At 30.0% G+C, this 72,089-nt stretch overlaps 1 protein-coding gene across 1 annotated transcript; it reads left to right on the top strand.

Annotated features, from left to right (window-relative positions):
• The first annotated feature begins 24,712 nt into the window (after positions 1-24,712).
• Positions 24,713-71,418, top strand: LOC123305397 (ABC transporter G family member 20-like). The gene is made up of 11 exons (XM_044887101.1): positions 24,713-24,828; positions 58,380-58,539; positions 61,359-61,875; positions 62,756-62,992; positions 64,182-64,327; positions 65,420-65,660; positions 66,702-66,879; positions 68,061-68,247; positions 68,664-68,929; positions 69,928-70,014; positions 71,169-71,418. Exons 2-11 carry the CDS (start codon positions 58,433-58,435, stop codon positions 71,378-71,380), a joined length of 2,178 nt encoding a protein of 725 aa, XP_044743036.1. The 5' UTR covers positions 24,713-24,828; positions 58,380-58,432; the 3' UTR covers positions 71,381-71,418.
• The last annotated feature ends 671 nt before the right edge of the window (positions 71,419-72,089 follow it).

The raw sequence follows: 72,089 nt of genomic DNA, 5'->3' as shown, positions 1-72,089 counted from the left end.
AATGGCACGCAACACAATATTTTGGATACGGTATCGATCACAAGATCCACTATAAGATGTTATAGTACGAACGAACGAGACTGATCTTATGAACTCGACTCCAATTGTTAATGAAGCGACACTCTAACCAAATTTTGGAAATATGGAATTCGTTACCAGACTCATTTAACTGTTTTCAGAAGCTGGCTCCTGCAATTTTAACTATACTTTCGTTTACCTATGCCTGCGAGTTTTGATTTTCAGAGACGAATAACATTAAAGATTCGCTTAAAAACTACCTGACAGATGACTCGAGTTCAGCACGCATTCTGGTAAAAGTAGCAACTTGCAACCTTAATATAAATTATTTATCTACATACTAGATAAAAATAGAGAAAAGTCACACAGTTGTAACTTTAATTTGAATTAAAGATTGAAAAATGATTTTTTTTTCTGTAGTAAATAAAGGGTTTTTAGTTTATAGTATTTACTATTATTATTTTCCCAATCACAGTATCAAAATTGTTTGACGTCTATGATCTATTTGACGTCTGATGTCTGGTTTATTGGCTGCTGAAAGGTTGGGGCCTCGATTCCTGGTTGAATGTTTAGCTATTTTTGACTATCATTGAAAATAGAATTAAAAATTTTAACTTCTGTGCACTTTTTCATACAAAAGTCTTTGATTTTCCTGGAGATAAAAATGAAAAACACTTTTTTGGTGCACAAAATGTTTATCAAATTAAATATTTAAATGTAACTCAGTTTAATTAAGTATTAACCTCGGAATGAGAGGTAATAAGCTGAATTTTTGTGAATAGTTTCATTTTTAGTGTAACTCATTTTAATTAAGTATTAACCTCGGAATGAGAGGTAATAAGCTGAATTTTTGCGAATAGCTTCAAATTCTAAGGCATGCTAGAAAGATGCGGATTTCGGTATTCGACGCGGAATTGCTTAAAACCTACGGAAAATCGTAAAAGTTCCATTTCTTCATTGCAATCTCCTCTTTCGAAAAATAGAGTTTTTCCGAGAAGTTGTGATGTGGGTAAAGAAATTTTTCAATTTATTCTGTTAATTTCGGGTCGATAAGTGAAAATATCATATTTCATGTATAGAACTTAAAAACGTAATTTTGGAAAATTGCGTCTTTCTAGCATGTCTAGAAGTCCCTTAGAATTTGTACAGATCAGTCAGTGAGTCGGTTCAACTTAGGCCGCTCGGTTCAGCTTAGGTAAACATCATTAGAGCCATAGAAACGGAGACAATCGCGAAAATCTGATTTTTTTTACCTTTGACCTTCAATAACTTAAGACGCGGACACGAGATTTTCTGAGACTTTTTAAGAAAGTTTCAGAACGCCAAAATAAAGCTATATACGAAAATTCAGCTTATTATCTCTCATTTCAACGTTGACCCTATTTTTATGCCAAAGTGATAAGTAGTTTAGAGCTCAGTCAGCAATTTTCTTACTTATCGATATATTCAATTAATAATGAATCATACAAATGGTATGTTTGTTTAATTAGTAAATAAATAGAAATATGCACTCACAATAAATGATAATGAGAGGTCAAAACAAACAAAAACTACTTCACCTTTAAAATGATTGGTGTAAAGAACATTTTTGAACAATAAGTCTATTTATTGTAAAAACTAATAAAAAAGTTAATTCGTAATTAGGTAAAGAGAATTGAAAAAAATACACTCGAACCCGGACTTCTTGGATTCATGTCAAGCGCCCTACCAATTAGGCTATTCGAGTTCTAGACACGAATGCAATTTCTTCAACTCAATGAATTTTTTACTTTGTTTATCCACTTTATTTTTTATTATTACTTATTATTGTTGTTCACATTTAATTATGCACACAATATTTACATCATGGTCTGTTGGACTAATTTTGATATATAATATGTTACATTCAATCGTAAACTAATTATTGACAAATATCTTGTCTAGTAATCTTAATTAAAGAGAATTGTATTTATGTTACTCGAAGCTCATTGATTACTTCGTATTCAAAATGCACACTATTGAGGTTTATTATGAATCTTGTTTTTCAATATGCTTCAAAAATGTAGCTTTTAAAATGTATGCATTTTTTACCTAAATCAGAAGCCTAATGTGTTATTTTCTAGTTTTAGGTTGGCGCTAGTAGTACAAAAAAATGAACAATTATGGTTTGAAACGTAAACGTCACTGTTTAGCCGTGAGTGCGCAAATTAAGAGAAAAATTTGGTGTCCATTTTTGCCAAAACAAGAAAAAATACAGAGCTGAAAATTTGCAACTAGCGTCAACTAGGTCTTGTAAAACATTCTCGAAAAACAAAAAAAATTCTAGAAAAAACTTTCAAAAATTTTCGATATTTTTGAAAACTAAATAATTGTGTTGGTTTTTTAAGCCCTTCTTATTTATAAAAAAAAAAAATAATGCAAGCATTGTCATTCTATACGGGGTACTTCAACAATTAACTCAGTAAATTGTTTGTTTTCACTTGTTAATTGCATAAGTTCGATTGAAAGTTAATCATTTAAAAAGTTAGTATAATAATTTTTTGAGCTGTTAAAGTAAATTCCATCTTCGTAATTTTCTGATGCATCAAGTATATTAAAAAAGCAATAAAATGTAACAATACCATTCAAAGAAGAAAATGAATAAAGTAAAAAAAAATTAATTTAAATAATACTTCATATTGAAGATTTAAAGTGTAAAAGTAATAAATTTTTTTATATAAAATAGTAATTGTGATAATATTTGTTTAACAATCATTTGCAATTTATTACATAATTATGTCAAATTAATTTTTAAACACATACATACCCACAGACAAAATAATCAGTCATACATTACTATAAGCATAGGTTTATAATAAAAAAAATAAAAAAAACCGACTTCAAAAAAACAATTCAAAAACAAATTATTATGCGCTAAAAAGTAAAAACGAAAATATCAGTCATACATTACTATAAGCATAGGATTACAATAAAAAAAAAAAACCGACTTCAAAAAAATAATTCAAAAACAAATTATTATGCGCTAAAAAGTAAAAACGAAAATATAATGTAGTTGTAATTATTGTTATTTTTGGAGTTGGTGTCAGCCAAGGAAACAACTGTGACTCAAGAGAGAAGAATAGTTTGCTACATTAACTTGGCTGACACCGACTCCAAAAATAACAATAATTACATCTACATTATATTTTCGTTATTTTTTACTTTTTAGTGCATAATAATTTATTTTTTTGATTTCGGTTTTTTGTTTTTGTTTTAAAAAAGTTTTTTTATTTTATGATTTTTAGTGAAACTGAAGTACACTAACTAATTTGTCACTAAAAAAGAATTATCGAAATCGGTTGGCGTGACACTGAGTTATTCGTTCATTTGTCGCGCATATAATGCAAATTTAAGACTTATATGGTTTTCACAAGGATACCATTGTCAGAACTGGATCAAATTGAAATGGGACCACACGGGAAGTACGAGCTTCCAAATAGATAAAGAATCATCAAAATCGGTTCACCCAGTCAAAATTTCTGAGGTAACAAACATACAAAAAAATACAGTCGAATTGAGAACCTTTTTCTTTTTTGTTTGAAGTCGGTTAAAAAATTAAACATTTTGCAACTAAAAATATTATTTATAATAACTTTCAAATACTACAAAAATTATCTCATCTTTAAAAACCACAATGAAATGTCACCATGTTGAAGACGTCGATTGTAAGTATACAATAAAAAAATCTGAGGAGAAGTAGAGCAACATCAGTGATCTGTAAAGTGATATTTCTCCTATTGTATAATAAACGAACCTTTTTCTTTCGAAAAACTTGTTTGCAGGGTGTATCGCTGGCTTCAGAAAATTAACCTAAAAAAAGTCTATATGTTTTAATTTTTTAGTTTTAACCCCCGCGCAATGGGGGTAATGGTTGCTTAAACCGTAAAGTAAATCGGATAGAATAAAATAACTTTTAAAAGATTTTAAAAAGCTCAAAATTTATGAAATTATTATTAATAACCTCTTTTATACACCCCCCCCCCTTACGGGGGGCTGAAAAACTCTCAAAATGAAAGAGACCATTTTTTTGCAAATTAAGACTTTTAATAACGAATAAGGAGGCTTTTGGAGTCGCTGATCTCGAATTTTTAGTCTAAATGTTTAAACTGTACGTGTCAGAGAAACTGCGACAAATTAAACTTCATAAAAAAATGCCTCATCGAGCCATCAGATGGGTGAAGATCGACCTTACACCGTCTCTTAGACCAAATCCATGATAACATTCTTAATCATACCAAACCTGATATTTTGTTTTTGTTGTAAAATAATTTGTATAGAGTTTACAATAAAACTTACTCGTTAACTTTATTGGTTATTCAAACGATGATTAGACCGTACTTTCGGCTATGGGACACAGAAAAATAGTATATAGACGACGGTCAGAATGGTCGCCCTATTCGCTCAGTTGGTTAAGGCGTAACCAATTCCGTCCGCGTTATGCTTATGGTAACCGGTTCGATTCCCTCCGTCGCAACAAAATTAATTTAATTAATATTTGTGATGGGCTGGTTTAGTGCATGGTATATAGACATCACTGTTTACTCAAGAGAGCGCAAATGAGGCGCAAATTATATAGTTTATAGTATATGGGAATATCAGTTAAGTGGGTATGTATGTATGTTTGGCTATCTTTCTTTACTGATATGACGTAAAAAAACAAACGATTGCGTAATCAACTCTGTCTTTACATGGTATTTCAACAATTATCTCAGTGAATGTTTGTTTTCACTTGTTTTTTTGAATTTTAAATTTTGGTTTTTGAGTAATTTGTATGTTTTGATTTCTCAATTCCCTAAATACAATTTTGCTATTTTATAGGTAAGATATATAGGTAAGTCATTTTCTTCGAATAAATTAAATTTTGAGATTTATGCTATCTGTGGATATTTATACCATAACTTAGTATTACATCTGCAATTTTATAAAAAGAATTAGGGTTATCCCTTTTCTTTTCAATTAAATTGGGTGAGGTGAGTAAGCAAATTATAGAATTTTTTAAACAAAAAATGTTTATTTCAAGAAATAACTCTAGTTTAAATCAGTTTTTCATACAATTGGTGTCTTCGACATACATCATTTTTATAGCAAATGATCTCTATGGAAAAAAGGAAACGGGTGTTATTATTATGCGAACCTATATTTCTGGAAATAATCGACCGAATTCTTTTTCCCCTCTTAACAAACTATATGTTAAAACTTATCGAAGGAAATAAGACGAAAGCTATTAGAATGATATAATCATTAGAAATAAGTATCAATTATATTGCTCGGATAATTGGATTATCTACCATATGTTAAGACCTTCAAAAAGAGACGGAAGGTTCGCATATTCAAAATTTTTGGGATAATTTTCTGTTTAAGATGATGATTAAAATAAATTTTAAACACAGTAAATATATTAATTTTAGTAATACATTGGTTTTTGTATTTACGTACCGCTGTTATTAACTGTTATTTAAAATAAAATCAATAACAAACAATAACGATTAGTGTAGATCCGCTATAATCAACTATTACCTATGATTAAGTAAATAATGGTCCCATGGTAACTTACTGGGTAAACAATTTGTATTACGCTGTGATTCATAGAACAAGTGACGGATTAAGGTCGATCTTCACTCATCTGATAACCAAATCAGACATATTTTTTATTAAATTTTCTTGATTTTTAAACACTCCTCTTTCATAGTTTTTCTGTCGAAAAGTATTCATGGCTCTTTTTCATTAAATTAATTTTATTCAATTTTTTTATGAACGGTTTTTTTTTAGGAAAGCTCATAAAATTATTTTCTTAATTAAATTATCTTTCTTCTTTTTACCGATTTCGATTATGAACAGGTAAGTCGATATAGGTCACTACACCGATCTGTTAAGTAATCGAAATTGGTATCAGAAGAAAGATAATGTAATTACGAAAATAACAGTAGAGGCTTGTCTGAAAAAAAAACACGGAAAAAATTGATTAAAATAAATTTAATTAAAAATAGCCATTAACACTTTTCGATAGAAAAATTATGATAGAAGTGTTTAAAAATCAGTAAAATTTCATAAAAAGTATATCTCTTATCGATATCAGATGGGTGACGGTCGACCTTATACCGTCTCCTAGACCATTCACAATCTTGTCTATAATCTGTACATAGACGTAAAAATAAACAGATGCTGTTTTGCCCATTTTTATAACATTGATAATAATAAAACTATTATTTTTTATGTGTGTGTATATAATAGTATAACTCACTGAGTAAGTTTTTAGATAATCAACTAACTGTAACCAACGTCCTTGAGAAAATTATAACGACTTTCTCTGATTTAAGTAAAAGAGGTCACTTGATTTATCTGCATAATAATATTTACTTGTAAGTAAAGAGATCAATGGACCAGTTAGGTATTTACATTTCAATAATTTACACATTTAATTTTTTATTTTAATTTCCGATTTCATTTTCGTTTGAATCACTCAGAATTATATTTTTATGTTTTTATAATACATTTTACATTTAGCTATTTGTGTAAATTATATAGTGTGTCCCCGGGTAGAGGTTACTATACTTGTAAATTTTCTTATTTTGCATTTTAGGAAGAAAAGGTATTATTTATAAAAAGTTTTGCTTATTCGGAAAAGTATGTAGGTATATTTAAAACTTCTAATTAATGTACAGGGTAGCCAAAAATTTGGAATCACTATTTTTTGTTTTTGGTAAACTACGCTTCCTTTTTATAAGTTGACAAAATGTTACAAAGAAAAGTTGCACGCAATTAACAATTATGACTCTATATAAAATATCAAGAAGATCCGAGTACTTTAATTATAGCATCATTTTTTATTTGAACAAAAGTTGTAATTACAAAAGAACGTGTCAAAGAAAATAATAATAAATCAATTAACATGTACTATTCGAAAGTGTATTTTTTTTTGTGGACTAGGCTAGAATATTTAAAAAAAGTTCATTTTATCGGATAAACATTTAGGTACTAAGAATGGAATTGTCAAAGTTGGAAATATCTTCTTGAAATTTTGTCATAATTGTTAATTTCGAGCAATTTTTCTTATTAATATTTTGTCCACTTATAAAAAGGAAGAGTAGTTTGCCAGAAAGAAAAATAGTGATTTCAATTTTTTGGCTACCCTGTACATTATTTGGAAGTTTTAAGTATGCCTACATACTTTTCAGAATATGCAAAACTTCTTATAAAGAATGACTTTTTTTCTTAAAATGCAAAATAAGAAAATTAAAATTATCTGGGGACACACTGTATATATTCGTTGTATGCGTAGTCATGGTAGGGATAATAAAATCGATGCCAGCGCTTCCAGTGAAAAATTTTTGCGATAAAGGAGGCTGTTATGACTAATTTGCAGTTCTTTACATGTTAATGTTATAGAAAATTTGTAATGTATCCAAAAAATGCCTAAAATCGGTGTAATTACATTTTTGATATTCATAAGAAACACTTGTGTAACATTCTCGAAAAAAGAAAAAAAATGGAGAAAATACTACGAAATCTTCGAAAACCAAATAAATAAATAATTGTGTTTGTTTTTTAAACTCTTCTAATTTATAAAAAAAAAAATAATGCAAACACTGATATTCAACACTTCTATACGGGGTATTTCAACAATTAACTCAGTTAATTGTTTGTTTTCATTTGTTTGTGTGTTTGGGATCACCGCCACCAATTCTAACATTTCAACATGTAATATTTATATTTTACTCTTGGAAACAGGATGTCAGAATGTTTATGATTGAAACATTGGAAATTCTAGTCAAGTTTCTCATATGACATCCTATCCTTTTTTCTGAACGCCCAGTAACATATTCAACTTCTTCTGTTATCAACTTAGGGTGAATATGTCTTTTTTCCACTAGTACAAAGCTAACCTATATAACAAAGGACTAAATGACTGTAAAATTTAACTCCGATTTATTGGAAAAATAATTTTGCCATGGGCAACCGGTGACTTAAAATAAAACTACGACAACACAAATAAACTGGGCTTCAGTTAGGCCTTGAAGAAATAGGGAAAGTTTACCTTGGCTCACTCTTCAGTTTCTTGAAAGATATTGATATCTTTGAAACAGCAACTACATGAGGTTAAAGTTTACTATATCAGACAAGCAACCAACCACACGTTAACAAGTTAATCATCATTACATATAATTCATACACTTACTTTAACGATGTTATAAGGATCAAACCTATGTCAAATTGTAGAGTTCAAAGTGTTCTTCTAAGAAAAAATTATTGTTTGGATAAAAAATAACTCAATTGGAGGCAATCACGAGTTTGGATGGGAAAAAAGCACGTAATTGGCGTGTGTCTAAACTTTCAAAGCAAAACCAGTGTTCAAAATCCAACCCCATCAAAAATTTTACGATTGCCTCTGGATCTTTTTAAAAAAAAAAAAAATCAGTGAATGGACAAAACCATTAAGAGAGTGGGTTTTTTTATTTGACAGTTAATTCATACATTTGAACAGTATTGTTGTAAATTGTTGTTTTCTTCAACTGATTCAAATTTTATATTCATAGAATACTTGTTATTTCAACGACGCCGTCAAAAATACAATTTCAGAGAGATTTGAATATTTGGTAACGGCCATCGAAGCAAGGGTTCTTATTATCCTTAATGTGTTACCCTATATTTAACTGTACACTTTGTACTTTGTATTCGCCTCCAAATACAAACTTGTTTGCGTGCGACTATTTTCAATTCACATTAAATCCACACACCAAATTTTCTGAATTTATCTAACCTTGAAGAGTACTTTTCAGTTCCTTATTCTTAAATTTAATTGCTGATTCAAGACCACCAATGCGTGCTGAACAAGATCACAGAAGTAGTTATTATACGGATTAGCTGACTATGATTCATTATTAAATATCCGCAAGCAAATTGTTCTTATATTTAATTATCATATATATGGTAGCCATCTGATACTGAGTTTGTAAAATCGAAATAAAACACTCTTTTCATGAGAGACCTTCGAAATTAGTTATTGGAACTCTAAGGTGGTTCTATGCTACTTCAAAAAATAATATCGTTAACATGTCAACCAGTAGATGGAAACCATACATTTTATCTTTTGTGTAGTCATAATCGCCAATCGATCAATTTCATTTTTTTATCATGATTGAACAGACAATTTTATGCCCTTTCAAATGAGATATAACAAGATAAAGGCTGCCATTTGAAATTTCAAAGTTGGGGTGGGTGGGAGTGAAGAAATGAAACCTAAAATTCTCCAGGTACCATTTTTGAACTTCCTTCTCAATATCTAAATCGACGTGTCTTCACTCAAAACAATAATTACATCAGGTTAAGAGTTATTAAAGGTGGAAACTTTTGAAATGAACACACTGTAGTTAACCAATAAAAAAATAACTTAAACAAAAGTTTGATTTTAGTATTGACAAAAAACATTAGAGAGGGAGTAGATACTATTTTTTTGTGGGTATAATATCAATTTAATAATATTCACCCACAAAAAAAATATTATCTTTCAATACCAAATTTATACAATGATTTTATTGACAACAAAATTATGAGCTTGCATAAACATGAAATTTGTTTTTTACACATTCCAATGTAAATATATTTTTAAAAACATAAATTTACGTTATCCTATGACTCCTCTTTAAAAAAAAAAAACGACTTTGACCAGCTATGCTGAAAAACCCTGTATATATTCATTTTGTAAAATCATAAAAGGTCATAGAGTCAAACCTAAATTGTTGACAGCATGCATAATCAATTAATCAGAAATTTATTGTTGCAATATGTAACTGAATTGTGTATTCAAGAATATCTCAATTTTTGAAAGTCAAGCAGGAGGACATATAAATTGTAATTTATATTAATAGTGCCTTTGATGTTTGATGTAACTGCCTATTTACATTTTTTAATTTAAAAAAATGTATGTAACGAAAATTTTTAGTTAAATAAGCATTGATTAGAAACTTCTATTTTATTAATGGGTATTTTGAATAAATACAACATGCGTCATTTCAAACAAATTCTCAATTTATAATCCCAAGACAAAATCCCAAGAACGTAAAAATGATCTGATGAATTACAAATCAAAATTCCTGCGGTTGGAAAAAAAATTCTCTAGCGTCTGGTTGTAAATTGCTATTTGTTAGTATTTCTAGTTTACACACATTTTCATTTTCTTTGTTTTTTCTTTTTCATGTTACATAGCCAGTATATTAGACTGAAGGTCGTGGAATATTTTAACGACAATTTTATCCCTTATGGCTAATTTCTCACCAGCTCAACATGGTTTTTTTCCTTTAAATGAAAAATGTTTTTTCTTAATAATTGATTTGCACTGACTTTTAAACAAATTTTGAAATAAATCTAATTCGTAACGTTTCCAAAATATTTATTTTTACAAAAACAGCCTTTTTTTCTATTTATTTATGTCTTTTAAAATAGATCAGTAATGGTCCCTCGGTCTCCGTATTTTACAAAAAAGGTTTGAAAAATGAGACATAAATTGTTAAAAGCTATGCTTTGCTTCAGAAAGGTTAGGGAAAATAGATCATAAAAGTTTAAAAGCTATGCTAGTAATATCTTAAGCCTTGGTAAAGTTTTAAAATAACTATTTATTTAACTACAATCTGAAAATAAAATGTGATGATAATTTCATTCTTTGACGTAATAAAAATGAAACAAATATATGTTTGCATTTAGTTATTGCCCCTAAATAAAACAATATGAATTCACTGGCAGGACATGACTTTTTTTAAATTTTGTAAACCAGTGTTATTACTGGAAAATTCGCCATGTGACCGTGGACGTATCGAAAATTTGTATAAAATATTTTGGGTCCAATATCTCAAAAAGCTTAATTTGAAAAAAAAATTAATAAAAAAAAAAAAATTTATTAAACCATATATTTTCGACTTTTGATTGTTGGTTGTATTTTTAATAACCACAAAAAATGGTTTTGGCACAAGCAATTTTGAAAATATTTATGCTGTCCTCCGATGTAAGATCAAGTCGGAAGATTGCGAGGGTAAATTTTTTAAATATCAATTCAAAAAAATTTGTCTGGAAATTTTTGACTTGGGTAACAAAGATTGCTTCAAGCTTCCATTCCTGAAAATTTGAGGAAAGCTGCAGAAATTTTCAAATTGGCAACGAGAGTTTCTGAATCCTTTATATTTTGCACACATTTATTTATATCGAATAAAAAAATCACTCAATACGTTAAAATATAATAAAATTTCGTAGCTCAAGTATACCAAATTGGCATATACTATAGGGTATAATAAACTAGGATAAGAAAGTAAGTTCTCTACCTTATTGCATTTTGAGTAAGCAATCTCAGTGCAACACGAAACATATAGAGAAAATCGTGAGATACGAGCTAGGAACTTATCCGTTCGAACAATAAGAGTTTTACTTACTTGATCAAATTATTACTTAAAACTAAACAAACTTAATCCAACTAAAGTACTGGAAAAAACTAGTAGGTGATAAGAATATTAAAGTTTACTCCCCACAGCAATAGGTAAAGTTACTCTAACAAAATTTGGTATACCTGTGAGCAAAATACTAATTTTATGTATGTTTAAATGTTAAAAGTCTATTTTGTTTATTTTAATACTTAATAAATTATCAATAGTTAATTAATTTTAACCAATACTTAAGAAATTACAAAGAATGAAATCAGAGTGCTACCATACTAGTTGCGATGGTAGCATAACATACGGTTTTCGTCAATATATTGTACTTTTTCTTGTTGGGAGTATACCAGTTTTCTTACAATAGGGATACGTATAGTTACTGTAAGTGTACTCGCTCGAATATACTTTGTATCCTAGTTGGGAAAATACTTTTTTTCAGTGTTTTATTTTCACGCCTAAACCGCCTAACCGAATTCGATGATTTTCGATTTAGAGATAAGTGGAATCTTAAAAAAGAACCAACCTTTTCTGGCGGGATCATTCATTCGGGATTCATTACGCGGGTAATAAAGTCAAATTAACAGAAAAATTTTAAAATAGACACCGCAACTCCTTGAAAATGGGCAAAATTTTCACCACAATCCGTCACTTTACCTACCGAAAATCGATAAATTTAGTTATTTTTCTTGCTCTTTTTACATCTTAGACTGTTTTTTCTGAGATATGGAGCTATGACCGCCTGAGGGTTCGACTACCCGCGCAAGTCCGTATTCAAAGACCTGCCTCTTGTCCAAGGGATGGAAGTAAAGTTAGTGTTAAAGGGGCGGTCTATGCGGAGAAATATGTGTTAAGGATAGCTTGTGGTGGATTTTTTATTAACAAATTGGATTTTTTATTGGCACTTTCTCTATTGCGAGTGTTAGGTATATGGAGTGTTTCTAAATAAATCGATGATTCTTAAAATGAGTAAATGATGATGATTCATTCATGAATTAATTGAAAAATTGAAAAGAAGCGAAATGAATCATTATTGTGACGAAGCTCCGGGAAAAAACATAGTACATTTATCTGGTGGAATTAAGTAAATAAACAGGTTTTCTATAAATTAGCAATTAGTAATCTTTTAGGGAAAAATATTTTTGGTTATTCTATTTCTTTTTGATGACGTAAAATAAAAAAATGCAGTGAAACAATTACTTGCAAGCTCACCTCTACGTATTCCATTGCTAACTAATAAGGCAATTTTTTTAATGTTCGTTCGAATTTTTTTAAAGAATTGAACGTTTTAAAAACACTATTTCGAACCCTAGTTCTTTGTTTTCAAAATAAGTACCTACATACATATTGTGATAACATTTATATTCTAACACCGCAGATGAGCCTTAAAAATTGTCTTAACTTGTACAAAATGTATACTTTGTGTCAAAAAAAACGCCTGGATTTACATATACTCCACGTAAATTCATGTATTTTTGTGACACAGAGATGCATACGTACTTTTGTAGGTAATACTTGTAGGATGTTTACTCACCAAAATGATTTCTATGTGCGTTTACAAATTTTTCGGAATTCGATTAAAAGTGTAAATAATTATTAACTGGTAAAAGATTCAAAAGTTGCAACTATATAGATATCGATATTATTTTTGAAAAACATCGATTTATATTTTCAATTTAGTCCCATGTTAAACATTGCTTTTGTTACTTTTCAAACTTCAACTTCAACGAAGTTAATTCGATAACAGTATATTTTTGCTTTCTTAAATCATTCAAAGTCATTTATACTTTTATATTATCGTAATTTTTTTATTTGTCCATTAACAAGTCTCATGAATGTACGTCCTTATAGAACGGAAATTATAATCGTTGAAAAGCTCTGGAACAATCCGTGAAAATTTTGGATTTTGGCGCTTATAACCCTAAAGGACCATTTTTTTAATAAATTCTTTTCCAGATACATTCCGAGATAAGTAGACCCAATACATTCCGAGATAAAGCCTTTCAAAACTTATCGAAGTAACTTTATACATTAGAGCTAAGGTCAAATCCGGTAGTTCTGGTACTTTTTAGCAGGCTTGTTTGAGATGTTGTCTCAATGAAAAATCCAAGTTTGTGACCTCGAATGTCGAACGCAACCTCGTTAAAAATCGAAAAAACCTGAGAAAATTTCAGCCTTTTTCTGATTTTGATGATTATAACCCAAAACGAGTTGTTTTTGAAGTACCTTTTTAAAATGTTTTTAAAGTAGACTAAATTTGCTACAATATGAGACTAGAATAGTCTCTGTAGACACAGTAGTTTTTGAGATAATTCTTTTCAAAATTTATCATTTTTTCTAACTACGCAGTTTTCTGCAATATATTATGTCGTTTTGAATGAATTTTGCACACTCCGTCGAAAGTAAGTCATAAATACCTTCCACTAGAGTAGTTCCGCTAGAGTGACGTCTGAAATATTGCAAAAAATTGCGAAGTTAGAAAATAAGATGACTATTGGATCTTCAGTGTGTATAGTGAAATCATATCCAGCTGTAGAGTAAATTGGGGCAGAAATGTGTGAGATAGATAACACGAACGTGCGACGAGCTAACCGTTCTTTATGTCTACTCTATAGACCTATGGAAAAGAAAAAACTAATTGCCGCACGATCTTTTTCACTTTTACTAGAGAGTAATCAATTTCATGAGGGTATTGATATAGTTAAATCGAATCGTCCATTCTCTATAGTTAAATCGAATTATTTTGAGCCGAGAGCACTGACTCTGAAGGTCTATTCTATTACGAATCTACAGAATTATGTATATTATTTTATACACGTATATATGGAGGTTATGTGTTGTTCACAATCTATCAATGGTTTATTTATAGATATAAACAACAAATATTTAAAATAATTTTTGAGACAAGGAAATTAATTTACAAATATCCCGTGAGGATATAATTAATTGGAAAATAACAAATATACACGTTTTAAAACTATTTATTGAAAAAACCCGTTGGACATCAACAGTATAATAATAGAGTATTCTACTATATTTGAAAAAGTACTTACAAAATGTTGATTTTGCTAATAAAAAGCCACAAAAAATTTATTTCGGAAAAATACACACCCTTTCTTGCCAAAAACTTAAATTAAATTTCAAACCCTTTTTTAAACAGTCAAAAACGCGGGTATCCAATTTGGTGACGTAATATCGGTATCATTATACGAAATAACACCGATAAGTTTGTCAGATATATTCATAGACAACTAATTATAATAAATATAAATATTTATTATCTATGGATATATTTTACCCATGTGTCTACACTGAACTAACTGATGGTCTATGGCTCATACCGATATGACATCACATCAGGGCTTGCCCGTTTTAGGTCACGTGATATGCAGTTTAAAAATTACGATTTTTAATTTTAATATTATAAAAGAAAAATGTGCTTTTATGACTCGAAATCATAATATTTAAGTATATTTTTACACATCTAACTTTTTTTCAAATTTCATAATTTATTTTTCACTACCGAAAGTACTCTATTGCTTGTCTAAAAATATAGGGACAAGATTTTGTGATTGTAAGAAAGTAAATTGCGGTATTCAATTATTCATCGATAGTCAAATCTATTTTCTTCAACTTTGCTAATGAAAAACATTGCGATTTTACTAATATCTAAATATCGAGAAATTTCAAATTCGATGTTTCGAATATAAGATAGTAAATTATTTTTGTAAAAATTGAACTTATAGAAAACATTATTCGGTAAAACATTTAAATAAAACATTTTATTCGACATTGCTAACGATAAATATTTTGCTACTATTAACCCGGAAATTCCAAATTTTATATTATGCCCTGTCTCTAAGCTCGACTTCTTCTCTGAGTCACAATTATATTGCAAATCTAATTAATTTATTGGAAAAAATTAAGCCCGTACCTTTTGTTCCACTAATTGTAGTTTTTTAGGTTCCTCGTAAAATGCACTTGATTATTTTCTAATTAAGAAAAAAGAAATGAAATTTAGCCAAGAGCTCTAATTTTTCTCTATAAATTCTGCCTGATCTCATCAAATTCTTGTTTTCGAAATTTGAGCAGTTTATATACGAAGTTTTCAGTATATTTTGGGATGTTAGTCGAATATCGGACAGCGGATAAAAGGATTTTTATACGGTTCCAATAATGTATTACCATTTAATACTTAATAGATTACACGTGACTATTTAATATTGTTACTTCTTTATGGTAATACATTGCCAAAGGTATCCATGCGCAAGTGTTTTGTTTATTTGATCATTATTATGAAGAGCAAGTGAAAATAAACAATTGACTGAGTTATTGGTTGAAATACTCTGTACAGACAATGTTTAATATCAGTATTGTATTATTTTTAATAAATTAGATAAGTTTATAAAACAAACACTAATTTTGAAAATTTCTTTTTTGCCTTTATAGAAAAATTTTTTTTTGTACTTCGAAAATGTTTCACAAGACTTACTAATTGAAGCTAACTAAAAAAATTCATCTCTCTATCTTTTATAGTTTTGCGGATGAACATTGATGTATACGAAAGAATGTTTCAAACAAAAGTTGTTCGATTTTTTTTAAGGAAATATTTTTTACAATTAAACTTTTGTCCTATCTCTAACGGTTTACAAAATGGGTCATGTAGGACCAAGAACCTATTGAACAAAGTTTCTCATTTATGAACTGAAACTCACTTTTTATGTCCTTTTTACATCCTTTAAAAATTTCAGCTTGATATTTCTTTTCGTTTTATAAGTTATCGTGTCTACGGACCGACGGACGAACAAACGGGCAATCAAACAGAAATGGGCTAATTAGTTAATTTTATGATCACCTATACCAAAATTTTGTTTCTAGCATCAATATTTCTAAGCGTTACAAACTTGGAACTTAAATTAGTATAGCTTAATATATATTTCATATATACCGGGTATAAAAATGACTAATTTTTTTGTAGGTAGGTATCAAGTTTTATTTTTTTCTTATTTATTAGTCACAAGTCTTTTACGTCCATCCATTCTTATTTTACAACGGTGGGTAGAAATTTGCTTTTATTCATTATTTTAGTTTAATAAATTTTTTCCGCATCTAAGCAGTATATCGGAACAATAAAAAAAAAAAGATTGCGGTGCTGGGACCCCGTTAGAAACGAAGTTCCTTACGAAGCTGAACAGAAACAAATGTAAACGTTAAATAAATACATATAGGCATTTTGTTCAATCCGTAGTGTCAAGTAGGCAGAGTTTCAAGACGCATATAATTATAGTACACGAATTTTGCCACTATTTACATCCAAAACAATATCAACGAAATGTAACAACTTATTTTTTAAACAAAGCAACAAAAATTTTACATAATTTAAACATTTACCCCGACGTATTAATAAACAAAAACCTTACACTGGCCAAGCAATCAATCGCTCTGCGCTGAACTCCTTGCATTGCACTGGTTTAGGATTTGTTCATTCTTACAAATTATAGATGATCTATTTCTTGAATATTTATCGAATTTAATAATTTTGTCTCTCGCGGAATGGGTACTGATATAAAAATGATATTCTTTCCAAAATACAATTTAGCCAATTTATTACCCCGGCGATGGCGAGGGTTATGATCGGTATTTATGCATGTATTTTTTATCTGGTCCATCATAGCTTCTTATCATAATTTTACAAATGAAGTAACTCTCAATCGATCAATTGATCGTCCGCAGGATATAGGCTATGCGACATCATATTAAATTTGTATATGGCTCCCTAAGGGGGCAAATTTGTATATAGCGCAGTCAAGGAGACTGTTTTCCGTCCTACAGAGAACTTTTTAATCTTAGAGATTCGTCGACTGTTACGACGTTTTTAATTATTATAACAATTTAAGATGAAAATATTTCCTTGTTTTCATACTTTTAAAAGCGTGATTTTGTAGTCATTAAGTTTATTTTTTCGCAAAATGATCACACACAATAAAACACTAACATTAAATGTAATTAGTTTCAAAAGCAATTATTGTTTAAGTTGAATGACAACTCATTTTCTCATTTTTATTACTTTTTCCATTTTCTATAAAATTGGTTTCACGTAACACAATTTAGTGAATAAAGATGGTTTAATGTGTGTCAATAGGTTATTGAGTTTATGATTGTTTATAAATATTTTGTTTAGAAACACTTAACCTTTAAAAATATTTTAACTTTTTAATCATATTTGCCCTGAAAATATATAGACTTAGTGTACACCGCAGTGAAGGTCAACGGTAAAAGGTAGGGATAAATTATAAATCCATTTCATGAGCCTCAAAACTAGATTTATAGGGTTTTAGGATGTGTGATACACATGGAAGCTTGTCTCTCTCTACTAGATCTGAACAACTCTTTACCAGATATTGTCCAGCTCAAAATAATAAATTCAATACATTTATTTATTGCCCGAACGGATGATTTTATTCTCCCTTTTAATCCTGAGAATCATTTTATCTATGAGTGTCTTGAAATTTAGAAGTGGTACACGGTAAGAAATTTTTTGTGGATATCACTACCTCAGTACCGGTGTGTACGCCATACTGTATACTGTATTGAAGTAATAGTAACATTAGCAATAGTTATGGTGAACGAATCATTGCGGCATTGGCGTCAAGCCCATACTGGTTGGCAATACGGACAATACTTCTGGTGGATAGACTATTCCATCCTGTAATATTACTTATGGTAACATAGATACTCGTATGCTAACATAGAGTCTGTCCCTATACCATATCAGCATTGTAGTAAACGCAATACATTTGTTACCGTGCACGATTTAAATTTCAGTACAATCTATTTTTATGGAAAAATTAAGGGACTTGGCTGTTGTAACTTAGTTAATAAAGTTACTTCTAAGTACATAAGAATATATTTTCGCCGAAAATATACACATGCATTGTCTTTAAAGTCCAGTATTGTGTACTACTCAATTAGGCGAATAGATGTTGATGTTATTAATAGACGGATTGATTTCACGCGACCATACTGCACTCCCAAATTTAGATAGACAACTGAAAATCTTTATATCGAACCATTTTTATGCTGAAGATTTTGCGCACCTCTACAGCGTCTCCAAATTGATGCAGAAGTTTGAAAAACGGCATGTAGGTTGAGTTATTGTTATACAACTGGCTTTTGGGTGGTGTAAATTTCCTATCACCCATACTCCCTTTTTTATACCGAGACTCCTTGACAACCCCATCAAAATTGAGGTATAGAATTGAAATATTGTCTTAGAAGTGAGTTAATGCTAAGGAAATTCCTTTTGGCAGTGTTGATTTACCACCACACCGCTTTTAAGGTTTTTTAAATGTAAATATTTGCCAAGAAAATTTTGAATCATCTCGGAAATTTGGAGCTTGCGGCCACCATATTAATTATTTTGTAACGTCATATTGTATATCTCCCGGACTGTCACAATTGTTAAAATTAGATCAGACATTTTTGATCTACAGTGGAACAACTAGAAATCCAGCCACATAAATGTGAAATATATATTCTCTGATCGTCAGATAAAAAAAAAATATATTGTAAACAAAAAGTGAAATACAAACTAAAATAATTTTTTACCAACCATCTATCTACCAACAAAATTATTTCTTTTAATGCGAATGGTTTGAGGTGCTAATTAAAAATAATCACAATTAAATATTACATAAAATATTTAAATTAATTTAAAATATTATGCCATGAGAATATTATACCTCTTATTTCTTAATGCTTAAATTTTTGATATTACGTTTTGAGCTATCTATTCCAATTTAAAACACTTTTATCTGCGATTTAAAAAAAAAGAAGCTTTTATCAGAAAAGTTCGTTTTTTCTCAAAATTGGGGTTATGTATCGGGCTAACACTTGCCACCCTTTTTTATGATCATAAGTTTTTATGATCTTTTTCCAGAATTTCAACTGAATTCCTTTTTTTTTCGAAAAGTTATCAGAAAAAGGTGTATTTATGAAATTAAATAGGTTTTCTTGAGATTTTGGGGTTATTTTAATGTTCAGGGTTGGATAGCACGCAAGGTCGATACAGAAAAATAACTTTTTTTCTTATTCGTCTCTTCTCATTAGAGATATTCAAGAAACCTCTCCTAAGAAAACAATGTTGAGATAAAACTGCGTACAGATAATTCGGGCGGAGTTTCCGAAACCGATAAACTCCATTTCTGTATTTTTTACGACAAAAGAAACCTATTAAAAAAAATTTGCCATTTGCAAAATTACATCGAATTATTTATCAAAATACGGTAGATTTATCAAAATAAAGTAAATTTATTTACTCAAAATACATGTTTCAATTACAATGCATTGAGATATTAAGCCCCAAATATTACAAAAATGTAATGGGCTTAGCAACTATTTTTTTCATGTTTTGAGGAAGCCCAAAAAGGTGATGGGTACGACACAACCACCCAAAAATCGGCCAAATGCGAGTCAGAGTATGAACTCGCTCATGGTCGATATAGTGCATTCCTATAAAGGAAATGTTAAAAAATATATGGCCATGGGGCGAACTCTATTAATTGAATCAACCTGTAAGATGTTCATTTGTAAGCTCGCAAAAATTACAAAGGTAAATGTGGGTTTGTTTGCAGATCACAGTGTATATCCTACTGAACAAATTTTGATGAAATTTTTACAACTTCAAATTAAATTAAACGCTAGTATAAATTTTACATTAAATAATTGTATTTCGCTGCATACTTTAATAAAAAATTCAAATTTTCGTTTTTTTTTTTTTTTCTCAAAAGCGTTGATAATGCCATCGATACTCAGATATTTAGGATAGTTAGCCCGAATAATCTTTCCTGTTCCATTGAGGCACGCAACCAAGATTTTATCATGCGAAGTATAGAAAAATATCTGTCTGCGGTAGCTATTCGCTCGTCTGAGGAGTTGTCAGTATTTGTAAGAACATTTTTATATTTAGGTTCAAATCTTGGTCGCATGCTTCAATGAGATGAGCTACCGACTCTGGTATGGCGGAATTATTTTCACATTCTATTTTCCCTTTTGCTATCCAGAGTCGGTATTCATTTATAATAGGTGATTCACTATCATTAATGAAAAGCCGGTACATCTAAACCACTTTTTTCACTGCCTGGATATTGATATTCAAGTCCTTGAAATTGGTCGAGCACCTCCGGAGACAATCTGTGCACTATATCAATGATAACGGAATCTAATAAGGGTAAGTAAATTCATTTCTAAAAGTACTCTTCTACTGATTTCGCTATGCTTTTTTTTAATTTTTAGAATCTACATGCTTTGAAACGAATTTTTTAACAAAAAAAATTTTTGTTACTTCGTGTAATGATACCGATATTACGTCATCAAATTGGATGCCCGCGTTTTTGACAGTTTAAAAAAGGTTTAAAATTTAATTTTAGTTTTTGGCAAGAAAGCGTGTGTATTTTTCCGAAATAAATTTTTGGTGGCTTTTTATTAGCAAAATCAACATTTTAAAAAACTTTTTCAAAAATAGTAGAATACCCTATTTATGGTAATGTCAAATGTCAAATTTAATTAAATTTTTTTAAAATACATATATCTTTATAAATTATAGTTCATGTGTTATTCTGATAAATCAGCTATATTGCTGTACTGTTTCATTAAAAACCATTCGCTAGTTTAACTTTTAAGCGTGAAAGCGTAACAAACAAACATGATTACTTTCGCATTTATATACTTGATTATTTTCCTTTAAATATATAATTATTTTATGGATGCCATTTAATTTGAATGTTATTATTTAATAATTTTTTATATCCTTATGTTATTTGTTAAAAAATTAAGCTTAATTATTAAAATCCTTGTAGCTTATAAATAATAGAAAATTTTCCTTCTTTTACTTACAGTTTATATTGTCATGAAAATTAATTTCATAACATTATTAAAATATGTAATGGGTTCCAATTTTTTTTTTTTTTTTTCATTACCATGGTCAAGAGAAGGTCAAATATGTTATGTTATAAAACAAAAAATCAATAGAAAGTGAAAAAAATAACACTCTGCGTGTATGTAAGACATGTTATAGTATCGTATATTAATTATGTTTGTAACCCACTCTTTTATAAATATTCTCATTAATCATGCTAAATAAACTAACCACAAAATAATTTATATAATAAAAATAAAGACTGTTTTTTTTATACTGTTTTTCAAATTTTATTTTGATGTTCTTTCGAGCATTTACTGAATATAAGCATTGCAAGGATAATAGCTAGAATTGCAGTAATTTTCCCAATTTCTTCATTGTCTAAGCATTCGTTCTGTAGCGCACTTATCGTCATCAAATTTGTGTAATGAAAAATTGAACTGTCTATATTCAAATGATTATACGATTTTTTATTGTTAAGTTTTTACTATATACAAATATAATACAATTCACAACACTTCTATTTTAATGTTGTTCTGATAGATGAGTTCTTCACTTCACTCGTTCTGTAGTTAACTTGAAGAGTCTGTATTGTAATCTCACTTGATGTAATCTGACGGTATCGCGTATCGCATACTATGCTCCGTTTATATAGTTGCAATCAACAGTCTAGCAAATTCTAGAACTGTCACGTATGTATGTTACATTGCATATATTGTACTTGTAATTGTTAATGTACAGTCTAACAAATTCTAGAACTGTCACGTATGTTCTATCGCATATATTGTATATGTTTTCTATCTTTGTTTACGTAATTTAAAATGATATTGTTTATTTCTTTTTGGAATTGTCTAGATGATATTTGTTTTTAAGATAGTACTGTATATGTGTGTCAGGTTAATTGTTAACACCACAGTTCAATTAGATCTAATTTAACTGTTGGCTGACTGCCTACTCGATCATTATTCAAAAACTACTGGGTCGATTTCAATGATATTTAATTTGTTTAAAACACAATAGTAAACTTGAACACAAATAAACCAAAGTAAATACAAATTTTTTACACTAACATTTTTTATGTTTATTTACTTGAAAACAGAAGGTTTGAGTAAAGTAAAGTTTGTTGTCAAATAGTTGCTGTCTCCTCATAGACAGCAATATTTTTCAAGAAACTGAACTGAAGAGATCTGCTAGGTATACATATTGTCTGTGAGGTACAACAATTTACCCTACATATGATTGAAACGATTGCTTCTACATAAAAATTATGAAGTAACTACAGTTTCTCTACAGAAAAATAAAAACGCAATGTTCAAATGATAAAATTATTTAATTTAGTTGTCATATTTTAAATAATTATAACCATAGATAATAAATATTTATGTCTATGATTATAACTACTAAAATTAGAGTTAGTGGTATAAATTACACAATTTACTCAAATTTTTACCAAAAACCTGTTTTTAATTACCCCAAATATTAGCAAAAAAGGTTAAGGCCAATTATTTTTTTTTTTATTGTTGTGTTTATTTAAAGTTACTGTTTACTACTAAGTTACATATTAGCAGATTAGTTTCATCGATTTTAACAATTTGATCGTTTGGAGGCAATGGCGTTCTTCGTTGAGTGTCGTTGAAAGGTCCGTTGGAATGCTTATTTGTTTACATGGGATGTTGTTACGGACGTAGATTGCCACTCCGCCGCTAGCGTGTGGGGTAATTCGGTTTTTGAAGAAACTGGTGTGACTTTTTAGGCTAGTGTGGTTGTTGTCTTTGAAGTGGGTTTCTTGAATGCAGATGATGTCAGGGTTACTATTGGAGATCAGAAGTTTGAGATGTTCGCAGCGCGCAATTAGTCCCTTGAGGTTCCATTGAAGAATCTTCATGTATAGGTATTTAACCTATTTGTTCAAGGAATAGGGAGAGGATAGGGGGATTGGTGAAGAAAGAAGTGGGATGAAAGACGGGAGGGGGAGGGGAGATGAGACTTGCATTCATAAGGTCTGTTTCGGATTCGGATCCAGGTGGCTGTCCGGTTTTATCAACGGGAGGAAAGGTGAACTCCTCGGTAATTCTGTTTCTTAACCTTGTGAATTTAGTTTTGGACCCTCTATTTGGTAAGTTGTTGTAAGTAAGTTGAGATTTGTCAGCATGGACCTGATCACGATTGGATCTAGTTTGCATTCATCAAACACCTCCTTTAGGGAGTCTGCGTTGACACTTTTGTCGAAAAGGTTTTAGAGATGGTCGAAGTCGTATTTATATTTTGCCGCGTTTTTCAGGATTTCTTCATTGATTATAGGGGGAATTATAAATGTTGTTGCAGGACTATGATCTCTGCCAGATTTGACCTTTTTGGGGTTGGCTGTTTGCAAGTTGCTGGGTGCTGTTCTTACGGTCTTTCTAGTAGGAATGTTCTACTAACCCAGGTGGTTTGTTTCCTAGAGGTGCAGAAGGGGGTCATGTTCAATGGCCACATATTTTATTGCATTCTACGTTTCATTTGAAGTGCAAAAAAAATTGAGAGTGTTCATAATAAAACACATAGTCGTTAAACTGACATGTTTAAGGAGAAGGTCTGAGAAAACGGTTTATGTTTTGTAGTCCAGTATGAGCATTCAATTTTACTAATATTTATTAAACATTTCTGTAAAAATTTGCCGGTGTTTGATAAATTTTCATACCCACGTTTCCGACATGTTGGGAATGGAGTTTTACAAACATTTCAAACAGCTGTATCCCTGCGGAAAATCATCGAATTTGGAACTTCGGATCACCCAGTCGAAAGTTCTGAGGTAACAACCATTAAAAAAAAAATACAGTCGAATTTCTTTCATTTTCTTTTATTTGTAACATCTTTTACTGTACTATGATTATTTAACAATTGAAAATATTTAGAGATGCCAAAAATATGAATGAATAAATAAGTATTATGTATAGATTTGAAATACTATATAAGAAGTAAGTACCCCACCTTAAAACAAAACATTTGCAACTATTTGAATGTTGGGAAATAATTAAATGAGTTTATAAGTAGTACGTATGTTTGTAAACATTTTACTAACAACTAATATAATGAAAATAAAATGATTGTATACCTATAAACGTGATGTTAAGACTTCCACTATTAATAATATTTTAACTTCGCGATAATAGGGTTATGCTATAATACCATTCCACACACAAATATTTTATTCTTTAATTTGTGTGCAGAACTACAATTTTTATTTATTTTTTATAATTTAATGTAATATTTATAATAGCATTTGAAGTTGTATAACGAGTAATTTATTGTTAAGTGAATTTTTATTTGTTGAAGTTTTTTTTATTTATTTGTGAAAATTTATTGTTATGGTTTTTTAACAATTTTGTATTTTTAAGTCAATGAACTAAATAATTTTGTGTGTTCAAAATTTGGATCAGCAATTCATATTGGAAATGCGATTTAATTGATTGTTAAACGGTAAGCATTTATATACAATTTATTATTACTTTTAGTTATCGGTCGAGGTGTTATTTAAGAGTACATAAAACCCATATTTTGATTAAATATCTTCTTTAGGTATTTTTTATTTTGTTCGAAGTGTTTCATATATATTGAGGGTGTTTTCCACCCTCTGAAGATAGTTGTTATACATATGGCTGAAATAAATATCATAGAAAATAAAAATTATAAGTAACTTCGTTTATTATTATTATTTTTTTTATTTTTTATTTCTATTTAAGAAATCTCAAATTAAACTTAAAAACATCATTTATTTAACATTTTTATGTATGCAAAGACTCGATTCATGATTTATAAATTGAATAATTAAAGTAAAATTTTTCTAAAAGTATAACAAATAACTCATTTATGGCCGAAAGATCGCCATAAAAATAATGAAAACACTGATTATCGGTGTATAGACAGAGTATTTCAACAATTGTTTATTTTCACTTATTTAAATAAATATTGAAGATTAAAAAAATTGTCTTAAAGCACGGAAAACGTTTCTTAATAATCAAATTTAACTTTATTAATCCTACAAAAGACAAGTAATGTTTTTAAATATAATTTGATATTCATTTCACAAAAATAGCAAAAATAATAATTCCAATAAATAAATTATCAGAGGTATTTCATTATCGAAATGTAAGAACAATGACGTTTAAGTACTTTTATTTCCAAATATTATAATCTAATATCTCGAAAATATTTATGTGATCTATTTGTTCATTTTTATGAAAAGATGTTTTACTGAACCATTTCATTTTGAAATTTCATTTTATTCATTTTTGTATTATGTTATCCTGAGTATTATTTCTTTTAAATGCTTCTAATCTCAAATGAAAATAAATAATGGAGTAGGATGATTGTCAAAACACCCTGTAAGTACCCTTTTATAGATAAGGTAAAAAAATTTAGTAATATAAAATGACCAAATCTTTGAACCAATTTTTTTACGAAACTGATACATTTGAATCACTAACTAGAGGAGAGTGGGTGTAAAAAAGTCATTCTTCGAATAAGGCATTTAAATTTTTTGGAACATTTCTGAACGAACCTTTAACAGCTGTTTGAGGTTTCTTAGAGTTTTATGAACGGCGTCATTTATTGTTGCTATTTTTAAAAACTAAAACAGCTACGAAAAACTTTCATTAAAATTAAAAAATTAGAATCAATGATCTCACTATTGGAATCTACTTAAAAATTTTTCACTCTCCATCTAATCTGGTTTTGGAGAAAATGGCAACTTAAGTTTTGGACTAATTGGCGCCTTCAGAAAACAATACAGAAGACATTAAAGCTTCTTCTTTGATATTTATTTCCCTTCTTTATATCGTGTGAATAATATCGAGTTCACAGACAGGCGGACAAATAAAAATGAACTAATTAGGTGATTATCAAATTTCTAAGCATCACAAACTTGGGATTAAACTTAATATATTCTGATATTTGTCGTATATACAAGCTATAGAATTTGATTCTCAGCAAAGTAAATGTAAGGTATTTAAACAGTTAACTCTCTAAGTTGTTATTTTCATTTATTTAAAATTGGAACATGTATTTTTTTATTCCACATTATAATATTTAAAAAAACATTCTGGCGGAATTTTTTTTTTAACATAATTATTATGCGCACGGAAGAAACATATTAATTTTATTATCAGAAGAAAAATGATAATTTTAATATTTCTAAATATACAAATTAATTCGATGATTTACAATTTTTTTATAAAAATTTACAACATAAGTAAACATTATTTAATTTCTTATTTTACCTTCAACACCCACGGAAAAGCAAATTTAAAATTATTGAAACCTTTTTTAACCGAATTTTCATGTCATTCAAAATTGAAGTTTGAGGAAAAATAATTTCTAAATGGTAAATGTTCTTTTATTATACGGAGAAGAAACCTATTGTTGACCTCTGCAACTTGGTTTTTTTTAATGGAAACACATATTTTTAACAGATCATTAAGTCTTTGTCAACTTTTTCAAAAAAGCCACTTTTGTTTGAAATATTTTTTCCTCGATCTCAATTTTTGATACCTATCTTCTTTTGAGTTATTCGAAAATTATTATCAAAATCATTCATCAGCAAATACTGAAAATTATAATTTATGATTAATTTATTTTACAAATTTCTTATTTTTTGTCGGTTAACAAATTGCTTTTGCCAGGAAATTTATTTTCTGTATACTATTTCTATGATTTTAAATCGGGTACCGAAATTAAGGACTAAAATAAAAATATTTCAAATCAAACTTGCTCTTTTTATGACAGAAAATATCTGTTTACGACAAACGAAATACAGTGTTAACTTAACTTAACTATTAAACGAGTTTTTTAAATTTTAGTTTTAACATTCCGTTTTGGTAATACTAAGGTGAACTTTTTCAAAAATGGAAAACAAAATTTGTCTCCTGTTTTCCTTGAAAAATACTCAACAAAAATGAATTTCTATGAGTTTTACAAGATAGTAAGTAATAGTTGTGACAGCAAAACACCCCCACCAAAATGCGTATTTTCACAAAATACTGAATGGATTCGTTTTTCCATCATTTTTTCATATTTGTCCCCATAAAATTTGCACGCGCCCACCCTCTTATTAAAAGTTATTACACAGTTAAAATTTATGACATAAGCACCCCTAGATGCAAATTTTTATAAAATGAAGATGTCATTCGTTTGACCACCCTTCAATTTTATATTATCAACCAAATCGATATCATTTTTTGTTCGCGCGATATCGATCTGGAAAAAATTTATGAAAAAGCTCGCCCGACTTGAAACAAAACACACACACATACTTCTTCTTCAAATTGCTGCTAATGCCTTGTCCTAGCCATGAAAAGTAATGGTATGTTGAAAATTTCGATTTTGAAAATCGAATCCATTACAATAACTTTCTTTATTGGGAAGTTAAAAATTATATGGAACCAAATAAGCATTTTTATTGATTTACTTGAAAGAGTCAGAAAGTTGAAACCCAAAAGTTATTTTCTCCAAATAACCAGAGTACTTGTGATACTTTTTATTGCCTGCCGTGTTTTCGATCGTCGGACATCGAAATTTTTAAATTGAGACTGAGAATTAAATTTTTTGTTTGTTTTATATTTTGAACAAATAGAAAGAAAAAAAATTACACAGAAATCAAGATTCAAATCCGGCCAACGTAGCCAACTCCATCAATTTTAGTCTATATGAGTGACACAAATTATAAGTAACCTATTCGTGTTTTTCTTCTTGTATTATGTTTGTGTATACAGAACACACAAACGTTTCGTACTACTATATAGACTCGGTAAAATCCGCCATTGTACGTGCCTAATTTTCGCATGGAACATTTTTGCAGAATCTCGTTTAAAAAATGCTTCTGAACGTAAAAATGCAGGTTGCCCGTGAGTAACCTGGTAGGATAATGTTACTAATTTTTTTAAACAAATAAATAATATTGACTGAGTCGCTTCGGAAAAAATTTTATCATATAATTGGGATCAAAATTAACAAAAAATGATCCTGGACATGTTTCTCTAGACTCTCCAGTTTTCGAATAAAAATTCGTAAACTTGGAAAAAGGCGATTTTTACGATTTTCATCCCCCAACTAGTGTATGAAAAAATCAAATTTTTAATATACATAAAATTTGTATTTGTAGTGTAAAGCTTACTCAAAAATAAGGCTTTTATGTTCTATACATGCTAGAAAGATGGGACTTTCACCAATCGGCTCAAAGTAATGTCAAATCAACAGAAAAGTTCGGTCAATTTCATTTTCCACAACGCCTGATAAATTGGTAAAACCGTTTTAGCAACATTTACAGACATGCTAATAAAAGTTACCAAAATGAAAATAATATAAGTTAATACAAAATTGTTTTCCTCAGAAAAAGTTAGATTGCACTTATTTTTACAAGTCAAAGTTAAAGTCTTAAGTCAAAACAGTCCCAAAATTAAAATAAAGACTAAAAAAATTTTTTTTTAAGAAGATAGGGATAGAAGTTCGCGCTGATTTATTTTATTTAAATAACACATTTATTTCATTTGTTGGGAAATACGTTTTTAGAGGTTAACAAACTTAATCTCAGTTTTGATTGTAAATAAGTGGCAATAAATTACCGATTAATATATTTATATTATTAAAATTTAAAATAGACAATATTTTTCGTTTATTTCAAATTTTTTTGAAAACGTAAAAGTTAAGATAGAAATTGAAAGCAAAAATCAACATTTAGAAGTGCGCTTTTTCATAAATAAAAGTCTTACTTATAACTTTTGTTAGGAATATTTTTTACCCGGCTGAGCATCGAAAGGAGTGGCAATGTGTTTATCAGTCTATATATGTTTGTAATGCGTGGGCTGATTTTGATGATTCACATCGATTTGTCTTAGCCTTGCGAGTGTTGCTGAAGATACGGTAGTAATGAAAATTCAAAATGGCGACCAATAGACGCCAAACTCGACTGATTTAAATATAAACTGAAAGGAAAAAAACAAGTCCAGTAGTTTACATAGCGACTTGAACAGTCGGAACCCATTAAAATCTACACCGGCTCAAATTTTCCCAATAATGGGTTCCGACTGTTAAAATCGCTATGTAAACTACTGGACTTGATTTTTTCTTTCAATTTATTTAACTCAGTCGGGTTTTTTGTTTTTTTAAATAATTTTTTTGTTCTAAGAAGAACTGAATTTTACTAGTCATGCAAAAAACTATTTTTGGGTAAAATTTTGCTTTTAATTAATGTTAAACAATGTGGCTTTAAAAAAAATTTAAAGATATGTTAACCAATTGAAATTGGTATCAGAAGAAAGTTAATTTAATTACGAAAATCATGGTAAAGGCTTGTCTGAAAAAAACTGCCCATGGAAAAAATTGATTAAAATTAATTGATTAAAAATTACCCAAAAACACTTTTTCAATAGAAAAACTATGATCTAAAAAAAACCATCCAAGGAAAAAATTGATTAAAATTAATTTAATAAAAATTACCCACGAACACTCGTCGATAGAAAAACTATGACATGAATGTTTAAAAATCAATATAATTTCATAAAAAATATGTCTCGTATGAATATCAGATGGGTGAAGATCGACCTTATATTGTCTCTTAGACCATCGTGTTTTGCAAAAACCTGAATAGCAGTTAAAGTGTCAATAACCGCATTTATCCAAATGATTGTATTTCCATGACCATTTTGTATTTCCATACCATCATTTATTATACCCTGACATTTGTTGAGTGTTACCATATATACTGCTATAAAATTCGAAACATGTTACTAAAGTACACAAAAAATTTTTACTAATAACAATATTTTGTAAAATATAAACAAAATTTGTTAATCTGCTCTACAAAACATGTTACTAGGTACTCTATTAAAAACAAAATAAAAATTTAAATTTAATTTAATTTGTAAACCCAATATTTTATGAAATAACCTATTACCCAGATTGCAGTTGCAATTAATTCAGCGCTGGATTTATACTAGAGGGACGCAGGGCTAGCGACTAAGGTAGCAAAACTCGAACTATCTGCACGTTATTAAAAATATTTTGAAAAGTGTATTCGTGTGGAAAAAATCGTCAATGTGCACTTACATGCGTATTGCACTGAAATAATAATAGAAAGAAATTCACCATCCGATGTATTGAAACTTCTGCATATGAACGAGCTTAACACTGAGTTTCCGAACTAGCAAACTGTAGCGCAGAACGTTCGTTTTCGTGTTTGAAAAGAGTTAAAAATAACTTACGTTACGTTCTGCAATAAGTGAGAATAGACTTAATAGCTTAGCTATTCCATGCATCTAATCAGATGTAGGTACTTCAACTTTTAGATTCTGACGATTTATTTGACCAATTTGCAAATCAAAAAGCTAGACGTGTTTGCCTATGAAAATATGAACATTATATTGCAATTTATGAGTAGTGATAATCCTTGACAAAAAAAAAAATTGTATGTAATAATAAGACTAATTTACAATCCGCCCTCGGGCGGTAATTCAATTACTATAGGAACTTTTTTAATTTTCAATTTTTCTCAATAAGCCATGACAAATTTTAAATAATAATTATCGTTTATTTGCACATTTTAGAGGCGTTTTGTACGATATACGTGTGATAACGCATTATTAACGTACTTCTGCAGGCGTGTGATAAACGCATTACTAACAAATTTCCCAGGCGTACGTTGATAATGCTGTTATCCCACTAGTATCGTAAATAGCTGTAAAAATTTTATATCAAAACTTTATTCATTTTATGTACAATTTCGGAAATTTTTCACTTTGCACAGGGGCGGCGCTAAGGTGAAATCCAACCCTGAATTAATTGTAAAGCAGTTTTAAGAACAACAGAGGAGAATTCTACTTTTCAAGTCAAAGTGCAAAATATATAACGTTTAAACGTCAAAAACTAATGTTTTCTTTTTGGAAAGCTCAAACGGCCGACTACTTGAGAGTTGTTCATTTGTAGATAATATAAGGTAATTTTTTTTTTTTTTTGCATTAACAGAATCTGTGATTAAAATGAGATAATTCACAGTTTTGTCCCGCAAGACGCCCCAAAACTGTGTTTGTTGTGATCAAGGGACTTTGAACTATTATTTACCGCAAAAAAATTGAACATTCTTCACCGCACTTGCTCAAACAGCCGAACTACTTAAGAACTATTGTTTTAAATTTCAAAATAGGTCAATTTTCGGTTAATGTTTTTAGAATAATTTTCGGTGAAAAATGACTACCATTATATATACAAGAATTGTTTACATATTCAACACTGTCTAGATATATAGAGTCTCTCCACAATTAACTAATGCAATGATTATTTTCAGTGATTTTTTATTGATTTCTTGGCATGTTTTAAGCAGATATTATTTCCACCATTTATCAAACTTTCTTTGGTGTTTCTAAAGGTTTTTGGAGAATTTTTGCAAAGGAAATTATTGTATGAGCTAATGAGCGAGGAGTGCTGGTAAGAGTGTGCACTAGCTCTCTCGTAAAATTTCCTGGATGCGCCAATGATGACTAACCTTGTGAAGTTATGGAGTTTCAAGTAAATTGCAGCTACGATTGCTCATTTCATAATTACAAAAGATTAATAATAAATAATTAAACTAACGAAAATTAATTTCATAAATGTTAAAGTAACGAAAGTGTGTTAATATTGTTTGCTTACACCTTTACTCTTGTGATGAGAGAAATTCTCACAATATCCGAAACACTTGAACAAAATTTTATTTTTAAAAACTGTATAAAGGTTGAAAAATTGGAAAATTTAATAATTCGAAAACAGAAAAAATTATATGAAAAAGTTTCAATCGCATATGTCATTTGACAAATAAAAATTATTTATGTTTTAAAATCGAGGGTGAGCAAAATGCTTATAGAACGACCTCTGACGCGGGTAGTACAATCGTTATAGTAAAGACCATAAAAGCATGCCCTTACATTCGTACACTATTTGTGACAACAGTGTACAAAATTAAGACATTGTATATATTTACATATACAAATTATGCACACATACATAACTGCAAATTAACAAGTTTTTTTCTGTGCTTATCTTTTTAACAAGACGGGAAAGAACATTTTCTTGATATAATTAATTTATAAATTTATAATTAATTAACCTTTGGTTTTAGTGATTTATATAAAGTAAATAATTGAATGAAATCAATTAATATCTTATGTAACAGAATAAATATTTAAAAGTTGTAAAGCTACAATTCTATGATGAATGTGCAGTGAGTGTTACCTTGAATGTGTCAAACCAATTAACAATTTTATAAATTACACGTGTAACATGTACCTATGCATTTTTTTTAAGTTGAAAATCCAGGAATGGTTCAAAATTCTTCAATTGTTATCTGACAGCTCCTATTTGATAAATAAAGTAATACTTTACCCTACAAATGGCTTCCACAAAAACTTTCATTCCCGCACAGAATATTTTAGCGAATTTCCTCCGAAGGAAATGGAGCTTTTTCCCGAAGGAAATAGCGCTCATACTTTTATGTGTCTGTACCCCTCTCTAGTGCTCGCAAGGGATGAACAAGGGATGAGTCATGATTCAGAAGAGTCATCGGTCCTTGGTAAATATGCAAAGTTTCAGTTTAATCAGTCATTTTGAAGTGGGCGAAAATCACGTTCGAAGATTCCGTTACGTAGACAACAAGCTAATAAAAACGTGTTACAAATTTTTTCGAAAAATTGTTAGTATTTTGGTACGAAACATTGTTGAATTTTAGAGTTTTACTGTAACTCCAATAGTTTTCGAATTATTTATCATATGTATTAAAAAATGTTAGATTTAGAACAATTCAAGATAGAGTGAAATTCTAACTTACAAGAAAACTTCTAATAAAAACACAAACAAGCTCCGTTTCGGGCCATACTTTTGTAATACCAAAATGCTTGTTTTGGAATGTTCTATGAACCCCTTGAATATTGGCGATTTATTCTGATACCCGGTATAAAAACATTTTCAGATGGATAGATCTTTATGAAAGGAACAGCGCAATTTCATGGCTTGATGAGACCTCTGAAAGTGTTTAAAAAATCGTTGTTAGATTTAGAAAAACACGAAATGTAATTATTTGAAAAGCTTATGAAAATGACAATCATTTATATTAAATAGGTACTTACTTAATTAAAATACTTAATGAATGATTTAAAAGTTAAATTTATTCATTAAAACTGAATTGACGGAAATGAAAATCAAATTTTTTAAGTGGTGCTTTAAATCTCTTTAACATGTACATAAATCAATTTAATCATAGCTATCTCTCACATAAAAGGTGGAAAGGTCTAGTAATTATCAACTAGTTAATTAATATTAACTTATTTCAATTTAATTACAATTTTTATTACAATTTATATAAATCGCATGTATTTTATACGGTACAATTATTGTTTATATTTCAAAAAATAACTTGATTATTATATAATGCCTTAACTCCTGGCAGGGGGTTTCAGCCCTTCCTTGAAAGCGATAAGGATAAAAATGCCTGCTCGTATTTTTTTGGAAACGAATTAGCGCTTTGATTTTTTATAAAAAAAAAAAAAATAAAAATAAAATAAAAAAAACTTGAAATGTGTACGCCATCTTAATACATTAACTCAATTAATAAGTGTAACGATTTTAATTCAAAAAAAGTGAAAACAAACAATTGACTGAGTTAATTGTTGAAATACCATGTATAGACAGTGTTGATAACTCTGTCACATCACACATACATAACTGATATCCCCATATAATACATACTATACAATTTACACCTAGTTTGCGCTCTCACGAGTAAACAGTGATGTTTACGAAAACATGTTTCAAACAAAAGTTGATTATTTTCTTTATAAGGAGAATTTTTTTACATTTAAAATTTTGTTCTATCTCTAACAGTTTACAAGATGGGCCCAAAACCCAATTGACCAATGTTGCTCATTTACATCTCGACCCCACTTATTACGTCCTGAGTACGCTTTCAAAATTTTAGCTTGATAGCCTTTTCGTTTTTGAGTTATCGTGTTGACAGACAGACGAACAGACGGACAGACAATCGAAAATTGACTAACTAGGTGATTTTATAAACACCTATACCAAAGTTTTGTTCATAGCATCAATATTTTTAAGCGTTACAAACTTGGGACTAAAGCTAGTATACCTTGCATATTACATATATGCATGGTATACAAAAATTAGGATTCCGAACCGAACAGCCGATGCGAATAATTACTGTTGTTTAAGACTTTTTTTACTTGAAGAGCATCTTTTTTTTAGTAAACAGTTAATTTCATATAAATTCCATACTTAAAATTCTTTACCTCCATGGGCGTAAAAATTTGGAGATTTTAGCTACCAAAAACCTCAGATTTTACGCCCATAAATTGATATTACTTATAAGGTTCATATAAGTTGTTGATTAACATTGTCATCACACCAAATTTTATCAAAATCGCGTAATTCGTTCTAATGTTATGGAAAAAAAAAACGATTTCAAGAGTGTATAGCGCCAATATGGAGAAACTTTTACTAGGCCATGTATAGCTTAATCGGCGTTGAAAAGACCTTTTAGAGACACACTGTATACTAGGTAACAAGATAAATTTATAATGAAAGATTATAGTTCATCATGTACTCGTGTGTAATATATCAAAGGTTAAATTAAGTAACAATGTAGCGATTCAAAGTCATGGATTTGTACCCATGGTTGCATTAGAATAATATCATTGAATTAAGATATCTTATATTTAATCTATATAATAATTTTTTTAATAATACTTGGCAGGTGTATGTATTAAAACTAATAAGTTAATTGCATAGATATTATATAAAAATAACCTTCTATTAATCAGCATATTTTTTTAGCAAGAGTTCGTTTTTATGCCTATTCTATTTTAAAGCTAATAGACGAAGCATTTCAAAGAGAATATTCTTGTACTTCGACCTATCGGGTCAATTTTTTTTTTTAAATATTCAGGGAGGTCCATATATTAAAATCTACATCCAACTTGGCACCGTTAGAATGTTTGGCCATTGCCATATGAGCCTAATAGGCCTGTTAATAAAATCTATTTTTGAGGTGATTTTTGAAAATATTTAACAAAATGTGCCAGAAACGCATACTCAGGGGTTTTCGGCGTCGCAGATCAAGATTCCGTAGTTAAAATGTGGATATACTTCCCCCGTCTTAAGGTTATTCAACCACCGCTGGCCAAACACAACAATATTCTGTAAATATTCAACAAATTAGACCAAAAAAGTATATTCGAGGTTATATCGAAATTCTCACTTAGGAATCGTGATCAGCGATCTCAAACCCCCAACCCCCCCTCCGAGTATACTTTTTTGGCCCATTTTGATGAATATTTACAGAATATTACTGTGTTGGGCCAGCAGGAAGAGATTATTTCACTGCTCGAATATTTTACTCCTAAACATCATTCATTAATCACGTAATCAAACCATTTTTCATTAGCGAGTGGATTAAAAAGTAGGTAAATTTATATAAAAGTATGTAAAGATTATGATTTACCACGGTTAAATAATATTAAAATTCGCGAAATATTGGACGTATGTGCAGAACGCATGAGCAAATCTCTTATCACGCGACTAAAAATTACCTGACGGGTTAAGTAACTTTTAACTTAAACAATTTATGTTTGCGATATCATTAAAACAAATTTATTTGAAAGAGTACTTCATCACTCTCTGCCACTTTAAGTGGTTGTTCAAAAAGTTCGAGATTCTCTCTGAATTTTAGAAAATAATGACTGAAAAAAAATGATTAAGACAAAAGTTGTAGTATGTCACTAGTGAAATCTAATGGTGGGTTGGTTTTCACTTTAATCTTGGTCATTAAGGCAACTACAAGATCAAATCGATTTTTTAAGTGAGATCGTTCATTTTTTCTCCGGAAATTGACCAATGACCCAGCCAGTGAAGGCAAGATAACTTCCCACAAGAAGTGCACAAAGTCTTACAGTTTGACAATGAGCAAGCCTTCTTTAGAATTAAAAAATCGAAAAATCGACTTATTTTGAAGTGATCCTCGTGTCAAGTCTAAATTTGAAATTCAGAGGGAACTTCTGAACAGCTTGTATAATTACAGCCACGTAACAAAAAGTATAGGAATGTATGAATAAGAGCTTTTCAATAATAGAAGACTTCTAAATGCAAAGTAAATTTTATAAAAGTGCTTTTGCTTGGTTTTCAGGTAATTTCAAAGTGTGTAGAACTTTCATACGATTTAATTAAAGCTTCCTAATCAAATTGTTTCTCCTTTTTATATGTAAACAAAACCTTTTTATGGGTGTACTCAGCTTTTTGTGCAAAACGGAATGTAAATCAGAAATTTTCGATCTAAAAATAAAACAATAATCAGGCATAAACACTTACTAAAATTTATGGAAATTCTAGAACCATTGTAGAGCAGCTTCTTTCGAGCATGCAACTGAATTTTTGTCCATGTCCTACGCCTAAATACTACGCCTAGCATTTTAGATTTGACTAGCTTGAGGAAGTACTGGAGTACCAAGACTGGATTCAGTATTTAGGTTAATAAGTAAAAAGAAATAAATACAAAATTACGTATTACAAATTTTATCTATAAAAATTTCCAAGTGTTTTTATAAAAATTTAATGAAAAATTTTCATCTCAAGAAATGAATACACATTTTTCCATTACTGTTTAGGTATTTACATAATATATGATTGAAAATAAATTAAGCATTGCGGTTATGCATGAATAATTGTGCTAACCTTAAGCAAAATAAAAATATATTTATTTATGTAAGCAGTGGCGGTTCAAACAAGTTTTAAAGGATGTACGAAATTTCTTTGTGCTGACTAGCATCTAGATTTATAAACAAATATCGATACCTTAATTGCTCAAATATTTAAAAAATCATAAAAATTGGAATATTAGCTAGGTTTTCAACGCTTTTTATGACCATACACGATTCGACGACACTACTCGATCCACCCTAGGACATCCCTTGAACGTAATATATAGTATTCATTATCTCATGGTTTTTTTATTCGCATTTTTAACAATAAATTAAGTTTGTTTTGCATTATTTATCGTTTTCAGTTTTTTTAGATTTTATTTGTAGACTTTGAGTTATGGTAGGTCCACACGATAAAAACTTCACAGAGACTTTTGAATTTTGTCTGCGCAACAAATCAGTGCAAATAAAAGTCGGTATGATGGTAAAGTCTTATGGCAGGTCCACACGATACCAACATCACACAGACTTCTATAGAATTTTGTCATACCATCGTACCATCTTTTGATTGCACCTATGGGAAATGAGTTACTTTTATTTAAGTTTATGAAATATATTTTATTTCAGATTAAAAAATATCTCATTCCTTAAAAATCTCAATTATTCTTCAACATAGCGTGATCTTTAAATTAATAAAAAAAATTGCATTTTCCGGATTCTTTTAAACAAAAGTACATTTCATTTTTTTATTCTAGATTCAGGTGATTGTTTGTCGAGTTACTTAGCAGTTGTAAACCCTAGTAGCTCAGTTGGTTAAGGCGTAACCAATTGTGTTCGCGGTATACCTAAGGTAGAGGGTTCAATATCCGCCGTCACAACAAAAATTAATTTAATTAATACTTGTGATGGGCTGGTGTAGTGCATGGTATATGCATGAAGTAGGTGCACTTTCAGCCTCTGAAAATAATTGAGGAGTGGATGATTGAAATTATTAGCGAATAGGTGGCTACACTTCTGGTATCACAATGGGCTCTATACCCTAAGCGTGTCCTTCGTGGACAGACAATATAATCTAACCTACTTAGCGCTTCTTTTAAATTTTTACAAGTTGTTTTTTCATTTTTCGTTTGAGTATTTTATGCATGTTATAAGAATTAAGAATGTATTCGACGGTGACGGATTCGTTTCAGTTTGGACGAATTGGGCTTGGTGCTCTTAAAAGATATCTGTGTGCCAATTTTTGTATATCCCAAGCGAAGTCTGGTTATTATTATTTGTTCTTGCCGTCTGTAGTTTGTTCGTGTTTCCCATAGATCTGTATCATTTTTAATTTGTCAGAGTTTATTATTTTTTGTATTTTCCCAGGCGTTGTTTCATTTCTTTAAGAGTGATTACATTTCGTTTCATAATAAAAATATTTAAAATATTCAAAAAACAATATTTGCAATCTTTTTCTAGCCACCAACTTTAATATTTATTTCGAAAAGACAGATTAAAATTTGCAATTGCAAAGTTGCTTCTTTTATAAGCATCAATAATTTCTTTTACTTTAAGGACATACGTTCATAAGACTTGTTAACTTTTTTTTAATTCCTATTTTCTATTATCAGTTCTTAAAAGAACCATAAATAGATCAAGTGACTAAAAGATTGACTTGAACGGTAATCTACCCACTAGTGATCACCTTAATATGCTTAAACTAAGTGAATGAATTGCCTTAATCTAATAATATGTTAAGTAAACCTAATTTTTAATCTAGCACATTTTATCAGCTTAGTTTGTTCACAACGACTGGTAAATAAATCTAAATCTTAAATCTAGCACGTTTTGTCTGTTTAGTCTATTCACACTGTCACACTTGTCCAAGAGTTTGATCACTTCAGAGTAATGCGGCTCAATGCGTGACAGGAAACGCGCAATTTCTTCACGCACTGTGGTCACTTCGAGATTTGAGTGAATACCGCCATTATGTCCATACCACGGAGCATCACTAATTGTTCGCAACACTTTTGATTAAAATTTTTGCAGGATTTCAATATTACTATTGCTAGCAGTTCCTCATAGCTGAAAACCATAAGTCTACACAGGTTTAAGTATTGTTTTATACACTGACACTTTACTTTTCAATGATAGCTAAGAATTTTGACCTGCGAGCCAGTATAAATTAGAAAATTTCAAGTTTAGCTGTTTTCTCAAGACTTGTTAATAGAAAAATAAAAAAAATTATAATAATATAAAAGTTTAAATAGTTTTTTAAAATCAATACTGTTTTCAAATTAATTTCGTTGAATTTTAAGTTTAAAAGTGACAAAAAGTAGTATCGATAATTATACTTTTAACCAGTTAATCATTATTTAAACTTTCAATTTTTCAATTTTCTATTCATTTACAATTATTTGAACTGAAACTTTCCGGTTACTTATTACGGCAACTATCTACTGACAAAAGCTCAAGCTTGGTTCATTTATAAATTTTGCAATTATTAATATTAACATTTTTTTTTTGTTGGAATCAAGTCCCTTAACTTGGGTTTCCATGGAAAGCAAACTGATAAAATTCTTCACGTAACAGTGTGCTTGTGTGTGTGTGTGCCATATCCATGACAACCAATGTTCATCTACTTTATATTATTTTTATTTATTTTAGTACACGAATTTTGTCATTTTTTTACTATTTACATGCAAAACTAGTTATGCAATTTATGTATAAGCATAAATAGGACAAAATGACAAAATTATTGTACTATAATTATGTGTCTAAATTCATTACTATTCTCTTTGCTTTCAAACGAACATCACTTTTCAACTACTATGGTCATTTACACTGTTTATAAGGTATATTACACTATGAACATGAATTTATAGCCTAATTAGTAATTTTTCTATTCTATATAGTCTATTTAGAAATTATGTTTGAAATGTCTAACACCTAGGATTTTGAAGGTCTTGAAAGCTATGAAGTTCTAAAGGAAGACCTAATTTTTCGTTTATTAATTATGACAACTATCTATTAAAAAAAGCTCAACCTAAGTCAGTTTGTAAATTTAGTGTTAGGCATTTTAAAAAATTTTAAAATGCCTAACACTCATTTTATTGACTTTAAATAATCGATAAAAGTTAGTTTCGTCTTTGGTTTCATCTTTGTAAATTAAAATTTTTTTTTTTGTGACGTTTCGGGCCCTATATGCGGACCCTGAAATGCATACGCGTTGGAAGGCCAATAACTTACTCATGTCTTTGGTCACTAAGTACTATCCATAAAATGTGTTCTCAACCTTGCTCAAATGATGACTCAAATACTGTCACCACCTCCTATGAGTTGATATAGCAAAACAGGTTGGTAAAAGTACGTCCTTAAAAGTATTTTATTCTTCTATTATTTTTAAGTAGATGTTATAACATGAATTATTTTCACCTAATATTTAAACTTGACTTTGGTACGTCCATGATTTCATACCATAAATCTAATTTTCATGTGAAACAATCAATAGGCCATTAAATTTATAATTTTGTTATTGTCTTCACTCAAGTTATTAAAATCATTTATAAGCATTGTTATGCTTGAATATTTAATTGTAATTGTTGACCATCATTATTATAATTATTTATTTAAAAAAATCAGGTAACGCAGGCGCTGCGTCAAATGAGCGAATTTCCTCTACAAACATTCAAAAAAATGTAATATCCTTTATTTATGAAAAATGGATATTCATTATCAAATCAAACATTTTTAATTATTAAAATTTAAGTTTATTAACCGATCTTTAATTTTTAACTATTAGGTAAATAAATTAAATAAAAATAATTTGCTGCAAGTACCTATAGTTACTGTTTTTTGAAAGAAAATGTGAAATATATGAAATATATGAAGTTAAATCGAGGGTCGTGCATTTTGGGCTTATAAATTATTGATCAAATTTGTTTCAAGTGAGTTCTAGTACAACGCCCCGTGCTTTCGAATCACCACCATTCAATCGAATCGCCACCCTTGCTATCGAATTACCACCTTTATAGTTTACATAGACTAAGCATCGCGTATCTTTCCGTACAGTGAGAAGCTTGCCAACATCTGAGGTAATTGCTTAGGTCAGCTAGGGACATTTATCAAAAAAATAGATTTATCAAAAGAATATAGGGACATTTATCAAAAAAATGTACATTGAATATAGGGACATAATTATCAAAAAAACATACATTTTTCGCTTTTTGACTTAAAAAAAATACTTTTGTCGTATCACTTTGCATTTTTTTCTTACGAATCTACAATGAATTTTACCTAAGCAATTAAGTCACAGACTCAATATATAAAAATTTTAATAATAATCATTATTAACATCTAGTAGGTAGTGGTCGATATGCATTTGAAGAAAATTTGAAATTTTCCATCGGCACAAAAGCAATAACTCCATTTCCCTCAGAAGAAGTCGTTAAATGTGGATATTCTTTTCATTTGATAGAGTTGATTTACATATTTATTATGACGTAGGTATTTTATAATTATGGAGAGTATAGGTACTTGTACTTTTCTACAACTTATAATAATATAGTGCAATAAATAAGCCGGAAAATACCATCAAATGTGGAAAAGTGGTGGAACAGCTCCGATTTCTTTAGGAACATTCAGCCGCACTAACCTTGGCATTACAGAAAAACTAAGGAAATTAGGGTAGATTTCCCATCCCCAAAGCACTCCAGATAGTAACAGTGAGAACAAATCAATATTTCAACTGGAAAATCGTCTCTCTTTGAGGTCTCTGATAATGAATTTAAGGTTAAAAAGCAACTGAATACAGTTCGCTGTTCATTAATTCAAGATCAAAAAGCAATTGAGGATGGTTTCAACGCCTTTGAAACTACCCCTAGAAGTGTCAATGATAAAAAAAATTTGAAAATTCTGAATTTCATCTCAGAAATTGTCTCTCTGCGGTTTTGAAGTCGTTGATAATGAATTTGAGGCAAAAAGCAACTGAATATAGTTCCAAACCACCCCTAAAAGCCACCCTTAGAAGTAACAGAGAAAAAATTAAAAAATTTTCCTCGAATATCGTCTTTCGAGGGGTTTTTGGGGTCCCTTATCACGAATCCAAGGTCAAAAAGTAACTTGGATGGTTGCAACCCCATTAAAACTACGCCTAGAAGTGTCAATGATAAAAAAACATTGAAAATTTACCCCTCGACGAGACACCCCTTGAAGTGAAAAAAAATTTTTTTGGGTTGCAACCATCTTTTTGGGTTGCTACTTTATTACCTTAGATTCGTAATCAGCGCTCCCAAATACGATATTCCCCGAAAGACGATATTCGGGGAGAAATTTTAAATTTTTAAATTTTTTCTCTGTCACTTCTAGGGGTGGTTTTCATGGGGATGGTGTGACATTCAGTTGCTTTTTAACTTCAAATTCATGATCAGCGACTCCGAAAACCGCAGAGACAATCTCTAAGGTGAAATTCAAAATTTTTTTATTGACACTTCTAGGGGTAGTTTTAATGGGGATCTAACCATCCAAGTTACTTTTTGACCTTGAATTCGTGATCAGCGACCCCAAAAACCCCCCAAAAGACGATATTCGAGGAAAAATTTTTACTCTGTCACTTCCAGGGGTGGCTTTTAGGGGTGGCTTGGAGCAACATTGAGTTGCTTCTTGCTCTCAAATTCATTATCAACGACTGAAAAAACCGCAGAGAGACAATTTTTGAGGAAAATTTTGAATTAATTAAATTTTTGGTCTGTGTCACTTCAAGAGTAATTTTAATGAGGTTGCAACCATATTCAGTTGATTTTCAACCTTGAATTCATTATCAATGACCTCAAAAACCTTCGAGAGACGATTTTTGAGGTGAAATATTGATTCGTTTGAACTGTTACTATTTGGAAAGTCTTGGGGATGGGAAAACTACCCTAATTTTCTCAGTTTTTTTTTTTGTAATGCCAAGGTTAGTGCGGCTGAATGTTCCTGGAGGTCTAAGGAACACGTACCCAAAAAATTTTTGAAATCGCAGCTGTTCCACCACTCTTCCACATTTTCCGGCTTATTAATTGTACTAATAATCGCAGAAACAAAACACTAAAAACGATCAAAGTTCGAAAAATTTGAACAGTAAGTCGGATTGGAATGCGATTTTCGGCATTATACATTTTATAATTCTAACTAAATTCACAAATTGGGTAAATATTGATGAAAATAGTCATTGTTATTCGAGGTACGTTGTTGTGCCCAGAGTAAACGATAAACGCGTCGTCTCCTGGAGTTTTCGAGAAATTCGATATATAATCGGCCGAAACTCGTTATTTAGAGGTTTCTGGGGTCGCTGAAAAAGAATACTGCGACAGAATCACTCACCAGATACCTGGTGCCCAGAGTATCCAGGGTACCAAGATAGGGTTATCTTTAATTTGTTTCTTTTTTTAGAAATTAATAACCAAAGTTCAAAGTTATTTCAAAACAAGAGAAAATAAACAATTGAATGAGTTAATTGTTGGAATACCATGTATATAAGATAGTATTGATTAGGCAATCGTAACTTGCCTCATAAATGTATACTTGATACATACATACTATATAATACCTTATTTGCGGCCTCACGGATAAAAAGTGATGTTTACGAAACAATTTTTCTACCAAAAGTTGTTTATTTTTTAAAAGAAACATTTTTCATGTTTAAACTTTTATTCTATCTCTAACGATTTACAAGATGGCTCCGACGGACTCAATGGACCTATGTTGCTCACTTTTTTATTTTTTGAGTTATCATGTTTACAGACAGACAGACGGAAAACCGGAAATGGGCGAATTAGGTGATTTAATGAACACCTATACCTAAAATTTTGTTCGTAGCATCAATATTTTTAAGCGCTGCAAACTTGGGATTAAATTTATTATACATTGATATATTTCATACATGGTATAAAAATATATGTTTATAAATTAGAAGCTACTAACTAATACAAAAGTGTCGAAAATTAAATTCTCCAGACCGTAACGTTAGACAATTGTTTTTTAATCAATTCATTTATAAAAATAATGTTCACAAGTGTTTAAAAAAATTTGTTTAAAATTTATTAATTTAAAAAATTAATTCTAACCAAAGTTTAAGGATATTAAAAAAATAACTATGTTTATAATTTTGAAGCTATTATTATACAAGCGTCAAAAAATAAATCCTCCGGACCATAACATTGTGCAATTATTTTGTTAAACGATTTACAAATAAAAAATGTTTACTCGTGCCAAAAAAATTTTTTTTAAATTTATTAATTTAAAAAATTAATTCTAACCAAAGTTTATGGATATTAAAAAAAATAAGTATGTTTATAATTTTCAAGCTATTATTATAAAAAGCGTCAAAAATTAAATCCTCCGGACCATAACATTATGCAATTATTTTGTTAAACGATTTACAGATAAAAAATGTTTACTCGTGCCAAAAAAATTTCTTTAAAGTTCATTAATTTTTTTAGAAATTAATAACCAAAGTTTAAGGATATTTAAAAAAAAAAAAACATGTTTATACCTTTGAATAGCGTCAAAAATAAAAACCTACTATGACCATTTGACCTTTCACCTCTCGAAAACTACAAGGAAGCTAAAATTGTCCGATCATGAAGCTATTTAATACAATAGGGTCAAAAATGAATACCTACTATGTCCATTTGACATTTCACCTCTCGAAAACTACAAATAAGCTAAAAATTGTCCGACCATTAGGTATTGACAAGCTCAAATCTTAAAAAATAATAGTTTCAGAAACTAAAACACACGATTTTGTAACTAGCTGAGCTAAATGGTAGAAAATAATTTAAGTCAAAAAAATCACTTTATCGTAAAAAAGCGTAAAAGTAAAGTCATTATAAAATACCATAAAAAGCACCCATAAAAAGTTTCAAAATTTCAAGGCTTTTTTATAGAAAAATTTTTACATTCAATTTTGTGCCAAATCAATTTATTCCAAAAGAATATTTCACACACAAAATTTGTGTACTAGAAAAAACTTTTAAATTTAAATTGATCCTTTTATGTGTCTTACCAGTAACGATAACGATTTGACCTTTAACTGTCCTTGAAATTTAAGGTCCAATCAAAGATGTCTATGAGATGCCTCCCTCAACCAATTTTCTGAAGGGAATATCACTTTCCAGATGCCAACTTTTTTATAAAAAATTGCACGTACTCATTATAAACAATAGAATATGTTTGCACAAATTCCTGAGATTATTGACGGTACAAATTAGCTTCATTATTATATTTTCCTATAAAGCAATGGTTTTTTTATAAACTTTGATTATTGACTGACAAAAATAAATAGTACCGGCAAAATCCTTCATTGAGCATGTTTAATTGTTAGATGGAATATTTTTGCAGAATCCCGTTTAAAATATGCTTCTGAACGTAAAAATGCAGGTTGCCGAGGTAACCCGGCAGGTTAAGAACAAATAATTAGTAATATTGATCGAATTTCTGCGGACAAATTTTTATCATATAATTGGAGTCAAAATTAACAAAAAATGTTCTTAGACATTTTTCTGTAAACGCTCCAGTTTTCAAGTAAAAAATTAATCCCGCCAAAATTTTGGGTCTAATTGCATTTTAAGTGTTTGATTGTTAATTGTTAAGAGAGCGAGCGAAAAACCACCCAACAATAAATATTTTCTGTTCTATGCATGCTAGAAAGAAAATTTTCACCGATCGACTCGAAATAGTCAAATTAACAAAAAAGTTCGAAAAATTTAATTTTCCAGAATTTCCCTGGAAAATCGCAAAAATTTTCCGGGGGGTTGGGTATGGGGTATGGGTATGGAGGTTAGCGGGCCATGCTCGAGGATCGCGCCTCGAAGCAATGGTTCAGAGCACCTAGCCAAGTAGACCCTTGTACTCTATCCCCGCTACGCTTTTCAGTGGCTATTATAACCAACTGATATAAGTACTGAAACCCAGGATTTCCGGGGGGTTGCGTTGTGTGAAAAAGAATTGTGAAAATCGTAAAAATCCCATTTTTTCAAATTTTACGAATTTTCTCTGGAGGGTTTAGTGAAAAATGTCTAAGAACCCTTTTTGTAAATTTGGATCCAATTATGTGATAAAAGTTTGTCTGAAGCGATTCGGTCTTTACTACTTTTGTTTAAATTCTTAATTAATTTAAAGAATATCCTACCGGGTTACCCATCCGCAACATGCACTTTGACGTTCAGGAGAATGTTTTAAACGGGATACTGCAAACATTTTCCATGGAAAAATTAGACCTGCTCAATGACGCATTTTGCCGGAACTAAAAGAAAATTTGTTTCTATGTAAAGATTGTTTGTTATTAGATTGCTATTTTTTATTTTCACCAAGGCTTTGACCACATAGCACGTACTGCATATTATAGACACAGTTGTTCCGAAGTACATTCTGATTCTGAATTTTTTTCCCTAGGATTTATTCAGAAAATAATCAGAAGACTTTTTTTTTAAATTTCATGTTACAAGAAGGAATATCACAGTGGCAGAATAATTAGGGTAGAGTAGCCTATTACATACCGGTGCTTAGTTCATAACAGGCTTTTTTATTTTCAGGCCTCCATAACTGGAGGTTTAGGGGAATTCCGACAAATTCATAAACGAAATGGATAATTAGGAATTTACACAAAAATTGCCATTTTTATATAGCAATCAAATTATTACGATAGTATAATGTAATTATAATTATTGCTATTTTTGGAGTCGGTGTCAGCCAAGGAAACAACTGTGACAAAACAGTTTGCTACATTAACTTGGCTGACACCGACTCCAAAAATAACAATATTTGTACATTATACTATCGTAATAATTTGATTGATTTTAAAGTAGTCTAATATTTTTATTTCATTTTATTTAGAAGAACTCTAAAAAATATTTTGATTATTGTTTGTTATTCAAAAGAATACGCAATTAGTTTTTACTTTTTAGTGCAAATTAATTTGTTTTGGAATAGTTTTTTTTTTTTTTTTTTTTTTTTTTTTAATTCGGCTTTTTTTTGTCAAAAGTTTTTTATTATTTTAATTTTATTGAATCTGAAGTAGGTACACTTACTAATTTGTCATTAAAAAAAGAATCACCGAAATCCCATTTGTCGCGCACATACTTAATGTAAATTTAATACCTATATGGTTTTCTCATGGAAGCTATTGTCAGAACTGAACCAAATTGAAATGGGACCACACGGAAAGCCAGCTTTCATATAAATAAAGAATCATCCAAATCGGTTTACCAAGTCGAAAGTTCTGGTTAAAAATTGGTTGGATGCAATTTAGGACATAAGAGATGCTACGACAGGAAAGTACCACCTGCCATGAATTACTTGATGGTAATATTTAGAGAAAGTTTCGTCGAAATATTAGGAGGGATATGAGCTATAGATTTATCATTATGTTGAATCATAATTACAAACGCCAACCGTACAGCGCTCGGTGGGCAGAAAAAAGGAGAATAATAGTCATAAAATCTAATAGATAATTCCTCTGTCATGAGTGTCGTTTTTGTTGATGCTATAATAAATATCCTCTTGATAAATTCTGCTGTATAATATTAATAATATTATTTTAAATCATAATTAAGTAAGTACTACCTTTTATTTAATAATAATTATTAGTATTTACATTAAAATTGCATTCATAAGTGGTAAAATATGAGGAGGAAGATTGCTAAGATGGGCTAATTTTTTAAATTATGTTCATAGATTTCATTAAAAAAAATTTGGGATTATAATATTATGAGAAATTGATTGAATAGACAATGGCAAAGAGAAATACATTTAAAAATTCAGAAGTCCTTTTTTGAACTAAATAATTAGCTGTATCTTTAAAATAGAATTTCTTAATATACAATTTTATTTCGAGTATCGTGGTAATTCATTTCAATAACTATGTCTCAATTCGAAGTCAACGAAAATTTACCCTTAGATTTAGTCCATGTTTGCCTTTACCGTCTAGGTTGACCTATCGTTGAATATCTATGATATATATGTTGAAAGATTGAAAATTATGTGGAAAGGAAATTGAATGAAATAAAACGCTTAACTTTGCTACCTTATTACTCTTCGCGTTACTGAAATAGCTCGACGTGATATTCCTAATATTTCGACACATACTATCTTCAAATATCGCCTCAACGTAATTCATAGCAGATTTTACTATCTATTCGTGGCTCTCAACGACCAATTTCCCGGCCGAAATATGGTTCACCAATGTCATGATGAACCAGCCGATTCTTCTAAAATGTACCGTTTAGTCAAAGTTTATGTTAATTTCGTTTTGTAGTATCGAAAACAGATAGGTCAGCATTGAGCATAAAAATGCTTCAGCTTTGATGAAAATTGAGATTGTTTTATTATTCCCCACCATAAGCCAGACCCGATCGAAACCGGATCAATTGCCCTGCAAATCATAATTTATCGTGTTATTAATCATAATATAATTTTAAACGCCCAATTGATCTTTTACCACATAAATATAAAAAACTTGCCGTATTTAAAGAGATAGTAAGCGAAATTAATGAAAACTCAAGTGCATTCGACCTGTTACAGCATCTATAAAAGCATGACTTGCAAGAAACGTTTCCTAAAATTAGTATAACTTTAAAGAACATACTGCACATTATCAATGACATTTGCAAGCTGTAACCGAAGCTTCAGTTATTTGAAAATAATTAAAACCTATTTTAGTATCCTAGCCATTGAATATAAATCTGCCTTTGAGGCGGACTTTTATGAGCCAAAAAGTTCTTTCGCATGGACAAAAGCACGCCGTGCAAACCTGTACTGTAATGTTAGAAACTAGAAGTGCCGTGTCCTAAAGATTAAGCAAATGTCTTGATTGTCAATTGTCTTTCCTGATTATATGTTTGCTATAATTAATTTTATATCGCATAAACTAAAATTATTAGCTAATAGGTAATAAAAAATGTTTAATTTATTAAAGCATTTTTATTTTTCCACAAAAGATACCACCCATTATTATATTTGTGAGTTTGGAACACTAGAGAGAAGGTTTCCGAGAGAAAGTTTCTGGAGAGAAGGTTTCAAGTTTCTGCTCTCTGCTTAAATGAAAAACGTAAATCCGGGGCTAGCCTAACAAAACAACATTTGCATAAATGAATTGGAAATGTTTCGAAACTTTTTTCTAATATTTATAGCTTAAAAAAGTTAATTTTCTAAACCTAGACAACTCTCCCCTAGCATTTAAGCACACTTAAATTAATATAGTCACATTATCATTACAAGATAATTCACATACAAAATATGACATATGTATATTGTTATTATTAAATAATTTAAATATTGACAATTATGCTTTTCAAGGTTTTTTAGTAACGATTATAACGATTACACACACTAGCACACAATCTCTCACAAGATGTTTTTACTTATGTAGGCGAGTCGACATACATCCGGTAGAAACTATGTTCCTTTTGTTATAAATTAGGAATTATTGAATAACAAGAGCACAATAAAGGAATGGTAATAAAATTGTGTTTAATAATTTTTTTTCAAGTTTTCCTTCATCAAATTATGAAAATAGCCATTTTATTATTAATTATTATTATAAAGACAAATTTATTTTAAGAAACACAATAGTCTACCATGTTGAAACCACATTAGTCTAAGATCCGGCATTAGAAAAGTATTCCTACATCTGTTAATCGATGAAAATAGCATTTAATAGGTTTACTACACTGTCCCACTTTTCGTTTTTTTCCCACTTTTAGCTATCTTAGGTAGAGTTTTCAAAAATTTATAACAAGTGAAATTAACAAAATTTAAAGAACCCTCGAGAAAGGGAGGAAGGGAACTTCCGAGAAATTTAAAGAATACTCTTCATTTTCCTGAAAGCCTTCTCCAAACTAAGCCGATTTTGACGATTATCGCTTATTTTTTAGTTGTACCACGTACGGAACCCTAAACTCGCACTTGCAACGTAGCTTAAAATACTCCCCATTAAATTATTTTTCAAACGAAACAAAAGAAATCCAAATCACTTCATCAGTTTAGGCGCTACGATGCCACACACACACAGACAGACAGACAGATACACATAGCTGTCAAACTTATAACAACCCCTTTTTGATTCGAGGATAAAAAAATAACAAGTAACAAATTTTTACTAATCTGCGGGCGTAACATGTTTTTCAACCATTTTATAATTTTGAGATTTTCGATGGGGTGTCTGTTTGTATTATAGGCTCGTTGATACTCCATATTTTAGTCGATATTCAAGTTAGAACTATAAAGAGAATAAGATGTAATTTTTCCCCAAAACTCCAAGCTCATCTAATGAAATTGACTGTGTACCATTTTTAATGAACAATGTCTTTAGAAAAAAACATGAAATTTATATAATCTGAACCGGAAATTATTTATAAAACGGAAATAATACAAAGTTATTGTAATTATTTACTGTGGTATTTAAAAAAAAAAAAAAAATTGTTTTAAAATTAAAAGTAGGTATTACATGATTTAAGCATACCAAAGTAATACTACATACCACATACTAAAGTAATTTTAAAACCAAATATTATATTTTGAGTGTTTAGAAAAAAAGTGCAAGAAGTTTAACATACCGTTTGCACGCTTTAACTATCATAAGTTTCTATTGTGCACTTAATTAACGACATCGTGGCTCATTGAAGCAAAACATTGCAGTTTCCACAATTTTTCATAATAATAGGTGTGTTAGATTCGTTATACATGTTCTGATATTAGATTGAACTTCCGGGTTGCTTTAATAATCAATTTAGATTCTAAAAGGTATTCTAAGATATAGAATTACACTTTAAATTAAAAAGTTGATACTCAAAAAAAAAACATTTTTTATTGAAAACATTTGTTTGAAAATCATTAGCTTTTGGAAAAATGCGAATTAAAAATATATCATTATTGAATTTAATCGAAAGAAAATACGCTAGCTTAGAAGAATTTTTTAGACAAATGTTATCAAATTACAAATGTTATTTTCAAAATAATTTTAAAATCAAGGTCAAATGACCTTGAAACTGGAATTTCAGGTCAAATTCACAGACACAGAATGTCCTCTATTCTCTTGACAACTTTTGTCTAAAGCATTTTTCTGTAACTAGCGTGTTTTCTTTCGATTCAATGCAATAACGACATATTTTTCCGAAACGATTTACGAAAAAAATATTTTAAGTAAAATATTTTCCGGATAACTTGGTCCAATCTGATGCTAGAACATGATGGCTCACATCAAACTCTGAAACTTTTGTCTAAGTTATTTTGTGATTGATTAACTACAAAACGAGCTATTAGCCATAATACATTAAAATGGCGCACCCTATTTATATCACCGTAGTATTAAAATTTCTGCCAGATTGAAAACTAACTAGTAAAATAGTAAATTTGACTCCCAAAAAAGGGCCACAAACTATCATAGGCTAGGCCAGTGATCTGGCGTACCAATTTGTTGGTATACATACCATTTTTCAGGGTCCAAATGTCTCTAAAGATGGTATATCTTTAGCTGGTACATCATTGGGCGACTATCTGACATTGGGTTAGGTTTTTAATAACAGTATAAACTGCGAACTAAAAAAAAATTGGGCAAATATATCGTATCGAAATTGGTATCAGAATAAAGATAATTTAAATACGGTTCATAGAAAAAATTACTGAAAAATTTAATTAAAAATAGCCATGAACACTTTTCGATAAGTACTACTATGATAGGAGAGTTTAAAAATCAATAAAATTTATTAAAAATATGTCTCATCTTGTTATCAGATGGGTGAAGATCGACCCTATATTGTCTCTTCTACTATCAGCTCAAAATTGTACTCCAGTAAACGAGGATTAAACCTGTAAATTATTTCCTATAACTACTATCAACTTGAAAATTTGAAGGTAAGTAGATAAGTCCCAAAGAAACAAAAATTATATTATACCGAGTGTTGCTTTTGCTCAGGGGGTCGAAACCACCCTTCAAGGGGGTGGAAAAATATGTGTAGAAAATGTCATACAAGTATATTTCGAAAAGTCAATACTTTCCGAGCTATTGGCGAGTGAAATTCGGTGTATTTTAGGGCAAATAACAGAAAAATGTTACGTTTCTTGAACAAAGTATATTGTATACTTTTGTGAGTACTAAAAAACCTTAAAAATTAAAAAAGTTTCAAGTCATATGCTCGAAAATTAACGGGATTATAATGAAAAAAAAAAGGTGCTTTTTTTTTTTTTTTATGTTTTATTCAGCACAAAAACTGATTTACCACGGATAAAAATAAATGCTTGCCGACTTCCAACTTTAGTAATAGTTTATTTTAGTACTGACAATAGACTCAAAAAGTTCTAGCAGTATCGTATATAGGTATAGTTTTTAAAATTAAAAAGATTTCGAAAAAAAAATGTTCTTATCGTTAAATATTTCGAAAAATAATAAATTTGAGAGGGCAAAAATTTAGCTCTTTTGCTGCAGAATATTTTACCTTCAAAACTTAAAATAGTAATATTTTAAAAACTATTAATATTTAAAATAGTATTATTTTAAAAACTATTTATACGAAACTGTTAGAACTTTTTGTGTATGTTGTCAGTACCTAAATAAAATAAATTGGAAAGCGGCAAGCATTAATTTTAGTTCCCGTGGTAAATTTACCATGTGTTGAAATTACCATGTGAATAAAACATAAAAAATAAAGCACGAGAAATTTTCTTTTCATTATAATCCCGTTAATTTTCGTGAATACTTTTTTCATTTTTAAAGTTTTTGTAGTACTTAGAAAAGTATTCGATATATTTTCTCTAAAGAACGTCCAGTTTTTCAGTTAGTAATACTCCGAATATTAACTCGGAAAGTATTGACTTTTTTAAATGTACTTAAGTGGCACTTTTTGTTTAATTTTCATCACTCTAAATCGATTCCCATTGTCATTTTCAACATATATTTTCCTCCCCCTAAAAAGGGTGGATATCATCCCTTAGACAAAATCACCACTCAACACCATAAAACTTTTGATTAGGAGGAAGTACAAAGCTTAAGGTTGTTGTCTTGCTATGGGCATATCGACAGGAAATTCTAAATTTGTGTATACTTATTAGGAATATAATAATACATTAACAAAAAAAATTTGAAGTCGATTGACCGTCTCTAACTCGAGTTAAATGCAATTAAAGTTAGGATAATTAACATGGAGAGCATAGGAAAAGTTGCGTTTTGTTGTGTATATATATATATTTTGTTGTGTATATATATATATTGTGTATTATATATATATATATATATATATATATATAAGCGGTTTTATTAAACGAATTGACCTTCTGTGGTCGTGTATTGCAAATGTTAGTATGAAATTCTTTCTTTGTCTATAGTTTGTCGGAATAGTATAGTGACTTAACATACAGTCTAATAGCCAGGGATCGGCAGACTTACGGTATTATTAATATTCCCACAGCAAGGCAAAGCACAATTCTGAAGCATTGTTCGAGCTGAGGTATAGAAATGATGGATCATAAATTATTCGTGCAGAGGTCAAGTTGACTACCACCAGAAACTGTGTTACTATACATCTTTTTTGAAGCCTGCCATGGCGGGCAATATATGCCCGAAATCATATTTAAACATAAATAGTATACAATTTCCTTTTCAATAAAGTTCTTCTGAAATATAAAGTTGGATAAAAAGTTAAAAATCTTAAAAATCTTCTGAAATATAAAGTTGCATAAAATAATAAATCGAACTTCAAAGTATGAATTTATTAATCGGAATGATGATTTATACAAATTATGTTGTTATGGTAAATGCAGGATCACTGTGGCGTGTATCAAGCGGAAGTGATGGCTGTTTATGAGGTATGTGAATGTATAAGACTGAACACCCTTAGGTGCAGGGACATTTCAATCTTCACCGACAGCCAAGCAGCTCTTAAATCCTTCACTTCCGTCTATTTAACGTCAAAGGTAGCACAGGACTGTCGTAAGTCCTTAAATGAGTTGGCGGAACAAATTAATGTAAACAAAGTAAACTTGGTATGGGTACCGGGACACAGGAACATTCCAGGAAATTGCGAAGCCGACGAGCTTGCCAAAAATGGCACAATGCAGCCGGATACAACAAGCATCAATAAAAATCCAAAAAGGATATCTTAAAAAGAATCAATCTTAGATGGAGGGAGGAACGTACTTGTGGTACTACAAGGCAGATATGGTCTGAGTACAATCGCAGGCGTTCCGAAGATATTATATCACTTCCAAGGGCCTCTGTTCGCAAATTGGTTACGGCTATTACAGTACACTGGTTGGGCGGCAGGCACGCTGAACGCTTGGGCCTGGCAGTGAATCACGACTGCTGCAGGAGCTGTCACAGTGGTGAGGAGGAGAAGACAATGTCTCATTCTCTGTTACTGGCCAGCTATTGTCATGAGGAGATGGACTTACTTGAGCCAGCCTCGCTTTGACGACCTCTCCGACCTAAAGTCCGTCGACGTCAAAGCTCTCCTGCTGTTCTTAAACAGCTCCAAATGGTTCATGGAGTAATGGCCGGGGATGTGCCAACCCTTTTTCGATATCACAATGGACCCTATGGTCTAATCTCTACTGACCTCTATTGTAGTGTCCCACCCCAGAACAGCCACTCCAACCTAACCTAACCTATCCTAACCTATGATAAATGCAATGGCACAGCCTTCCTTGTACTATTAATTATTTGAATAATTAATAGCTAACGGAAAGATGTGCTCGTTACAATGGCAATTAACATTATTATTATGTTTAGTTACAAGTATTTAAAAAAAAATATATAAAATAAAACCTTTTATTGACTTACAAATTTTTTATACCTAATCAATTATTTTTACAAAAGAAAAATTTATAAAATATTTTATTTCCTATTTCTCCGTTGTTTAAAAATTCCTTATAATGTTCGAACTTTGGATCACTTAATGTTTCTTTTGAAAACATAGCATGTTTACAAAATGAACACCTACCTACAGTAATGTATAATGATAGATGATAATATAAAAAATCATTTAAACATAAAGTTATTAAGAATTATTATATTAAAAGCAAATAAAGAGACATGTGAAGAATTATAATTAACTATTTATATTATAATTATAAAAATAAACAAAATTAATATAAGGTATCACATCGAAATTTTTACTACTTTTTTACATGACTAAAATTAATTAGATATTTATATTATGTTCACTGTAGTTTAAAATAATTGCAAACTGAATTTTTGTTGACCCCCAACGATTCTTTTTTTAAATTATTTCGTTCAGATCCGCATCTAGATTATTCGCAGCCCCGAGTAAAGAAGTTGGCTTATGATTCGACGAACATAGAGTAGATTATTATTTGTTCACAAACTAATAATTATGTACAGTTTTGGAGTTATTAAAGATTTTATTCACTGAAATTGGCTCAATTGGTCACGAATTGTTCATAATTGGTAAGAAACTTTGATCAATTGGTCAAAGTTACTGGCCAATCCTGCCATTGCTATACTCATTTTAAAATTTCAAGGTCCAGTGAATTTCACCCAAAGTTGCGATATTTGAAGTCGGAAAAAGTCAGCTAGAAAATGAAAAGTTATTATTTATATGGTATAATTTTCTTTTTAATTACTTAAAATTTATTAATAAAAGTACAAATTCAGTGAGGGTAATTCAAATTTCTAAAACGGAAATTCAAATTTTAAAACGGACGTGACGCCATAGTATGTGGCTTGTCAGACTTGTAGGCATACTGTATGGTATTAATTACTTACATTTTGTATGGTATTACCATGGATATATACTATAATTACTACATACGTGGGTATTACACATGTAGTAAACAGTACATTGAACTGTCATCAACTGACAGGACATATATTAATACTTCATCAACAGAGCGCGACAAAAGGACTGCGTTTAATCATCTCTGTTTTAAATATTTTTTTACACTTAATTACAGCATTTTTAAACAATATTTATATTTGTTATAACGGTTTAAAATGAATTAAAAATATAAAAAAAGTACATGAATATTCCCTATTATGACCAAATAGCCTGACTTATGTAAAGTCCAAATATCGCAACTGGGGGTGCTAAAAAACACCACGTAAATAATAACTTTTTATTTTCTCTTTCTCCTAATAACTTTTTTCTCTTTTTATTTTCTTTTTATCTTTGGCAGTATAGCTGACCATATAGTCTTTATTACTGACCATTTTGTGACAATTGGGCTGACTTTTTCAGACCTCAAACAACGCAACTTGGAGTTCTAAAAAATTCCTTGAAATTTGAAACTGCTAATAGAAATGGCAGGATTGCTGACCAATTGTTTAATTATGACCAATCCGTGCCCAGTAGGACTTACCCGTGTATTTATTTAATGTTAATAAAAATTGATAGTTATGTCAAACATATAACAACTATCAAATGTGTTTGATCTAATTGTTTTACCAAGAAATATTTTTAAGCTAGGAAATGAAAATGAAGACAATTATAAGTTCATTCGAAAACTCATTAGCGCACACATACACAAAGCCGTATAATTAACCTCTTTTCAGGGTCATTGTTTAATTGGTAATCAAAGAACCCAAACATAACATTTAAAAAGTATCTCTAGGGAAAACTCTAAGTCCATCTGAGCGCTATACCTAATCTTCAGATTCTGCTGCCAAGTTTTATTACTTCCGGGAAATTTTTTTATGGACAACTTTAGTCTGGTTGACAAGTTCAAATTGGTGAAATATAGAAATAATGGTCGAAAAATGCGTGTGACCGCTTGAATTTGGAATGATGTCTAGAAAAATGTGCCAGAAACATTTTTCAGCTCATAAAAAATTGCAAAATTATAAAGATGAAAAAAAGGTATTTCGTTTTTCGCCAATATTTCATAAAATATTAATATTTAAGAAATTTAAAAAAAAAAAAAAAAAAAAAGATTATTAAAAATAAGGTAATATTCAATAAAAAAGTCCCAGTCCCGGAAGTCTATCTCCATTATTTATAATTTTAATTTAACGCTGAAAATAGATCTTTTTGCGTCATTTTTATATTATTGTTATATTGTCAAAAACGAGTATCTCACACTTAATATTTTTTTACGGTATTAGATATTAATTCAAGAATTTGAAAAAATTATAGTGTATTCTGAACACTCTAAGGAATTTATTATTGTTGGAAATTTATCTTAAAGTAAATTTTTCCTAGTTATTTTTCATTCAGAAAATTTTCAGGAATTTTCGTTTTCATTGTAAAAAAAATGTTTAATTAACTGGCGTAAAATTTTTTAGCTTCATGAAGTCTTTCTTATTTATATACTTAACAAAATAACGTCAAAAGAATTTAAAAATTTTTAACACTTTGTTTATACCTAATAATTTTTTAAAGTTAACAAAAAATTATGTGCTGAAAAATGATTCTGGCAAATTTTTGTAGGCTTCATTCCGAATCCAACGAGGTATCACACGTATTTTTACGATCATTATTTCTATATTTCAGCAATTTGAACTTGTTAACTTCGCAAAAAAAGTTCGCATACTCTTTTTTTTATATTACGTCTTAATTAAACACGTGTAGGTGTATCAAGGAGGTTTTACTTTAAAAAAAAATTTTAAAACAAGTGAAAAAAAAACAATTAATTGAGTTAATTGTTGAAATACCATGCATAGACAATGTTAATTACTCTATCAGAATATACATACATACATACATGTCATACATACATAACTGATATTCCCATAAAATACATACTATACAATTTACGCCTAGTTTGCGCCCTCACGGGTAAGCCGTGATGTTTACGAAAAAATGTTTCAAACAAAAGTTGTTTATTTTTTGATAAGGAACATTTTTTACATTTAAACTTTTGTTCTATCTCTAGAGTTTTAAAAGATGGGTCCTACGGACCCAAGACCCAATTCACCTATGTTGTTCATTTACGAACTCGACCTCTTTTTTATGAATACCTATACCAAAATTTTGTGCGTAGAATCAATATTTTTGAGCGTTACAAACTTGGGACTAAACTTAGTATACCTTGCATATTACATATATGCATGGTATAAAAATGATTTAGCTACAACTCTGATCTCTGACTACCAACACGTTTCTATTCAAGTATTGAAAGAATATTTTTACATTTTTATAAAGTCATCATAAATAACCACAATGGTTTTGATGTGACACAAGTTTTACCCAGCCGCCGGCATCATCTTGCAAGAATAATCCATAAAATAATTGAATCAAATCATTTTTTTTTACCTGCACTACCAGTTTTTTATAAGAAATAATTATTTGAAAAAATACGTATTTAAAAAATGTTAATAGAATGTGTGTTTTAATACAGAACGTTATTGGAATCAACAATCAGCAAGACTTGAAATTACACCGCCAGCAACAATGGATGCAGCCGTTATATTTCGTAATGCAACCAAGTTTTATGGATCGGGTGATAAGGCGAATATGGTTTTTCAAAATTTAAATATGACAGTGCTGCGCGGTACAATGTAAGTAATGTTTTCAGTAAAATTTACCGCAAATTCATCGGCAGAATGGCTAAGAGGAAATTTCATTATAAAAATTTTGCCACTTCATAAAATTAATTAATCACGAGCAAATAGTACACTAAATTAAAATTAATCAATCTCAAGCAAATAGTACACTAAATTAAAGGATAGTGAAAAATTTAGAATGAAATTTCTTACTAGACAGGTATACTATTACTAGCTCTTTATGATTGTTTTTTTGAGTACTGTAGACCCGTGGTAATCTGGTCCTTTCTAATCTAGTGCCCCTTTTAATCTTACTTGCCTAAACGCTAGTAAAGTAGAACGCCTTCAAGTTTTATTTTTATTTTTTGGTTTTGTTTTCTCTCTATTTCATAAGAATATCCAGGAAAACAGTAAAATTGCAACTCTGGATTATTACTGGGTGTGTTTTCACAATTAACAACATAACAACTTCGATTCGATAGTTTTTTAGTCATTTTATTGAATATTCAACCATTATTTAATTCCACTGAAAGACGTTTTAGCCCGATAGCTGGTATATATTTTTGGGTAGGTGCTTGAAGCATTCTGTAAATTCGTCAGATACCTCTCCCATAATATCCTAATACAAAAATGCAGACCTGGCTGCAGGATAACGATATTTTTAGAGCCCCTTTATTATCAAACATAGAAAATTTTTGGTTGCCAAAAATATCTTTGAGACAACTTGTATATTTTTAAGTAAACTTAAATATTGAAAAATTAAGAAAATTTTCAAGCCAGGCCATTTTCGAGGGATTTTAACCCTGCAAGATGCTTGCAAAACTACTTTTCTTATAATTTTCTTGATCACCTGGCAGCTAGAAAATCCCACCAAAATGGATTCTTTTAGAATATTTATTTTTAATACTAAATAATTATACCCTATAAAAATTTCAACTTGCCTCAAACATACTTTTGTTTTTATTTGCAAAGTACTTTTGCAAGCATCTTGCAGAGTTAAAATCCCTCCCAAATGGTTTGGCTTGTATATTTTTTTTATTTTACGATATTTAAGTTGCCTCAAAGATTTTTTTAGCAACAAAAAATTGTATATGTTTGATAATATAGGAGTTCTAAAGATACCGCTACCCTCCAGCAAAGCCTGCAATTTTGTATTAGGATACTATTGGAGAGGTATCTGACAAATTTTTAGAATGCTTCAAACACCCACTTTAAACACGAGAGGGCGCAAAGGTCATCCGTCAAAAACACTTTACTAGTGTCAATCTCAATTTTTTATAATTTTGAAAAAGACATACCTTGTAAATAGTTAAAAATAATATTTTCTAATAAATAGTCTCCGAAATATAATATTAAGTTAAATGAAAATTTGTATACTATTTAAAGGTGGAACCAAGATTATAATAATTTTTCCCGGATGGGATCGCTTTCGGAGTGTCTCCTTCTTCTTCCCTCTCGTAAAATCATTGGATCAGTCATTATAAAATTAAAGGCATTTAGAAACAGATATGAAGCTCATGTAAATGTCAAAGTTACAAAAAAATCGCGAGTGTCGTACGCCGGATATCATTTTTTTGTGCTTTCGAATTCTATATTACATATTAATCAATGAGTGCTTATGCCTTAATCCTCTTGTTTTTTCAAACTAAAAATTTCTGTTTTGCCCTCGTCTAGACCAAAATTTCCTGTTTTATCCTCCTTGGATCAAAATATAGGTACACCGATACTGGATACTGAGACAAATCCTATGACACTTCGAAATTAGTCCACTAATGTGGTTTCAACGCTGAAACAATATATAGATTTTATGCTAAAAACAGAACACTACCCCTCGCAATCAGTCACCCGTTATACAGCTTTTTTATTTTTTCTACTTGAAGGTAGTTGAACTTTTATAAAAGTAATTAAAAGCCTAATTCACATGCTGTTAAAATTTAAAGACAATTTACCACGCATAACATAAGATAATTGCGATTAAAAATGAAATTTTTAACACACGTGGCAAAGAAGAAGCATGTGAAAATGGCAATCTTTTTAATGTTTTCCAGTCAAGAAGAATTCCCGTTTTGACAAAAAACTAGTATTTAAAATAATATTACATTTCGCTAAAAATCTAATATTGCATTTTTAATATTTCAAGAATTTTTATTTCGAAAACTAAGCGCTTAGAGAAAAAATCACAAAAGTTCTTTTTTACTTAAAATTGATCAAAAAATACAAAAATATTTTTTATTTAGAAAAAATTCAAAATTTTGTACTATGCTCATCCCCCCACCCCTTGTTTATCGGTCCATTTTTCTCATTAACGATCTTGACCATTTAAATACCAAAACCCTTCTTGATAAAAAATTTTATTCAAATCGGGCTTAAATTGCGACCGCCAGAGAGTATATATAAATTTTACGATGGTCATTTTTGAAGAAATTTTTCCAAAATGCCACCATCAGAATAAAAGCAATAGCTTCATTTCCTTCGGCAATTCGCTAATAAAATTATGTATTATTTTTTATGGAGGAGTGCATGCATTCATCCTATTATATATGTGCATTTCTTACTTGTATTCATTGGTAGTAGTAATACTACAGTAAGCAGTAAAAAACTTGTTTGTAAGCTATAGTTCTTGTGTATAGCATGGCATGGGCATACGTATAGCATGGAATGGGTAATAAGCCAATAATTTTTTACTGCAATGTTAAGAATGAAGTACCTTAAATAAAAATAATGGGCTTCTGTAACTTATTGGAGCTATCTTTATATAAAATAAATATAAAAACATTTCCTTACTTGAAAAGTTGACCACTTTACAATTCATAATTTTTATTTTCATTTTTCAGATATGGTTTATTAGGTGCTAGTGGCTGTGGTAAAACAACACTGTTAAGTTGTTTAGTCGGAGTAAAAGAATTAAATTCCGGTGAATGTTGGGTATTAGGTGGCAGACCAGGATCACCAGGTAGTGGTGTACCCGGACCTAGAATTGGTTATATGCCACAAGATATATCCTTAATTAGTGAATTTACTGTAAGAAGTGCCGTTTTTTATTTTGGACGTATATATAACTTAAAAGAAGAAAAAATTGAGGAACGATTTACATTTCTATCAAAATTATTGGATTTACCTCCTGCCAACAGATTTATGAAAGATTGCAGTGGTGGACAACAGAGGCGTGTTTCATTTGCATGTGCATTAGTTCATGAACCAGAGTTATTGATTTTGGATGAACCTACAGTAGGATTAGATCCAGTCTTAAGAGATAATATCTGGAATCATTTAGTTGAATTAACAAAAACACAAAATACAGCCGTTATTATTACAACGCATTACATTGAAGAAACCAAACAAGCACATTCGGTATGTATAATTTTATACAGAATGTTACAAAATCATACCGAAATAATATATTCTTTACGAAATTCTAAGACGAAAAGTGATTTATCGTTTTTCGATCAGATGCACCGTTAGCGATTATGGTCTTATTAATTACAGTTTTTAATTCTAAGCATTTCCCAACTAATAAAGACAGCTTAAATTTATTTAATAAGCAATGTTATAGGAAATAAAGTTTACTATATTTTATCATCGGTTCATTTTTTCGGTAAGTTTAATATTTACATGGTTATGTTCAAAGTTCTAAGCGTAAACGTAAATATAAAAAATTTTGATAATAAATTAGTCCTAATATTATTTGAGAAATTCTTAAAATTAAAAACGATAATTAACGAAACGCTTATCGTTTACGAGGTGCGTCAAATAAGAAAAATGTCAAAGAATTTTCTTCTTGGAATTTCGTAAAAAATTCCGAGTTTCTATTTGGCCCTAATATAAATTTGGTATTAATAATAAAATCGATATTGAAATTTCAAGAGAAATGTCCATCCCATAATCCCTGTATCCTTTTTGTCTAGTTTTGCCATCACGTCTGTAAAGACGCATTGCCTAGATTATTCGTAACGAATACAGTGCGAAACAGTTCTCCCAATCGAGCGCTATAAACAGAGGCGAATTATCCGTAAAGCAAAGTAGGCACGTGCCCAGAAACGCGAGGTAGCAAAGGGATACGGGCTTGAAAAGTTAGCTATAATTATTATATGAGTACTAGTAAAAATTTGTAACATATGGCCGCTAGAGGGGCGGCTAACTAATTATATTGTTTAAACCAGACGCAAGCGTATTATTAAATAATACCTAGAGTACCAAGTGCAATAAATTGTAAATAATATGATGCTTTTAGATTGGTTTGATGCGTGGTGGAACTCTTATGGCTGAAGAATCTCCAGATAATTTAATGGAATTATTTGGTGTTGAATCATTAGAAGATGCATTTTTAATTTTAAGTCAACGGCAAACTAGAGGTGAACCAGTTCCAGAATTTCAAAATGAAGAATATCAAGCAAAGAAACGATTGCGTGATAGTCTATATTCTAGTTCAAATAGTGTTGCTGATACTAGAGTTAGTGGTAGTACATTTGTAAGTATATAAAACTTATTCGATAACTCCTCAAAGATTTGTACTTAAAAATAAACCATCATTAATAAAAGCACTCATTATATTTAAAAAAAAGTTTCACTAACAGACCGGAGCTCAGAAACTCTTATTTCCAGATTGAAAGTTGTCAACCACTTAAGGCAGGAGAAGGTGGACCAACCACATTTGTTCAGTCAATATACGTCGTTCCTGTTATTTTACATACTTCCTCCAGAGTTTGATCATTTTAAAGGGTTTTTGTCGCAAGTTTCATAAAATTTCGCGCTGAATGCAAAAAAACGCATCTCTGTAGCATGTACAAAAATGATTTTGGGGGTATTTATCCCATTTTTGGGGTGTTACAACGTGGATCTTAAAATTTTTTTAAATTTTCTGTTAGTTTGACTTCATTGGAAACTTACTATTCTAAACGGAGATAGTCTCTATAAACTAAGTTACACAATTTAATGACCAGAAGTTTCCAGAACTTTTCTCCGAAATTATAAGACTTATTACGTTCCCAATCAGTAGTTTCAGATTATTAGTTTATTATGCCCAATTTAATACCAACCTCATCTGATATTATTAAATAGGTAAAAAGAGAACAATATGATTTTGGGAAAACTTATTTCACCTCTTTCACTCAACCCTTAATACTATCGAATAGGGCTGGTACGAAATTAAACACTGTGAAGTATAAACCAATTACTCTGAAGTCACATACCAGTTTTAACCGGAATCGCAGTTCCAGAAAAAAGCTCTAAAAACTTCTGGACAATTAATGTAATTTTGACGGAAAGGGGGTTAAATCTTTTTTCCCTGACTCGATTACAATAACTTAGTATCTTTCTATTTTTTTGCAAAATGAGATTACGTGTTTATATCAAAATAAAGATGTGATAGGCCTTGTGTAGAGCTACAGAGCACTTTAATAAAATATAGTAGTTTTATCCGCAAAATTTGAGATATTTGGATTTTTTTTAAATGAAAAATGCTGTTAGGTTTAAACGGACCTAAGTTAGGATCAATCTAGTCAACTCTAGTGATTCAGTTGATTAAAGCGTAACCAATTTCGTACACAGTTAAAAATATCATTTATTAAAACCATATTATGAAGGAGAAAAAAATTATTCTCGAAATTGCAGTAATTTCTCGTTAAAAATAATTAACTTTTGAAAATTTTTCTTTCTAGGCATTAGTTTCAAACGAAAACATAACCGAAAATCGAACAAATAATCCACCAACAGCAAAGAAAAAAAAATACAAACAGTATTATAATTCAAAAAGATTAAAGGCGTTATTGATCAAAAATTTTGAACAAATTGGGCGAAATCATTCGTAAGTAATCATATGCAATGTAATAAAGTCCCTTTTTAGGATATTTTTATACCATGTAAATATGATATAATATATCAAGTTATACTAAATTCAGTCCCAAGTTTGTAACGCTTAAAACGAACAACGAACAAAATTTTGGTATAGTTGTTCAAGAAATCATCTAATTAGTCCGTTTTCGGTTAGCCGTACGTTTATCCGTCTATCCGCCTTTCTGTCAACACGATAACTCAAAAACGAAAAAATATATCAAGCTGTAATTTTTAAAACGGGCTCAAAGACGTAAAACGTGAGGTCGAGTTCGTAAATGAGCAACATAGGCCAATTGGGTCTTGGATCCGTAGGACACATCTTGTAAACCGTTAGAGATAAAACAAAAGTTTACTGTTTATTCGTGAGAACGCAAATTATATAGTATGTATTATATGGGAATATCAGTTATACGTGTGTGTGACACGTATGTATGTGTGGCTATCGAAGAATGACAATCTTTCTTTACTTACATGACGTAAAAAAACAAACGATTGCGTAATCAATACTGCCTATACATGGTATTTCAACATTTAACTTAGTCAATTGTTTGTTTTCACTTGTTAACACTTCTTTTAACACTTTGTCTATATAGAGTCAGTTAATAGAAATTCGCTACTGGTAATACACTGTTTTTTACCTTTTATAAAATGGTAATTTCTACAAAAAAAAAGGGACTAATTTATAACTAATTGCTTACTGTCTGACCTCTGTTAATTGAAAACAATAAACAAAATGTAATCGTTTTTTTATTTGCCACTTTTCACCGCTCTGACATATGAAAAAATGGCCTACAAAATAGCTGCTTATCGGATTTAGCGCTAAATCCTTCGGTTATCGTCATATCGTATATCTATTTCAGCTTGGCCTATTATTAAAATGTTTGCCACCCAAAAATGTTCCACACCCAAATTCCTAAAAATTCTGAGAAAATATTTACAATATTTATTCTCTCGATTATGCCAATTCACTTGCAACTTCCACTCTTGCCTGACATGTCAAAGGGTTGAGGTATGCAAGTATTTTAAGCGCAAGAGTTGTAATTTTCAATTTATTTGATTTTAGTGGGTTATTATGGACATTTCTATTTCCCATTATTGAAATGTTTGCATTTTTCTGGGGAGTTGGTACTGATCCTGAATCTTTACGTCTTGGAATTGTAAATGGTGAAAGCACATGGGACAACTGTTTAAATTATACAGCAAGTTATCCAACAGCAAAATACATTTCAGATGATCAAAGTTGTGAGTTAACGTTGCTTAGTTGCCGATTTTTACAATCCCTTAATACAACAATCGCTTCAAAGGTAAGCCATAATGTATAATTTTTATTTCTGCATGAAAAAAAATTCAAATAATGTGGAAGCGTTTGATTTATATTAGTATCAACATTTATTGTAACAATCAGGAAAAAGAGGCCCGGAAAATTTATAGGCCCGAGTATTGTTGTAATTACGTCGAGTTGGTTGGATTGAGTTTGTCGACTACTGAGGAGTTGGTTGGGTTCTGAAGTTTTTATCCCTTGCGTTAAAAAATGGGGCGCTGTTACAGAAATTTTTTTCGATCTATTTTTTCGGGTTTCTTTAATAGCTAATTTAGATCCTAAACGGTAAGAGATAGAATAACACTTTAATTTTGAAAATTGATTCTCTTTAAAAAAAATAACAATTTTTGTTTAAAACATTTTTTCAAAAAACGTTAGCTTTCGGAGGAAATACGACTTAAAAATAATGTCACTATTGCATTTAATCGAAAGAAAATATACGCTTAAAGTTATTGATAATTGTATTTTGTAGGTCAAAGTCATGGCCACGGGTGAATGTCCGCTAGTGTCTTAGAGAACTTTTGTCTAAAGCATTTGTCCGTTTAGTGTGTTTTCTTTCGATTAAATTCAATAATGACATATTTTTAAGTCGCATTCTCTCCGAGAGCAAATGTTTTTCGAAAAAATGTTTTGAACAAAAATTGTTAGTTTTCTATGAAGATCAACTTTCTAATTTAAAGTGTTACCCGAACAACTGGGTCCTATTTGATGTGAGAACATGATATCCACCACTGAACTCTGCAACTTTTGTGCAAGTTATTTTTTTATTGGTTTAACTACAAAACGTAATATTTAGGTGTATAAATTATAATGACTCACCCTGCAGTATACATGTATATATACTGTTAAATCAATGACATTTTCAAAATTTTCGATTTTCATTCCATCAGACAGACCAATTTTTTAATACTTAACACACGCGCTTTTTCGTTTTTAAAAACAAAATACCTTTCTCGAGTTCTTCGATTGTTCCCATACCTTTTGAGTGCTCTGTATAATAAATACTAATTTTCTTATTGTTTAGGTATTTTATGATGATATAGAAAGTGCGAGACATGATGTTGAAAGTGGGAAAAATGTTGGTTACATGTATTTTGCACCAAATTTCACGGAAGCGTCATTAGCTCGACAAAATGATGGTAGATTAGTCGAGGATTACGATTTAGATTTTAGTGAATTACAAATATGGCTTGATATGTCTAGTAAGTTAAAAAAATTATAAATATATAGGATGGGGGCAGCGAAGGATGCGATTTTGGGAACTATGTTAAAAGAAATCCCATCAATTTTTCAATATTATCGCATTCATTATCATCTAAAGCATTTAAAAAAATGGTGTACTGAAAAAAAATAATTGTGTTTCAAGCCAATTGTGAAATATTTTTAAATAAATTCAATTAATTTAATAATTATAATTTAACTCCTTACGAGTTTTAATTCCAATAAGGTGACGTTAATTTGGGCGTAGACGTTTTTGAAATGAGTCAGTTATTCTCTATATGCCGAAGAATGGCCAGTAAGATTTGAACTACTTCTTGTCAGGTCCACTCTTTTACTGTTTCAATATTGTTTCAATGAAACACTGTCACAGTGTAAGTCGTAAAGTCGTCGGAGCCGTTTCCGAGATTCCAGATATGTATATATAGAAGTATTGCTGATTTAAATATATAGGTTAAGACTCTCGCTTTCTTCTACTAACACTCAGTGTAAATAGAGTACACACCAGAGTACAAAAAGCACATACAAATCAAAAAGTACTTAAAATAGCTATTTTAGTCTAAAATACGAGATACAGCGCTTATATCTTTTATTTAGAATCAAAAACCCAAAGTAATTTTCTATTTAATTACTAAAAAATTTTTGGCTGAAATACGCCTTTTTTTTTTCTTGAAAACGGTGAAGTAAGGTAAAAAATACCAGGGATCAAAAAATGCTTAAAATAGTGATTTTTAGTCGAATCTGGATAAGCTTTATTTTTGGCTCTGGTAACTCAGGTTAATCAAAAAACTTTAGTACGCACGATTATGACTTTGCTAAATTTGTCACTATCTATTATGAGGACAAAAATTTTAGCTTCTTCGAAATATGTATTGTGTTTGGGTTGATGGGGTCAAACCAAACAAAAAATATGGTTTACTAAAAGTTAAGAGCTTTCAGGAAATCATTGCTACATAAAATCCGTAAAATAAATTTTTTCTTTTAATTGAAAAGGCAAGATACCCGGGTGCTTCTCACTCACATAAGGGTTAACTAAGTAAAGTACACTTTTTTAGTTGTTGTTATGGACCCGATAATTTAAACTTTATTTAAAACACACTGCAATTATACTATATATTTATTATCCTCAACTAGCTTATTTTCTAATTTCCTTAATACTTTTTAGATCGTCAGATAGGTGAAGTTTTAAAATGGAATTTGTATGGATATTATTACGACTTTATGCATGATTTATTAACTGAATGTAATGAAAATCCAAAATTAGCAAATATTCCAATAAATTTCGAGCCGCCAATTTATGGAAAAGCAAACGATGAATATTTAGTTTTTATGTTCCCAGCTGTGATAATTACGTAAGTTATACTTAAATGAAACTAAAGACGTAAACTTGTGATGAATCGTGATACATACTAAAAGTAATTCCCTAATGACTGCTCAATATGATTAATACTCCCATCATCTTAGGGTTTCACCTCAGAATTTAACGGAATAAGCTGAATTTTTGTACAAACAGTTTTTTGTGAATATCCACGTGTGATTCCGAAGTTGAGCACTTTCTTTTACGAAATGATCGGGTTATAAGCTGAGCTGCTGAGAATATAAAGCAAAACTTACGATGTGTCAATGCTAAGCTTTTTTCCAGATGGCAGCATGATTTAAACTGACCATGTGACATAATTTGACGCTCAAGCTCAGCGTCAAGCGCCAGTATAAAAATTCACCTCACATATGAAATAGATATATTATTATAAATATTTTTTATTTTTAGTTTAACATATTTTATGTCAACTTCTGTAACTTCAGCGACTATTGTGGTTGATCGATTAGAAGGTGTGTGGGATCGATCATTAGTTGCAGGAATATCACATGGTGAAATATTATTTACACACTTTGTTTCACAATTGGTATTAGTTATAATGCAAATAATTGAACTATTATTTATATCGATGGTGATATTTGATATGAAGTGTAATGGTCAATTTTGGCTTGCGTTGATACTAATTTTTACACAAGGATTTAATGGAATGTTAAATGGTAAGATTTAATGCATAATTTAAACTGATAAAGTTACTATTTGAGATCTAATTCTTCCAAACGAAGTAGGTTATCTTAGAGTGAACCATTTGTTGCTGTTTAAGAAAGTATAAGTGCTTTCACCTCAACAACTAGATAGTGGCAGAGAAGATGAGACGTCGTTTCTTCCTCATCCCCATTGTGATAGCTCCTCAAATAGTCGTGATTCACTATCAGAGTCAGGCGTTCAGCGTTCTTACCGCCTGGTTAATTGCCTGTAATAGCCGCAACAATTTTGGTTATATAGGCTCTTTAAAGCGATATAAGACCTTCGGAACGCCTACGATTATACTCAGACCATATCTATCTTGTAGTATTACAAGTGTTCTCGGATGAATATTAATGCTTGTGCCTGGAAGCCTTGTCTGTCAGCTTTACAATTCTCTGGAATTTCCCTCTCTTCATTTGTTCCACAAGATCATTTAAAGACGTCCGACAATCTTGTGCAGTACCTTTGATGTACAAAATACTATAAATAGTGCAGTATGTAACGAGGCACGAGCTATAGAAAACGTTTAAAATTGGTTGTACTATCTCCCATACTTTTTGAAAGGAACAAATGGATCGTTCGTCTGCTGGGCCTAAAAATTTGTGCGTGAAATCTATGTAGCTCGAGTCAAATTTCCCCAAGACACTTTTTCTAAATTAAAAAATTTTTGAAATATTGTACCCTTAATGAAAACTGTTATATTAGACTGTTTTTACTCTTAACCGATTTTGTTTATACGATTTTGGTATGATGCAAATGTGAGACATATCTAACAGTTTCTGTTAGGCTGGCTGAACCGTCCTATGTAACAGGTAACCATTGTTTCTACGCCGAGATATCAATTATTCGTATCTAATTTTTTCTATAGAAAACCACTTTGTCTTGGTCGGTTTCATTTTAGTTTAAACGTAATCTAACATTATAATAATAGAATATAAATGATAAGCACATAATATTATTTTGGTTTCAGGTTTCTTTGTATCAATTACTTGCACAACAATTACGTTGGCAAATCTGGTGACCACTGGTTCCTTTTTCATGATGATTTTAATGTGTGGTAAATAAAAAACTTGATTTTTAATGTCTTTTTTAAATAGAGGGAATAGTGTCCTTCCCTCTCATTCAGAATATCATATTTTCATTTCATGCCTACGTGTACCCATATAAAAAAGTCACTTTTGCCTTTCAATCGCGGTCCTGGACCCCGATATACAGGATATCACAAAAATACTTTTTTTGGTACGGGCTTAATTCATATATTTTCAGTATAATATTGGTATCAATTGACGGCGTCTTCAAAAATATAAGAGTGCGTTGTCAATTACGATTCTATAAGTATTATAGAAGTAATCGATAAAATCAATAATTGCACATACTGGGCAATTCGATAATAAAGAACGCAGTTGCGCATATGTCATTTCAGTCTGCCAATGACTGACAAATGTCAAGTGCCCGTCTTCAGTCCGACGAGAAACCGGCTGCACTACCTCGGTATGATTTTGCGAAACGAATAGACGCAGAATAATTTTACAAGGGGTTTTGGAACGCGCAATTATTTCAATAACGAAACAATAACTTTTATTGTTTACGGGTGTCTGGGTCACGGAGGCTCAATTGTGAAGGTAGAGGTAAGGAGGACCATCTCATATGGTCGTTTAACTTAGAAAGTGTCCACTGAAAAGCGTAAAATAATATTTCAGTTAGTATACAGAAAGCGCTAGTTTGGAGAAAGGTGTCGTCTGAACTTGTCTGAACTTAGCTAGTGTAACTAAACTGAAATTGGCCTATTGGATGTAACATATATAAAACTAACCGAACAGTTAGTTTTATATATGTTAGTTGATTTTTTGTTGAAAAACAAAAACAAAATTGAAACTGTAATGGTTATAACATTTCCAGTCTTCAAAAAGTTTGTAAAAAGTTGCAGTTTTGTTTTTTCAACACGAGTTTCTGTTTGTTCGTTTAGTGGAAAACCGTCTTTAGAAATTGTTCTCTATACAAACGTAATTTCCTTTGCACTTATCCAATCCAATCTGCAAATTTTTATTAATTGTTGGACCTCTCTTATCTAGTGAACTAATGCGTTAGCTAAAAGAATAATTGTTATTCTGAACACGCCAATTGTTTAGTTCATAATTATACAAAGATTTTCCAAATATATTTTTTATAGTAGGTAAATACACTTAACTAACTTATTATTTATTTATTTAGGTTTAATATGGCCATTGGAAGGTATGCCTAGTGGCTTAAGGTGGATATCGCTATGTTTACCGTTCACAGTACCAATAATATCATTACGTGATATATTAACTCGTGGATGGTCATTGAAATATTTTGAAGTTGTACTTGGATTTATTGTATCAAGTATATGGACAATTGTGTATGTAGTTGTGTCATTGTTTATATTGAAACGAAAAGGTTGAAAAAAATTTTTTTTTTAATTTATTAGCAAAGAAAAGTTTTTTTTTTATTAAAACTTTCCAAAGAGACTATAATAATTGTTTAATTAAAACTTTTAGACTTTTAATTATTTTGTAAATAGTGTACTTTAAAAAATAAAAAACATACCAAAACTTTGTGCTTTTTTATTTCGAACTTTTTTCAGCATAAGAACTATATATAAGAAATACATATTTTTTATTATTGCGTATTTTTTTATTTTATATTAAGAAATGAAGAATTAAACTCACAGAAAAAGTGCATGCACTTTATTTTAGCCAAACATACCATTTTAAAATTAACTTTCTTTCGTTCTGACAAAATAATAATTTAAATTATAAATGTTACGCAATAATTGCAGTTACCTCACACTGATGATGTACCAGATAAGCAAAAATGTAGGTTTGTAGATACGGATCATCAGTGTCAAGGCCCGCAGCTGCGAATAAGGTAACGGACCTTTGCTTAAACTACTCCAATACCGAAATAAGATAACAAATTTAATTGAATTTAATTAATTATTTATGTATGGAGACTGCATTCTATACATCGAGTATAATTTTTATTGATTTATGTGTTTGCCCACAATTTAAAATAATTAATTTTTTTAATTATGGTAAAATTCTAAATTTACTTTTTGATTCTAACAAAAAATTTTCATGGTATTTGTACAAGATCCGATTCGGTACTCCA

This window comes from Chrysoperla carnea, chromosome 1 (assembly GCF_905475395.1).
Source record: "Chrysoperla carnea chromosome 1, inChrCarn1.1, whole genome shotgun sequence".
In the NCBI taxonomy this organism is placed as follows: domain Eukaryota; kingdom Metazoa; phylum Arthropoda; class Insecta; order Neuroptera; family Chrysopidae; genus Chrysoperla; species Chrysoperla carnea.
This window is presented reverse-complemented; position numbering and strand designations above follow the sequence as displayed.

What these genes read in the sequence shown, in the direction of transcription:
- LOC123305397 (XM_044887101.1), top strand. Translation starts at nt 58,433, where the DNA reads ATGGATGCAGCCGTTATATTTCGTAATGCAACCAAGTTTTATGGATCG. An exon ending in CAAATTGGGCGAAATCATTC is followed by an intron (nt 64,328 to 65,419) that starts GTAAGTAATCAT and finishes ATTTGATTTTAG; the next exon opens with TGGGTTATTATGGACATTTC. An exon ending in ATTTAATGGAATGTTAAATG is followed by an intron (nt 68,930 to 69,927) that starts GTAAGATTTAAT and finishes TTTTGGTTTCAG; the next exon opens with GTTTCTTTGTATCAATTACT.